Source organism: Triticum aestivum, chromosome 1D (genome assembly GCF_018294505.1).
Source record: "Triticum aestivum cultivar Chinese Spring chromosome 1D, IWGSC CS RefSeq v2.1, whole genome shotgun sequence".
NCBI classification, from domain to species: domain Eukaryota; kingdom Viridiplantae; phylum Streptophyta; class Magnoliopsida; order Poales; family Poaceae; genus Triticum; species Triticum aestivum.
The window spans coordinates 146,175,504-146,247,592 of record NC_057796.1 but is presented as its reverse complement, the minus strand read 5'-3'; the positions used below and the strand labels follow the sequence as shown (position 1 = coordinate 146,247,592).

The following is a 72,089-nucleotide window of genomic DNA, read 5'->3' as shown; positions in this document are numbered from 1 at the left end:
TCCCAAAAATTAATGGGGCTAATAAGATTCAACAATTTATACCCATCTGCTTGCTTAGATGCCCCTAAAAATTGATTACTAAGGTACTTGATAATAGAGTGGCCCCTATGCTGATGTTTTATTCAGTAAGCATCAGAATGCTTTCATTAAAAACAGGCATATCATGGATGGGATTATGTCCCTCCATGAGATCCTACATTATACCCATGTTAGGAAGAAAGTGGGGATTGTCATTAAGCTAGATTTCGAGAAAGCTTATGACAAGGTGAATTGGGAGTTTCTGATGCAATGCTTAGAGAACAGAGGTTTTGGTAGCACTTGGTGCGGATGGATGAAGAAAATTATCCAAAATGGAACGGTCAGTGTTAAATTAAATAACACTTTGGGACCGTATTTCCAGAGTTTCAAAGGAGTGAGGCAAGGGGATTCTATCTCTCCATTCCTGTTTAATATTGCAGCTGAATGTTTGTGTAAGATGGTGCTTCAAGCACAGAAACATGGACTGATCACTGGATTGGCGCCTAAACTAGTGGAAAATGGTGTGGCCATCCTACAGTATGCAGATGATACGGTGCTCTGCATCGAACATGACCCCGAGAAAGCCCTAAATATGAAACTATTGCTCTATATGTTTGAATTAATGTCGGGTCTAAAAATCAACTTCCAAAAAAGTGAGATTTTGAGTGTTGGGGGGGGGGATGATAATATTCTGGCAACATATGCTGATATGTTTAATTGCCAGATTGGGCACTTCCCCATGAAGTATCTAGGTGTTCCAGTGAGCTACTCTTCTTTAAGAGGAGTGGACTGGGAATTTTTGGAAGAAAGATATATATAAAGATGTGAGTCCGGTTTAGGGAGCAATGCCTCTTCAGGAGGTAGATTGACCCTGCTTAATGCTAACATCTCGAGCATTGTTTTTTATTACATGTCCATGTTCTTGCTTTCAAAAACCGTGATAGCAAGACTAGATAAATATAGAAGGAGGTTTTTCTGGCAAGTCACTAAGAACAAGAAGAGATATTATTTGGTCAAATGGACCAGGAGCTGTCGGTCCAAAAGTAAAGGGGGGTTGGGAGTCAAGGATCTTCATAAACATAATTTGAGTTTACTCACTAAATGGTGGTGTAAACTGGAGACAAAAAGTCGTTTGTGGCAAGATATTATTAAGGCCAAATATTTTCGAAGAGATACTATTGCTTCAGTTAAGGGAAAAATCAGCGACTCCCCATGCTGGAAAGCAATAATGAAAGTAAAAGATCTGTACATGGCTGGAAGGCGTGTGGTGATCCAATCTGGCAATATTGCCAGGCTTTGGATGGATCCTGTTGGGGATCAATTACCTTTTAGTGAACAATTCCCTAGATTGTTCTCTATATGCAATTATCCTGACTGCACTGTCAACTCTTGCCTGGTGGCTGACCCCTCATCTTTCTTTCGAAGAAGATTAAATCATGAACTAGGGGAACAATGGCATCAGATGGTGGATGCAGTTAGTAATGCTTGTATTTCTAACGAAAGTGACAAAATCAAATGGGGTCTGGGCACTAAAACTTGCTTTACTACTCGATCAGTTTATGCATTCCTGGAGAGAAATATCTCGGGATGTGGCTCTAAATGGATATGGAAAGCGAGCATGCCTTTGAAGATACAAATCTTTATGTGGCAATTGTCGCATAATGCGATTCTAACCAGGGATGTGATGAAGCACAGAGGGTGGAAAAAAGATCCTAAATGTTCCTTCTGTGCTGAAAAAGAAACATCTCAACATCTTTTCTTTACCTGTCCAGTGGCCAGGGTAACTTGGAGAGCGGTGGCCTGTATGTTTGGGACTGACCTATGCCCAAACAACATGTGGCAAGTGTATTCGTGGTGTCATTCTTTCTTCCCAGATGGGGAGGTGTTCTATACTATGGGCATCACAGCCATATGCTGGGCGGTTTGGACGTGTCGCAATAGAGCTACATTTGAATTTATTCCTCTTAGAAGTCCATTCGAATGCACTTTCTCCACTTGTGCTCTTCTATGTTACTGGGCAGGGCTGATGAAGCAATAAAGGGATGCGGATGACCTGAGGACTGGAGCGACCATGCTGAAGAGCAATGCCTCAAGGCTGATGCAGATCTATGCCACAGCGTACCAGGAAGATGGAGCTCGCTGAAGAAATCAGGCCAGAGCAAAAAAAGAGTCTCCAGTTCGATCCAGGGAGTGAAGTCTGCTGCCATGCAGGAAGGGGATGCTGTTTTGCTGGTCGTGTGTGGGCATGATGCCTAGGGCCTTTGTCTTTGGCTCGTAAACTAGACTGTCTTGCGGTTATTTTGGTTGATGATGTGATGTAATGGTGTCGTCGGGTTTTCACCCTGCAGTGAGTTATCTCGATGGTGAGTGCTCACAGTGGGTTTCCCGACGATGCTTGAACTCGCTTTCCTCTTTCCCGTCTCATTTTCTGGACATTTGATGTATTTCCATTATGTCGCAGTAATGGAAAGGGGTAATGCCCGGTTCAAAAAAAACATGGTCTCTCATTCAAGCTTTTAGTTAACCAAATTTTTTAACAGCATGCGAAACGGAAGCTGCCGCTTCCAGTGACTATTTTTTGACTCAAAAACACCTAGTGGGCTATTGTTCAGTTGAAATATGTAAAATGTTCCATAAGAAAAAGAAACATGTAGAATGTAATGAATTTGGTCCGGTTTCAATGAAAATCATCCGATTTGCATGAAATTCGTCTGTGAAACCAAAAGAGGGCTGTCCATATAGAGGCTAACGGTACGGGCCCAACAGGTCCATAGCTGTACGCAAGCAAGTGCATACAATTATCTCCTGTTATTCTCCAGCGACGACAGCCTCATACTGCAACCCAGCTAGTAAATCCTCGTATTCACCTCGTGTGGGCATCCACTGTCGAGTTTTCCCCGGCTCCAGGTCTTTCCCTCCCTAGGCCTCGCCGTCGTCCACCGTCTTGGTACTCTCGGTGCAACATCGTCAATGTGGTCAATGAACGACAGCCACCGAAAGAGGATTGTACGTGGAGAGGCTGACAGCTGGGACCCATGAGGTCCATGGTCACACATGGAAGGGCTTCCAAATTACCTGCAAGAAAAATGATTTCCCCCGCTAGTTGGGACCCACCAGATTTGGAGGCTGACTTGTGGGCCTACTAAGTTGACACGTACGCAGGGCTTTGTCAACTTAGTCAACAACGATTCTAGCAGCAGTGATCGTTGGGTGTTAATTCAACGGTCATGCTGCTTCTTCAACCTCTGATCTTCTTCCTCCAGCCGCCCAAACCAGCGCCAGTAGGACCGCCTGCTCCTGCCTCCCGTGACCGGCTGTGCTGCCGCGCAAGCCTCACCGCCCCACCCTAATCCCATCGCTGGCCTGGCCATCCCTCCACTCACCCACACCTCATGTTATTCTCCCATGACGACAGCCTCACACTATAGTCGAACTAGTAAACCCTCGTACTCCCCTCTGCATGGGCAACCACTGAGTGTCTTCCCCGGCTCCGAGTCGTTCCCTTCCTAGGCCTTGTTGTCGTCCACCGCCTTGGTGCTCTCGATACGGCGTCGTCAACACGGTCAACGAATGACAACCATCAAAAAAGGACTGTATGTGGAGAGACTGACAACCGGGATTCATGAGGTCCGTGGTCGCACGCAAGGAAGTGACTCCTTATTACGCGGGAAAAAAGTTTCCTCGCCCAGATAGCTAGGACCCACAAACTACATCTTCGCACGCAAGGAAGTGTCTCCTTATTACACGTAAAAATAATAATTCCTCCTCCTAACAGCTGGGACCCACCGGTTATATCTTGCACACAAGGAATTGCATCCTTACCACCCCCCCTTGACAGTTGGTACCCACTAGGTCGAAGCGTACGCTGCGTTATCTGTCTAGTCACAAACATGTACGTACATACTGGTTGATCGGTCTCTCTGCCACGATGAACCGTGGCCGAGTAAGGAGCGTTAGCAGTTCAAGCAGTCCCTTCTAAATTGTGAACACATAAGTACAACCATGCTGCAAAAAATACGACCACGTACATACATATTGGCGGGATCTCGAACGCGTACATCAACGACATCCTATTCATCGGCAACCAATCAGCTGGGTTAGAACGAGGAAACAATATCGTGTTCATCGGGAGGCAAGCGACTGGGTCGGAATGCGTCCTATTCATTGGGAGCCAACCGACTTGGATGAAACAGGCGAAACGAGGTCCTACTCATCGACCCCCACCGGCTCGGGGTCTGGCGTACCGCAAAACGGACGAAACAGAATTCTCTTCTGAAGGAAATATGCCCTAGAGGCAATAATAAAGTTGTTATTTATATTTTCTTATATCATGATAAATGTTTATTATTCATGCTAGAATTGTATTAACCGGAAACTTAGTACATGTGTGGATACATAGACAAACAGAGTGCCACTAGTATGCCTCTACTAGACTAGCTCGTTGAATCAAAGATGGTTAAGTTTCCTAGCCATGGACATGAGTTGTCATTTGATTAACGGGAGCACATCATTAGAGAATGATGTGATTGACTTGACCCATTCCGTTAGCTTAGCACTTGATCGTTTAGTATATTGCTATTGCTTTCTTCATGACTTATACATGTTCCTATGACTATGAGATTATGCAACTCCCGAATACCGGAGGAACACTTTGTGTGCCACCAAACGTCACAACGTAATTGAGTGATTATAAAGGTGCTCTACAGGTGTCTCTAATGGTACTTGTTGAGTTGGTATAGATCGAGATTAGGATTTGTCACTCCGATTGTCGGAGAGGTATCTCTGGGCCCTCTCGGTAATGCACATCACTATAAGCCTTGCAAGCAATGTGACTAATGAATTAGTTGCGGGATGATGCATTACGGAACGAGTAAAGAGACTTGCCGGTAACGAGATTGAACTAGGTATTGAGATACCGACGATCGAATCTTGGGCAAGTAACATACCGATGATAAAGGGAACAACGTATGTTGTTATGCGGTTTGACCGATAAAGATCTTCGTAGAATATGTGGGAGCCAATATGAACATCCAGGTTCCGCTATTGGTTATTGACCGAAGACGTGTCTCGGTCATGTCTACATAGTTCTCGAACCCGTAGGGTCCGCACGCTTAACGTTCGGCGACGATCGGTATTATGTGTTTATGTGTTTTGTTGTACCGAAGGTAGTTCGGAGTCCCAGATATGATCACGGACATGACGAGGAGTCTCGAAATGGTCGATACATAAAGATCGATATATTGGATGACTATGTTTGGACATCGGGAGGAGTCTCGAAATGGTCGATACATAAAGATCGATATATTGGATGACTATGTTTGGACATCGGAAAGGTTTCAAGAGAGTTCGGGCATATACCGGAGTACCGGGGGGGTACTGGAACCCCCCGGGGAGTCAATGGGCCTTAATGGGCCATAGTGGAAAGGAGGAGGAGGCGGCCAAGGTGGGGGCGCCCCCCAAGCCTAATCCGAATTGGGAGGGGGCCGGCCCCCTTTCCTTCTCTTCTTCTCCCCCTTCCTTCCCTCTCCTACTCCAACTAGGGAAGGGGGAATCCTACTCCCACCGGGAGTAGGACCCCCCCTTGGGCGCGCCTAGGAGGCCGGCCCTCTCCCCCTCCTCCACTCCTTTATATACGGGGGAGGGGGCACCACATAGACACACAAGTTGATCATTGATCTCTTAGCCGTGTGCGGTGCCCCCCTCCATCATAATCCACCTCAGTCATATCGTCGTAGTGCTTAGGCGAAGCCCTGCGCCGGTAGCTTCATCATCACCGTCATCACGTCGTTGTGCTGACGAAGCTCTCCCTCGACACTCTGCTGGATCGTGAGTTCGTGGGACGTCACCGAGCCGAACGTGTGCAGACCGCGGAGGTGTCGTACTTTCGGTACTAGGATCGGTCGATCGTGAAGACGTATGACTACATCATCCGCGTTGTCATAACACTTCCGCTTTCGGTCTATGAGGGTACGTGAACAACACTCTCCCCTCTCGTTGCTATGCATCACCATGATATTGCATGTGCGTAGGTAATTTTTTTGAAATTACTACGTTCCCCAACAGTGGCATCCGAGCCAGGTCTATGCGTAGATGTTATATGCACGAGTAGAACACAAGTGAGTTGTGGGCGATAATAGTCATACTGCTTACTAGCATGTCATACTTTGATTCGGCGGTATTGTTGGATGAAGCGGCCCGGACCGACATTTCGCGTACGCTTACGCGAGACTGGTTCTACCGACGTGCTTCGTACACAGGTGGCTGGCGGGTGTCAGTTTCTCCAACTTTAGTTGAATCGAGTGTGGCTACGCCCGGTCCTTGTTGAAGGTTAAAATAGCACATACTTGATAAAAATCATTGTGGTTTTGATGCGTAGGTAAGAACGGTTCTTGCTCAGCCCGTAGCAGCCACGTAAAACTTGCAACAACAAAGTAGAGGACGTCTAACTTGTTTTTGCAGGGCATATTGTGATATGATATGGTCAAGACGTGATGAGATATAAATTGTTGTATGAGATGATCATGTTTTTGAAATTATCGGCAACTGGCAGGAGCCTTATGGTTGTCTCTTTATTGCATAAGATGCAAGTGCCATGTAATTTCTTTACTTTATCACTATGCGATAGCAATAGTTGCAAAAGCAATAGTTGGCGAGATGACCATATGACGACACGTTGATAGAGATCATGGTGTCATGCCAGTGACGATAGAAATCATGACAGTACTTTGGAGATGGAGATCAAAGGCACAAGATGATGATGGCCATATCATGTCATATATTTTGATTGCATGCGATGTTTATCTTTTATACATCTTATTTTGCTTGGTTCGGCGGTAGCTTTATAAGATGATCCCTTACTAAAATTTCAAGGTATAAGTGTTCTCCCTGAGTATGCACCGTTGCGACAGTTCTTCGTGCTGAGACACCACCTGATGATCGGGTGTGATAAGCTCTACGTTTGCATACAACGGGTGCAAGCCAGTTTTGCACACGCAGAATACTCGGGTTAAACTTGACGAGCCTAGCATACGCAGATATGGCCTCGGAACAGTGAGACCGAAAGGTCGAGCGTGAATCATATAGTAGATATTGTTAGAAATATGCCCTAGAGGCAATAATAAATTGGTTATTATTATATTTCCTTGTTCATGATAATCGTTTATTATCCATGCTAAAATTGTATTGATAGGAAACTCAGATACATGTGTGGATACATAGACAACACCATGTCCCTAGTAAGCCTCTAGTTGACTAGCTCGTTGATCAATAGATGGTTACGGTTTCCTGACCATGGACATTGGATGTCGTTGATAACGGGATCACATCATTAGGAGAATGATGTGATGGACAAGACCCAATCCTAAGCCTAGCACAAGATCGTGTAGTTCGTTTGCTAAGAGCTTTTCTAATGTCAAATATCATTTCCTTAGACCATGAGATTGTGCAACTCCCGGATACCATAGGAATGCTTTGGGTGTACCAAACGTCACAACGTAACTGGGTGGCTATAAAGGTGCACTACAGGTATCTCCGAAAGTGTCTGTTGGGTTGGCACGAATCGAGACTGGGATTTGTCACTCCGTGTAAACGGAGAGGTATCTCTGGGCCCACTCGGTAGGACATCATCATAATGTGCACAATGTGACCAAGGAGTTGATCACGGGATGATGTGTTATGGAACGAGTAAATAGACTTGCCGGTAACGAGATTGAACAAGGTATCGGGATACCGACGATCGAATCTCGGGCAAGTAACATACCGATTGACAAAGGGAATTGTATACGGGATTGATTGAATCCTCGACATCGTGGTTCATCCGATGAGATCATCGAGGAGCATGTGGGAGCCAACATGGGTATCCAGATCCCGCTGTTGGTTATTGACCGGAGAGTCGTCTCGGTCATGTCTGCGTGTCTCCCGAACCCGTAGGGTCTACACACTTAAGGTTCGATGACGCTAGGGTTATGGAGATATTAGTATGCGGTAACCCTAAAGTTGTTCGGAGTCCGGGATGAGATCCCGGACGTCACGAGAAGTTCCGGAATGGTCCGGAGGTAAAGATTTATTATGGGAAGTCTTATTTTGGTCGCCGGAAAAGTTTCGCGCATTATCGGTATTGTACCGGGAGTGCCGAAAGGGGTCCGGGGGTCCACCAAAGGGGTCCACCAGCCCCGGGGGGCCACATGGGCTGTAGGGGTGTGCGCCTTGGCCTATATGGGCCAAGGGCACTAGCCCCAAGAGGCCCATGCGCCAAGAGATAAGGGAAAGGGAGAGTCCTAAAGGGGGAAGGCACCTCCGAGGTGCCTTGGGGAGGATGGACTCCTCCCTGGCCGCACCCTTCCTTGGAGGAAGGGCCAAGGCTGCCCCCCTCTCCCTTGGCCCTATATATAGTGGGGGGGAGGGAGGGCAGCAATATCTAAGCCCTGGCACCTCCCTCTCCCTCCCGTGACACATCTCCCTCCTCCCCGCTTGCGCTTGGCGAAGCCCTGCCGGGATCCCGCTACTTCCACCACCACGCCGTCGTGCTGCTGGATCTCCATCAACCTCTCCTTCCCCCTTGCTGGATCAAGAAGGAGGAGACGTCGCTGCTCCGTACGTGTGTTGAACGCGGAGGTGCCATCCGTTCGGCGCTAGGATCATCGGTGATTCGGATCACGACGAGTACGACTCCATCAACCCCGTTCTCTTGAACGCTTCCGCTCGCGATCTACAAGGGTATGTAGATGCACTCCTTCCCTCTCGTTGCTAGTAAACTCCATAGATTGATCTTGGTGATGCGTAGAAAATTTTGAATTTCTGCTACGTTCCCCAACAGTGGCATCATGAGCTAGGTCTATGCGTAGTTTCTATGCACGAGTAGAACACAAAGTAGTTGTGGGCGTCGATTTTGTCAATTTACTTGCCGTTACTAGTCTTATCTTGATTCGGCGGCATCGTGGGATGAAGCGGCCCGGACCGACCTTACACGTACACTTACGTGAGACAGGTTCCACCGACTGACATGCACTAGTTGCATAAGGTGGCTAGTGGGTGTCTGTCTCTCCCACTTTAGTCGGATCGGATTCGATGAAAAGGGTCCTTATGAAGGGTAAATAGAAATTGGCATATCACGTTGTGGCTTTTGCGTAGGTAAGAAACGTTCTTGCTAGAAACCCATAGCAGCCACGTAAAACATGCAACAACAATTAGAGGACGTCTAACTTGTTTTTGCAGGGTATGCTATGTGATGTGATATGGCCAAAAGGATGTGATGAATGATATATGTGATGTATGAGATTGATCATGTTCTTGTAACAGGAATCACGACTTGCATGTCGATGAGTATGACAACCGGTAGGAGCCATAGGAGTTGTCTTAATTTATTGTATGACCTGCGTGTCAATGAAAACGCCATGTAATTACTTTACTTTATTGCTAACCGTTAGCCATAGTAGTAGAAGTAATAGTTGGCGAGACAACTTCATGAAGACACAATGATGGAGATCATGGTGTCATGCCGGTGACGAAGGTGATCATGCCGCGCCTCGAAGATGGAGATCAAAAGGCGCAAGATGATATTGGCCATATCACGTCACTTTATGATTTGCATGTGATGTTTGTCATGTTTACATCTTATTTGCTTAGAACGACGGTAGCATAAATAAGATGATCCCTCACTAAAATTTCAAGAGACGTGTTCCCCCTAACTGTGCACCGTTGCGAAGGTTCGTTGTTTCGAAGCACCACGTGATGATCGGGTGTGATAGATTCTAACGTTCGAATACAACGGGTGTTGACGAGCCTAGCATGTACAGACATGGCCTCAGAACACATGCGAAACACTTAGGTTGACTTGACGAGCCTAGCATGTACAAACATGGCCTCGGAACACAAGAGATCGAAAGGTCGAACATGAGTCGTATAGTAGATGCGATCAACATGGAGATGTTCACCGATGATGACTAGTCCGTCTCACGTGATGATCGGACACGGCCTAGTTTGACTCGGATCATGTATCACTTAGATGACTAGAGGGATGTCTATCTGAGTGGGAGTTCATTAAATAATCAGATGAACTTCATTATCATGAACATAGTCAAAAGGACTTTGCAAATTATGTCATAGCTTGCGCTTTAGTTCTACTATTTAAGATATGTTCCTAGAGAAAATTTAGTTGAAAGTTGATAGTAGCAATTATGCGGACTGGGTCCGTGAACTGAGGATTGTCCTCATTGCTGCACAGAAGGCTTATGTCCTTAATGCACCGCTCGGTGTGCTGAACCTCAGCGTCGTCTGTAGATGTTGCGAAACATCTGACATACACGTTTTGATGACTACGTGATAGTTCAGTGCGTAATGCTAACGGTTTAGAATTGTGGCACCAAAGACGTTTTTGAAACGTCGCAGAACATATGAGATGTTCCGAAGACTGAAATTGGGATTTCAGACTAGTGCCCACGTCAAGAGGTATGAGACCTCTGACAAGTTTCTTAAGCCTGCAAACTAAGGGAGAAAAGCTCAATCGTTGAGCATGTGCTCAGATTGTCTGAGTACCACAATCGCTTGAATCGAGTGGGAGTTAATCTTCCAGATGAGATAGTGATGGTTCTCCATAGTCACTGCCACCAAGCTATTAGAGCTTCTGTTGGGGAACGTAGTAATTTCAAAAAAATTCCTACGCACACGCAAGATCATGGTGATGCATAGCAACGAGAGGGGAGAGTGTTGTCCACGTACCCTCGTAGACCGACAGCGGAAGCGTTATCACAACGCGGTTGATGTAGTCGTACGTCTTCACGATCCGACCGATCAAGTACCGAACGTACGGCACCTCCGAGTTCTACACACGTTCAGCTCGATGACGTCCCTCGAACTCCGATCCAGCCGAGTGTTGAGGGAGAGTTTCGTCAGCACGACGGCGTGGTGACGATGATGATGTTCCACCGACGCAGGGCTTCGCCTAAGCTCCGCAACGGTATTCTCGAGGTGTAATATGGTGGAGGGGGGCACCGCACACGGCTAAGAGATCTCAAGGATCAATTGTTGTGTCTCTGGGGTGCCCCCTGCCCCCGTATATAAAGGAGCAAGGGGAAGGCAGCCGGCCAAGGGGAGAGGCGCGCCATAGGGGGGAGTCCTACTCCCACTTAGTCTCAGGCTTAGGACCAGACTTAGGCTTCTTCACTTGAGCAGCAACTTGCTTGCCGTTCTTCTTGAAGTTCCCCTTCTATCCCTTTGCCCTTTTTCTTGAAACTAGTGGTCTTGTTAACCATCAACACTTGATGCTCTTTCTTGATTTCTACCTTCGTCGATTTCAGCATCGCGAAGAGCTCGGGAATTCCTTTCTTCATCCCTTACATACTATAGTTCATCACGAAGTTCTACTAACTTGGTGATGGTGACTAGAGAATTCTGTCAATCACTATTTTATCTGGAAGATTAACTCCCACTTGATTCAAGCGATTGTAGTACCCAGACAATCTGAGCACATGCTCACTGCTTGAGCTATTCTCCTCCATCTTTTAGCTATAGAACTTGTTGGAGACTTCATATCTCTCAACTCGGGTATTTGCTTGAAATATTAACTTCAACTCCTGGAACATCTCATATGGTCCATGACGTTCAAAACGTCTTTGAAGTCCCGATTCTAAGCCGTTAAGCATGGTGCACTAAACTATCAAGTAGTCATCATATTAAGCTAGCCAAACGTTCATAACGTCTGCATCTGCTCCTGCAATAGGTCTGTCACCTAGCGGTGCATCAAGGACATAATTTTTTTGTGCAGCAATGAGGATAATCCTCAGATCACGGATCAAATCCGCATCTTTGCTACTAACGTTTTTCAACATAATTTTTCTCTAGGAACATATCAAAAATAAACACAGGGAAGCAACAACGCGAGCTATTGATCTACAACATAATTTGCAAAATACTATCAGGACTAAGTTCATGATAAATTTAAGTTCAATTAATCATATTACTTAAGAACTCCCACTTAGATAGACATCCCTCTAATCCTCTAAGTGATCACGTGATCCGTATCAACTAAACCATGTCCGATCATCACGTGAGATGGAGTAGTTTCAATGGTGAACATCACTATGTTGATAATATCTACTATATGATTCACGCTCGACCTTTCGGTCTCCGTGTTCCAAGGCCATATCTGTTATATGCTAGGCTCGTCAAGTTTAACCTGAGTATTCCACGTGTGCAACTGTTTTGCACCCGTTGTATTTGAACGTAGAGCCTATCACACCCGATCATCACGTGGTGTCTCAGCACGAAGAACTTTCGCAACGGTGCATACTCAGGGAGAACACTTATACTTTGATAATTTAGTGAAGGATCATCTTATAATGCTACCGTCAAACAAAGCAAGATAAGATGCATAAAGGATTAACATCACATGCAATCAATATAAATGATATGATATGGCCATCATCATCTTGTGCTTGTGATCTCCATCTCCGAAGCACCGTGCTTGTGATCTCCATCTCCGAAGCACCGTCATGATCACCATCGTCACCGGCGCGACACCTTGATCTCCATCGTAGCATCGTTGTCGTCTCGTCAATCTTATGCTTCTACGACTATCGCTACCGCTTAGTGATAAAGTAAAGCATTACATGGCAATTGCATTGCATACAATAAAACGACAACCATATGGCTCCTGCCAGTTGCCGATAACTCGGTTACAAAACATGATCATCTCATACAACAAATTATATCACATCATGTCTTGACCATATCACATCACAACATGCCCTGCAAAAATAAGTTAGACGTCCTCTACTTTGTTGTTGCAAGTTTTACGTGGCTGCTACGGGCTTAGCAAGAACCGTTCTTACCTACGCATCAAAACCACAACGATAGTTTGTCAAGTTGGTGCTGTTTTAACCTTCGCAAGGACCGGGCGTAGCCACACTCGGTTCAACTAAAGTGAGAGAGACAGACACCCGCCAGTCACCTTTAAGCAACGAGTGCTCGCAACGGTGAAACCAGTCTCGCGTAAGCGTACGCGTAATGTTGGTTCGGGCCGCTTCATCTCACAATACCGCTGAACCAAAGTATGACATGCTGGTAAGCAGTATGACTTATATCGCCCACAACTCACTTGTGTTCTACTCGTGCATTGCATCAACGCATAAAACCAGGCTCGGATGCCACTGTTGGGGAACGTAGTAATTTCAAAAAATTTCCTACGCACACGCAAGATCATGGTGATGCATAGCAACGAGAGGGGAGAGTGTTGTCCACGTACCCTCGTAGACCGACAGCGGAAGCGTTATCACAACGCGGTTGATGTAGTCGTACGTCTTCACGATCCGACCGATCAAGTACCGAACGTACGGCACCTCCGAGTTCTACACACGTTCAGCTCGATGACGTCCCTCGAACTCCGATCCAGCCGAGTGTTGAGGGAGAGTTTCGTCAGCACGACGGCGTGGTGACGATGATGATGTTCCACCGACGCAGGGCTTCGCCTAAGCTCCGCAACGGTATTCTCGAGGTGTAATATGGTGGAGGGGGGCACCGCACACGGCTAAGAGATCTCAAGGATCAATTGTTGTGTCTCTGGGGTGCCCCCTGCCCCCGTATATAAAGGAGCAAGGGGAAGGCAGCCGGCCAAGGGGAGAGGCGCGCCATAGGGGGGAGTCCTACTCCCACCGGGAGTAGGACTCCTCCTTTCCTTGTGGGAGTAGGAGAAGGGAAGGGGGAAGGAGAAAGAAGGAAGGGTGCGCCCCCTTTCCCTAGTCCAATTCGGACCAGACCATGGGGAGGGGTGTGGCCACCTTTTGAGGCCTTTCTCTCCTTTCCCGTATGGCCCATTAAGGCCCAATACGAATTCCCGTAACTCTCCGGTATTCCGAAAAATACCCGAATCACTCGGAACCTTTCCGAAGTCCAAATATAGTCGTCCAATATATCGATTTTTACGTATCGACCATTTTGAGACTCCTCGTCATATCCCCGATCTCATCCGGGACTCCGAACTCCTTCGGTACATCAAAACTCAATAAAACTGTCATCGTAACGTTAAGTGTGCGGACCCTACGGGTTCGAGAACTATGTAGACATGACCGAGACACGTCTCCGGTCAATAACCAATAGCGGGACATGGATGTCCATATTGGCTCCCACATATTCTACGAAGATCTTTATCGGTCAGACCGCATAACAACATACGTTGTTCCCTTTGTCACCGGTATGTTACTTGCCCGAGATTTGATCGTCGGTATCTCGATACCTAGTTCAATCTCGTTACCGGCAAGTCTCTTTACTCGTTCCGTAACACATCATCCCGCAACTAACTCATTAGTCACAATGCTTGCAAGGCTTATAGTGATGTGCATTACCGAGTGGGCCCAGAGATACCTCTCCGACAATTGGAGTGACAAATCCTAATCTCGAAATACGCCAACCCAAAAAGTACCTTTGGAGACACCTGTAGAGCACCTTTATAATCACCCATTTACGTTGTGACGTTTGGTAGCACACAAAGTGTTCCTCCGGTAAACGGGAGTTGCATAATCTCATAGTCATAGGAACATGTATAAGTCATGAAGAAAGCAATAGCAACATACTAAACGATCGAGTGCTAAGCTAACGGAATGGGTCAAGTCAATCACGTCATTCTCCCAATGAGGTGATCTCGTTAATCAAATGACAACTTATGTCTATGGCTAGGAAACGTAACCATCTTTGATTAACGAGCTAGTCAAGTAGAGGCATACTAGTGACACTCTGTTTGTCTATATATTCACACATGTATTATGTTTCCGGTTAATACAATTCTAGCATGAATAATAAACATTTATCATGATACAAGGAAATAAATAATACTTTATTATTGCCTCTAGGGCATATTTCCTTCAGCTTCGTGATGAACTATAACATATCAGGGATAGATATGATGATCCTTGAGCTATTCGCGATGTTTGACACCGCGAAAGTAGAAATCAAGAAGGAGCATCAATTGTTGATGGTTAGTAAAACCACTAGTTTCTAGAAGGGCAAGGGCAAAAGGGATACTTCATGAAACAACAAGTCATTTGCTGCTCTAGTGAAGAATCCCAAGGTTGAAACCAAACCCGAGACTAAGTGTTTCTGTAATGAGGGGAACGGTCACTGAAGCGGAACTACCCTAGATACTTGGTAGATGAGAAGGCAGGCAAGGTCGATAGAAGTATATTGGATATACATGTGTACTTTACTAGTACTCCGAGCAGCACCAGGGTATTAGATACCGGTTCGGTTGCTAAGTGTTAGTAACTCGAAATAAAAGCTGCGGAATAAACGGAGACTAGCTAAAGGTGAGATGACGATATGTGTTGGAAGTGTTTCCAAGGTTGATGTGATCAAGCATCGCATGCTCCCTCTACCATCGAGATTGGTGTTAAACCTAAATAATTGTTATTTGGTGTTTGCGTTGAGCACAAACATGATTGGATTATGTTTATCGCAATACGGTTATTCATTTAAGGAGAATAATGGTTACTCTATTTATTTGAATAATACCTTCAATGGTCTTGCACCTAAAATGAATCTCGATCGTAGTGATACACATGTTCATGCCAAAAGATATAAGATAGTAGTGATAGTACCACATACTTGTGGCACTGCTATTTGAGTCATATTGGGATAAAACGCATGAAGAAGCTCCATGTTGATGGATCTTTGGACTCACTCATTTTTGAAAGGATTGAGACATGCGAACCATGTCTATTGGTATATATGCATGAAGAAACTCCATACAGATGGATCGTTTGGACTCACTTGATTTTGAATCACTTGAGACATGCAAATCATACCACATGGGCAAGATGACTAAAAGACCTCGTTTTCAGTGAAATGGAACAAGAGAGCAACTTGTTGGAAGGAATACATTTGATGTGTGCAGTCCAATGAGTGCTGAGGCACGCAGTGGATATCATTGTGTTCTTACTTCACAGATGATTTGAGTAGATGCTGAGAATATTTACTTGATAAAACACGAGTCTGAATTATTGAAAGGTTCAAGTAATTTCAGAGTGAAGTTGAAGATCGTCGTGACAAGAGGATAAAAATGTCTGTGATATGATCATAGAGATGAATATCTGAGTTACGAGTTTGGCACACAATTAAGAAATTGTGGAAATTGTTTCACGACTAATACCGCCTGGAACACTATAATGTGATGGTGTGTCCGAACATCATAACTGCACCTTATTGGATATGGTGCATACCATGATGTCTCTTATCGAATTACCACTATCGTTCATGGGTTAGGCATTAGAGACAACCGCATTCACTTTAAATAGGGCACCACGCAATTCCGTTGAGACGATACCGTATGAACTATGGTTTAGAGAAACCTAAGCTGTCGTTTCTTAAAAGTTTGGGGCTGCGACGCTTATGTGAAAAGTTTCAGGCTGATAAGCTCGAACCCAAAGCGGATAAATGCATCTTCATAGAATACCCAAAACAGTTGGGTATACCTCCTATTTCAGATCCGGAAGCAAGGTAATTGTTTCTAGAAACGAGTCCTTTCTCGAGGAAAAGTTTCTCTCGAAAGAATTGAGTGGGAGGATGGTGGAGACTTGATGAGGTTATTGAACCATAAACTTCAACTAGTGTGTAGTAGGGCACAGGAAGTTGTTCCTGTGGCACCTACACCAATTGAAGTGGAAGCTTATGATAGTGATCATGAAACTTCGGATCAAGTCACTACCAAACCTCGTAGGACGACGAGGATGCGTACTACTTCAGAGTAATGCGTAATCCTGTCTTGGAAGTCATGTTGTTGGACAACGATGAACCTATGAGCTGTGGAGAAGCGATGGTGGGCCCGGATTCCGACGAATGGCTCGAGGCCATGAAATCCGAGATAGGATCCATGTATCAGAACAAAGCATGGACTTTGGTGAACTTGCCCGATGATCGGCAAGCCATTGAGATAAATGGATCTTTAAGAAGAAGACGGACATGGACGGTAATGTTACCGTCTATGAAGCTCGACTTGTGGCAAAGAGAATTTTCACAAGTTCAAGGAGTTGACTACAATGAGATTTTCTCATCCGTAGCGATGCTTAAGTCCGTCGGAATCATGTTAGCATTAGATGCATTTATGAAATCTGGCAGATGGATGTCAAAACAAGTTTCCTTACCAGTTTTCGTAAGGAAAGGTTGTATGTGATACAATCAGAAAGGTTTTGTCGATCATAAGGATGCTAAAAGGTATGCTAGCTCCAGCGATCCTTCCATGGATTAGAGCAAGCATCTCGGAGTCAGAATATACGCTTTGATGGAGTGATCAAAGTTTTTGGGTTTATACAAAGTTTGTTAGAAACTTGTATTTACAATAAAGTGAGTGGGAGCGCTACAACATTTCTGATAAGTATATGTGAATGACATATTGTTGATCCGAAATGATGTAGAATTTCTGGAAAGCATAAAGGGTTGTTTGAAAGGAGTTTTTCAAAGGAAGACCTGGATAAAGCTGCTTACATATTGGGCATCAAGATCTATAGAGATAGATCAAGACGCCTGATGATACTTTCAAAGAACGCACACCTTGACATGATTTTGAAAGAGTTCAAAATAGATCAGCAAAGAAGGAGTTCTTGGCTGTGTTACAAGGTGTGAGTATTGAGTAAGACTCAAGACCTGACCACAGCAGAAGAGAGAGAAAGGACGAAGGTCGTCCCCTATGCTTTAGACGTAGGCTCTACAGTATGCTATGCTGTGTACCGCACATGAAGTGTGCCTTGCCATGAGTTGGTCAAGGGGTACAATAGTGATCCGGGAATGGATCACATGACAGCGGTCGAACTTATCCTTAGTATCTAGTGGACTAAGGAATTTTCTCGATTATGGAGGTGAAAAGGAGTTCGTCGTAAAGGGATACGTCGATGCGAACTTTGACACTAATCCGGATGACTCTGAGTAGTAAACCGGATTCGTATAGTAGAGCAGTTATTTGAAATGGCTCCAAGTAGCGCGTGGTAGCATCCACAAGATGACATAGATATTCGTAAAGCACACACGGATCTGAAAGGTTCAGACCCGTTGACTAATAACCTCTCTCACAGGCATAACATGATCAAACCAGAACTCATTGAGTGTTAATCACATAGTGATGTGAACTAGATTGTTGACTCTAGTAAACTCTTTGGATGTTGGTCACATGGTGATGTGACCTGTGAGTGTTAATCACATGGTGATGTGAACTAGATTATTGACTCTAGTGCAAGTGGGAGACTGTTAGAAATATGCCCTAGAGGCAATAATAAATTGGTTATTATTATATTTCCTTGTTCATGATAATCGTTTATTATCCATGCTAAAATTGTATTGATAGGAAACTCAGATACATGTGTGGATACATAGACAACACCATGTCCCTAGTAAGCCTCTAGTTGACTAGCTCGTTGATCAATAGATGGTTACGGTTTCCTGACCATGGACATTGGATGTCGTTGATAACGGGATCACATCATTAGGAGAATGATGTGATGGACAAGACCCAATCCTAAGCCTAGCACAAGATCGTGTAGTTCGTTTGCTAAGAGCTTTTCTAATGTCAAGTATCATTTCCTTAGACCATGAGATTGTGCAACTCCCGGATACCGTAGGAATGCTTTGGGTGTACCAAACGTCACAACGTAACTGGGTGGCTATAAAGGTGCACTACAGGTATCTCCGAAAGTGTCTGTTGGGTTGGCACGAATCGAGACTGGGATTTGTCACTTCGTGTAAACGGAGAGGTATCTCTGGGCCCACTCGGTAGGACATCATCATAATGTGCACAATGTGACCAAGGAGTTGATCACGGGATGATGTGTTACGGAACGAGTAAAGAGACTTGCCAGTAACGAGATTGAACAAGGTATCGGGATACCGACGATCGAATCTCGGGCAAGTAACATACCGATTGACAAAGGGAATTGTATACGGGATTGATTGAATCCTCGACATCGTGGTTCATCCGATGAGATCATCGAGGAGCATGTGGGAGCCAACATGGGTATCCAGATCCCGCTGTTGGTTATTGACCGGAGAGTCGTCTCGGTCATGTCTGCGTGTCTCCCGAACCCGTAGGGTCTACACACTTAAGGTTCGGTGATGCTAGGGTTATGGAGATATTAGTATGCGGTAACCCGAAAGTTGTTCGGAGTCCGGGATGAGATCCCGTACGTCACGAGGAGTTCCGGAATGGTCCGGAGGTAAAGATTTATATATGGGAAGTCTTATTTTGGTCGCTGGAAAAGTTTCGCTCATTATCGGTATTGTACCGGGAGTGCCGAAAGGGGTCCGGGGGTCCACCAAGGGGGTCCACCAGCCCCGGGGGGCCACATGGGCTGTAGGGGTGTGCGCCTTGGCCTATATGGGCCAAGGGCACCAGCCCCAAGAGGCCCATGCGCCAAGAGATAAGGGAAAGGGAGAGTCCTAAAGGGGGAAGGCACCTCCGAGGTGCCTTGGGGAGGATGGACTCCTCCCTGGCCGCACCCTTCCTTGGAGGAAGGGCCAAGGCTGCGCCCCCCTCTCCCTTGGCCCTATATATAGTGGGGGGAGGGAGGGAAGCAATATCTAAGCCCTGGCGCCTCCCTCTCCCTCCCGTGACACATCTCCCTCCTCCCCGCTTGCGCTTGGCGAAGCCCTGCCGGGATCCCGCTACTTCCACCACCACGCCGTCGTGCTGCTGGATCTCCATCAACCTCTCCTTCCCCCTTGCTGGATCAAGAAGGAGGAGACGTCGCTGCTCCGTACGTGTGTTGAACGCGGAGGTGCCGTCCGTTCGGCGCCAGGATCATCGGTGATTTGGATCACGACGAGTACGACTCCATCAACCCCGTTCTCTTGAACACTTCCGCTCGCGATCTACAAGGGTATGTAGATGCACTCCTTCCCTCTCGTTGCTAGTAAACTCCATAGATTGATCTTGGTGATGCGTAGAAAATTTTGAATTTCTGCTACGTTCCCCAACAGATATGATCAACATAGTGATGTTCACCATTGAAAACTACTCCATCTCACGTGATGATCGGACATGGTTTAGTTGATTTGGATCACGTGATCACTTAGATGATTAGAGGGATGTCTATCTAAGTGGGAGTTCTTAAGTAATATGATTAATTGAACTTTAATTTATCATGAACTTAGTCCTGGTAGTTTTTGCATAACTATGTTGTAGATCAATAGCTCGCGATGTAGCTCCCCGTTTATTTTTGATATGTTCCTAGAGAAAAACTATGTTGAAAGATGAGAGTAGGAATGATGCGGACTAGATCCGCGATCTGAGGATTATCCTCATTGCTGCACAGAAGAATTATGTCCTTGATGCACCGCTAGGTGACAGACCTATTGCAAGAGCAGATACAGACGTTATGAACGTTTGACAAAGCTCGGTATGATGACTACTTGATAGTTTAGTGCACCATGCTTTACGGCTTAGAACCGGGACTTCAAAAATGTTTTGAACGCCATGGAGCATATAAGATGTTCCAAGAGTTGAAATTGGTATTTCATACTCATGCCCGTGTCGAGAGGTATGAGATCTCTGACAGTACTTTGCCTACAAAATGGAGGAGAATGGCTCAAACAGTGAGCATGTGCTCAGATTGTCTGGGTACTACAATTGCTTGAATCAAGTGGGAGTTAATCTTCTAGATAAGATAGTAATTGACAAAGTTCTCTAGTCACTATCACCGAGTTACTAGAACTTTGTGATGAACTATAATATGCAAGGGATGACGAAAGTAATTCCCGAGCTCTTCGCGATGTTGAAATTGGTGAAGGTAGAAATCAAGAAAGAGCATCAAGTGTTGATGGTTTACAAGACCACTAGTTTCAAGAAAAAGGGCAAAAGAATAGGAAGGGAACTTCAAGAAGAATGACAAACAAGTTGTCACTCCCGTGAATAAACCCAAAGCTAGACTCAAGCCTGAAACTGAGTGCTTCTACTGCAAAGGAAATGGTCACTGGAAGTGGAACTGCCCCTAGATACTTGGCGGATAAGAAGGATGGCAAAATGAACAAAGGTATATTTGATATACATGTTATTGATGTGTACTTTACTAGTGTTTATAGCAACCCCTCGGTATTTGATACTAGTTCAATTGCTAAGAGTAGTAACTCGAAAAGGGGGTTGCAAAATAAACAGAGACTAGTTAAGGGTAAGGTGACGATGTGTGTTGGAAATGATTCCAAGGTTGATAAGATCACCATCGCACACTCCTTTTACCTTCGGGATTAGTGTTGAACCTAAAATAAATGTTATTTAGTGTTTGCGTGAAGCATGAATATGATTGGATTATGTTTATTGCAATACAGTTATTCATTTAAGTCAAAGAATAATTGTTGTTCTATTTACATGAATAAAAACCTTTTATGGTCATACACTCAATGTAAATGGTTTACTGAATATCGATCGTAGTGATACACATATTCATAATATTGAAGCCAAAAGATGCAAAGTTAATAATGATAGTGCAACTTATTTGTGGCACTGCCATTTAGGTCATATTGGCGTAAAGCGCATGAAGAAACTCCATGCCAATGGACTTTTGGAATCACTTGATTATGAATCATTGATGCTTGCGAACCATGCCTCATGGGCAAGATGACTAAGACTCCGTTCTCCGGAACAATGGAGCGAGCCACTGACTTATTGAAAATAATACACACCGATGTATGCGGTCCCATGAGTGTTGAGGCTCACGACGGGTATCATTATTTTCTGACCTTCACAGATGATTTGAGCAGAAATGTGTATATCTACTTGATGAAACACAAGTATGAAACACTTGAAAAGTTCAAAGATTTTCAGAGTGAAGTAGAGAATCATCGTAACAAGAAAATAAAGTTTCTACGATCTGATCGTAGAGGCAAATATTTGAGTTACGAGTTTGGCCTTCAATTAAAACAATGTGGAATAGTTTCACAAACTCATGCCACCTGGAACACCACAACATAATGGTGTGTCCGAACATCATAACCGTACTTTATTGGATATAGTGCAATCTATGATGTCTCTTACCGATTTACCACTATCGTTTTTGGGGTTATGCATTAGAGACAGATACATTCACGTTAAATAGGGCACCTTCTAAATCCGTTGAGACGACACCATATGAACTGTGGTTTGGCAAGAAACCAAAGTTGTCGTTTCTTAAAGTTTGGGGTTGCGATGCTTATGTGAAAAAGTTTCATCCTGATAAGCTCAAACCCAAATCGGAGAAGTGCGTCTCCATAGGATACCCAGAAGTAACTGTTGGGTACACCTTCTATCATAGATCCGAAGGCAAGATATTCGTTGCTAAGAATGGATCCTTTCCAGAGAAGGAGTCTCTCTCGAAAGAAGTGAGTGGGAGGAAAGTAGAACTTGATGAGGTAATTGTACCTTCTCCCGAATTGGAAAGTAGTTCATTACAGAAATCAGTTCCAGTGATTCCTACACCAATTAGTGAGGAAGCTAATGATGATGATCATGAAACTTCTGATCAAGTTACTACTGAACCTCGTAGGTCAACAAGAGTAAGATCCGCACCAGAGTAGTACGGTAATCCTGTTCTGTAGGTCATGTTACTTGACCATGACGAACCTACGAACTATGAGGAAGCGATGATGAGCCCAGATTCCACGAAATGGCTTGAGGCCATGAAATCTGAGATGGGATCCATGTATGAGAACAAAGTATGGACTTTGATTGACTTGCGCGATGATCGACAAGCCATTGAGAATAAATGGTCTTCAAGAGGAAGACGGACGCTGATAGTAGTGTTACTATCTACAAAGCTCGAATTGTCGAAAAAAGTTTTAGACAAGTTCAAGGTGTTGACTACGATAAGATTTTCTCACTCGTAGCGATGCTTAAGTCTATCCGAATCATGTTAGCAATTGCCACATTTTATGAAATCTAGCAAATGGATGTCAAAACTACATTCCTTAACGGATATCTTAAAGAAGAGTTGTATATGATACAACAAGAAGGTTTTGTCGATCCAAAAGGTGTTAATAAAGTGTGCAAGCTCCAGCAATCCATTTATGGACTGGTGCAAGCCTCTCAGAGTTGGAATATATGCTTTGATAGTGTGATCAAAGCATATGGTTTTATACAGACCTTTGGAGAAGCCTATATTTACAAGAAAGTGAGTGGGAGCACTACAGTCTTTCTGATAAGTATATGTGAATGACATATTATTGATCGGAAATGATGTAGAATTTTCTGGAAAGCATAAAGGAGTGTTTGAAAGGGTTTTTTTTTCAAAGAAAGACCTCGGTGAAGCTGCTTACATATTGAGCATCAAGGTCTATAGAGATAGATCAAGACGCTTGATAACATTTTTCAATGAATACATACCTTGATAAGATTTTGAAGTAGTTCAAAATGGAATAGTTAAAGAAGGAGTTCTTGCCTGTGTTGCAAGGTGTGAAGTTGAGTAAGACTCAAAGCCCGACCACGGCAAAAGATAGAGAGAGAATGAAAGTCATTCGTTATGCCTCAGCCATAGGTTCTATAAAGTATGCCATGCTGTGTACCAGACCTATTGTATACCCTGCCCTGAGTTTGGCAAGGGAGTACAATAGTGATCTAGGAGCAGATCACTGGACATTCGTCAAAATTATCCTTAGTAGAATAAGGAAATATTTCTCGGTTATGGAGGTGATAAAGAGTTCGTCGTAAAGAGTTATATCGATGCAAACTTTGACACCGATCTGGATGACTGAGTCTCGATCTGGATACATATTGAAAGTGGGAGCATTTAGCTAGAGTAGCTCCATGCAGAGCATTGTAGACATAGAAATTTGCAAAATACATACGGATCTGAATATGGCAGACTCGTTGACTAAACTTATCTCACAAGCAAAACATGATCACACCTTAGTACTCTTTTGGGTGTTAATCACATGGCGATGTGAACTAGATTACTGACTCTAGTAAACCCTTTGAGTGTTGGTCACATGGCGATGTGAACTATGGGTGTTAATCACATGGTGATGTGAACTATTGGTGTTAAATCACATGGCGATGTTAACTAGATTATTGACTCTAGTGCAAGTGGGAGACTGAAGGAAATATGCCCTAAAGGCAATAATAAAATTGTTATTTATATTTCCTTATATCATGATAAATGTTTATTATTCATGCTAGAATTGTATTAACCGGAAACTTAGTACATGTGTGGATACATAGACAAACAGAGTGTCACTAGTATGCCTCTACTAGACTAGCTCGTTGCATCAAAGATGGTTAAGTTTCCTAGCCATAGACATGAGCTGTCATTTGATTAACGGGATCACATCATTAGAGAATGATGTGATTGACTTAACCCATTCCGTTAGCTTAGCACTTGATCGTTTAGTATATTGCTATTGCTTTCTTCATGACTCATACATGTTCTTATGACTATGAGATTATACAACTCCCGAATACCGGAGGAACACTTTGTGTGCCACCAAACGTCACAACGTAACTGGGTGATTATAAAGGTGATCTACAGGTGTCTCTGATGGTACTTGTTGAGTTGGTATAGACCGAGATTAGGATTTGTCACTCCGATTGTCGGAGAGGTATCTCTGGGCCCTCTCGGTAATGCACATCACTATAAGCCATGCAAGCAATGTGACTAATGAGTTAGTTGCGGGATGATGCATTACGGAACGAGTAAAGAGACTTGCCGGTAATGAGATTGAACTAGGTATTGAGATACCGACGATCGAATCTCGGGCAAGTAACATACCGATGACAAAGGGAACAACGTATGTTATTAGGCGGTTTGACCGATAAATATCTTCGTAGAATATGTGGGAGCCAATATGAACATCCAGGTTCCGCTATTGGTTATTGACCGGAGACGTGTCTCGGTCATGTCTACATAGTTCTCGAACCCGTAGGGTCCGCACGCTTAACGTTCGGTGACGATCGGTATTATGAGTTTATGTGTTTTGATGTACCGAAGGTAGTTCGGAGTCCCGGATATGATCACGGACATGACGAGGAGTCTCAAAATGGTCGAGACATAAAGATCGATATATTGGATGACTATGTTTGGACATCGGAAAGGTTTCGAGAGAGTTCGGGCATATACGGGAGTACCGGGGGGTTACCGGAACCCCCCGGGGAGTCAATGGGCCTTAATGGGCCATAGTGGAAAGGAGGAGGAGGCGGCCAAGGTGGGGGCGCACCCCGAATTGGGAGGGGGGCCAGCCCCCCTTTCCTTCTCTTCTTCTCCCCCTTCCTTCCCTCTCCTACTCCAACTAGGGAAGGGGGGATCCTACTCCCACCGGGAGTAGGTGTTGGGAATCGTAGCATAATTTTAAAATTTTCCTACGCTCACCAAGATGCATCTATGGAGTCTACTAGCAACGAGGGAAGGGAGTGCATCTACATACCGTTGTAGATCGCGAGCGGAAGCGTTCCAATGAACGTGGATGACGGAGTCGTACTCGCCGTGATCCAAATCACCGATGACCGAGTGCCGAACGTACGGCACCTCCGCGTTCAACACACGTACGGTGCAGCGACGTCTCCTCCTTTCTTGATCCAGCAAGGGGGAGGAGAGGTTGATGGAGATCCAACAGCACGACGGCGTGGTGGTGGATGTAGCGGCTCTCCGGCAGGGCTTCGCCGAGCTTCTGCGCGAGAGAGAGAGGTGTTGCAAGGGAGGAGGGAGGCGCCAAAGGCTGTAGTGTGCTGCCCTCCCTCCCCCCCTTTATATAGGCCCCCAAGGGGGGTGCGCAGCCCTAGGAGATGGGATCTCCAAGGGGGGGGCGGCGGCCAAGGGGGGAAGGGGTTGCCTTGCCCCCCAAGGCAAGGGGGAACTCCCCCCCTAGGGTTCCCAACCCTAGGCGCATGGGGGGGAGGCCCAAGGAGGCGCCCCAGCCCACTAGGGGCTGGTTCCCCTCCACTTTCAACCCACGGGGCCCTCCGGGACAGGTGGCCCCACCCGGTGGACCCCCGGGACCCTTCCGGTGGTCCCGGTACAATACCGATAACCCCCGAAACTTTCCCGGTGGCCAAAACTGGACTTCCTATATATAATTCTTCACCTCCGGACCATTCCGGAACCTCTCGTGACGTCCGGGATCTCATCCGGGACTCCGAACAACTTTCGGGTTTCCGCATACATATATCTCTACAACCCTAGCGTCACCGGACCTTAAGTGTGTAGACCCTACGGGTTCGGGAGACATGCAGACATGACCGAGACGCCTCTCCGGTCAATAACCAACAGCGGGATCTGGATACCCATGTTGGCTCCCACATGTTCCACGATGATATCATCGGGTGAACCACGGTGTCGAGGATTCAATCAATCCGTATGCAATTCCCTTTGTCAATCGGTATGTTACTTGCCCGAGATTCGATCGTCGGTATCCCAATACCTTGTTCAATCTCGTTACCGGCAAGTCTCTTTACTCGTACCGCAATGCATGATCCCGTGACTAACGCCTTAGTCACATTGAGCTCATTATGATGATGCATTACCGAGTGGGCCCAGAGATACCTCTCCGTTTACACGGAGTGACAAATCCCAGTCTCGATCCGTGCCAACCCAACAGACACTTTCGGAGATACCCGTAATGCACCTTTATAGTCACCCAGTTACGTTGTGACGTTTGGCACACCCAAAGCACTCCTACGGTATCCGGGAGTTGCACGATCTCATGGTCTAAGGAAAAGATACTTGACATTGGAAAAGCTCTAGCAAACGAAACTACACGATCTTTTATGCTATGCTTAAGTTGGGTCTTGTCCATCACATCATTCTCCTAATGATGTGATCCCGTTATCAATGACATCCTATGTCCATAGTCAGGAAACCATGACTATCTGTTGATCAACGAGCTAGTCAACTAGAGGCTTACTAGGGACAGGTTGTGGTCTATGTATTCACACATGTATTACGATTTCCGGACAATACAATTATAGCATGAATAAAAGACTATTATCATGAACACAGAAATATAATAATAACCATTTATTATTGCCTCTAGGGCATATTTCCAACAGTCTCCCACTTGCACTAGAGTCAATAATCTAGTTACATTGTGATGAATCGAACACCCATTGCGTCCTGGTGTTGATCATGTTTTGCCCTAGGGAGAGGTTTAGTCAACGGATCTGCTACATTCAGGTCCGTGTGTACTTTACAAATATCTATGTCTCCATTTTGAACACTTTCACGAATGGAGTTGAAGCGACGCTTGATATGCCTGGTCTTCCTGTGAAACCTGGGCTCCTTCGCAAGGGCAATAGCTCCAGTGTTGTCACAGAAGAGAGTCATCGGGCCCGACGCATTGGGAATCACCCCTAGGTCGGTAATGAACTCCTTCATCCAGACTGCTTCCTGTGCTGCCTCCGAGGCTGCCATGTATTCCGCTTCACATGTAGATCCCGCCACGACGCTTTGCTTGCAACTGCACCAGCTTACTGCTCCTCTATTCAAAATATACACGTATCCGGTCTGTGACTTCGAGTCATCCGGATCTGTGTCGAAGCTAGCGTCGACGTAACCCTTTACGACGAGCTCTTCGTCACCTCCATAAACGAGAAACATATCCTTAGTCCTCTTCAGGTACTTCAGGATATTCTTGACCGCTGTCCAGTGTTCCTTGCCGGGATTACTTTGGTACCTTCCTACCAAACTTACGGCAAGGTTTACATCAGGTCTGGTACACAGCATGGCATACATAATAGACCCTATGGCCGAGGCATAGGGGATGACACTCATCTCTTCTATATCTTCTGCCGTGGTCGGGCATTGAGCCGTGCTCAATTGCACACCTTGCAATACAGGCAAGAACCCCTTCTTGGACTGATCCATACTGAACTTCTTCAATATCTTGTCAAGGTATGTACTCTGTGAAAGACCAATGAGGCGTCTTGATCTATCTCTATAGATCTTGATGCCTAATATGTAAGCAGCTTCTCCAAGGTCCTTCATTGAAAAACACTTATTCAAATAGGCCTTTATACTTTCCAAGAATTCTATATCATTTCCCATCAATAATATGTCATCCACATATAATATGAGAAATGCTACAGAGCTCCCACTCACTTTCTTGTAAACACAGGCTTCTCCATAAGTCTGTGTAAACCCAAACGCTTTGATCATCTCATCAAAGCGAATGTTCCAACTCCGAGATGCTTGCACCAGCCCATAGATTGAGCGCTGGAGCTTGCATACTTTGTTAGCATTCTTAGGATCGACAAAACCTTCCGGCTGCATCATATACAACTCTTCCTTAAGGAAGCCGTTAAGGAATGCCGTTTTGACGTCCATCTGCCATATCTCATAATCATAGTATGCGGCAATTGCTAACATGATTCGGACGGACTTCAGCTTCGCTACGGGTGAGAAAGTCTCATCGTAGTCAACCCCTTGAACTTGTCGATAACCCTTAGCGACAAGTCGAGCTTTGTAGATGGTCACATTACCATCTGCGTCCGTCTTCTTCTTAAAGATCCATTTGTTTTCTATGGCTCGCCGCTCATCGGGCAAGTCAGTCAAAGTCCATACTTTGTTTTCATACATGGATTCTATCTCGGATTTCATGGCTTCTAGCCATTTGTCGGAATCCGGGCCCGCCATCGCTTCTTCATAGTTCGAAGGTTCACCGTTGTCTAACAACATGATTTCCAGGACAGGGTTGCCGTACCACTCTGGTGCGGAACGTGTCCTTGTGGACCTACGAAGTTCAGTAACTTGATCTGAAGCTTCATGATCATCATCATTAACTTCCTCCCCAGTCGGTGTAGGCACCACAGGAACATTTTCCCGCGCTGCGCTACTTTCCGGTTCGGAAGGGGTGACTATCACCTCATCAAGTTCCACTTTCCTCCCACTCAATTCTTTCGAGAGAAACTCCTTCTCTAGAAAGGACCCGTTCTTGGCAACGAAGATCTTGCCTTCGGATCTGAGGTAGAAGGTATACCCAATAGTTTCCTTAGGGTATCCTATGAAGACGCATTTTTCCGATTTGGGTTCGAGCTTTTCAGGTTGAAGTTTCTTGACATAAGCATCGCATCCCCAAACTTTTAGAAACGACAGCTTAGGTTTCTTCCCAAACCATAATTCATACGGTGTCGTCTCAACGGATTTAGACGGTGCCCTATTTAAAGTGAATGCGGCAGTCTCTAAAGCATAACCCCAAAATGAGAGCGGCAAATCGGTAAGAGACATCATAGATCGCACCATATCCAATAGAGTGCGATTACGACGTTCGGACACACCATTTCTCTGAGGTGTTCCAGGCGGCGTGAGTTGTGAAACTGTTCCACATTTCCTTAAGTGTGTACCAAATTCGTGACTTAAATATTCTCCACCACGATCTGATCGTAAGAATTTTATTTTCCTGTCACGTTGATTCTCGACTTCACTCTGAAATTCCTTGAACTTTTCAAAGGTTTCAGACTTGTGTTTCATTAGGTAGACATACCCATATCTACTTAAATCATCAGTGAGAGTGAGAACATAACGATATCCTCCGCGAGCCTCAACACTCATTGGACCGCACACATCGGTATGTATGATTTCCAATAAGTTGGTTGCTCGCTCCATTGTTCCGGAGAACGGAGTCTTGGTCATCTTACCCATGAGGCATGGTTCGCACGTGTCAAATGATTCGTAATCAAGAGACTCCAAAAGTCCATCTGCATGGAGCTTCTTCATGCGCTTGACACCAATGTGACCAAGGCGGCAGTGCCACAAGTATGTGGGACTATCGTTATCAACTTTACATCTTTTGGTATTCACACTATGAACATGTGTAGCATCACGTTCGAGATTCATCAAAAATAAACCATTGACCAGCGGGGCATGACCATAAAACATATCTCTCAAATAAATAGAACAACCATTATTCTCAGATTTAAATGAGTAGCCATCTCGAATTAAACGAGATCCAGATACAATGTTCATGCTCAAAGCTGGCACTAAATAACAATTATTGAGGTTTATAACTAATCCCGTGGGTAGATGCAGAGGTAGCGTGCCGACGGCGATCACATCGACCTTGGAACCATTCCCGACGCGCATCGTCACCTCGTCTTTTGCCAGTCTCCGTTTATTCCGTAGTTCCTGATTTGAGTTACAAATATGAGCAACCGCACCGGTATCAAATACCCAGGAGCTACTACGAGTACTGGTAAGGTACACATCAATTACTTGTATATCACATATACCTTGGGTGTTGCCGGCCTTCTTCTTGTCCGCTAAATATTTGGGGCAGTTCCGCTTCCAGTGACCACTTCCCTTGCAATAAAAGCACTCAGTCTCGGGCTTGGGTCCATTCTTTGACTTCTTCCCGGTAACTGGCTTACCGGGCGTGGCAACCGCCTTGCCGTCCTTCTTGAAGTTCTTCTTACCCTTGCCCTTCTTGAACTTAGTGGTTTTATTCACCATCAACACTTGATGTTCTTTTCTGATCTCTACCTCAGCTGATTTCAGCATTGAATACACCTCGGGAATGGTCTTTTCCATCCCCTGCATATTGTAGTTCATCACAAAGCTCTTGTAGCTTGGTGGAAGCGACTGGAGGATTCTGTCAATGACCGCGTCATCCGGGAGATTAACTCCCAGCTGAGACAAGCGGTTGTGCAACCCAGACATTCTGAGTATGTGCTCACTAACAGAACTGTTCTCCTCCATTTTACAGCTGAAGAACTTGTCGGAGACATCATATCTCTCGACCCGGGCATGAGCTTGAAAAACCAGTTTCAGCTCCTCGAACATCTCATATGCTCCATGTTTCTCAAAACGCTTTTGGAGACCCGGTTCTAAGCTGTAAAGCATGCCGCACTGAACGAGGGAGTAATCATCAGCACGCTGCTGCCAAGCGTTCATAACGTCTTGGTTCTCAGGGATTGGTGCTTCACCTAGCGGTGCTTCTAAGACATAATCTTTCTTGGCTGCTATGAGGATGATCCTCAGGTTCCGGACCCAGTCCGTATAGTTGCTGCCATCATCTTTCAGCTTGGTTTTCTCTAGGAACGCGTTGAAATTGAGGACAACGTGGGCCATTTGATCTACAATACATAGTGTAAAGATTTTTAGACTAAGTTCATGATAATTAAGTTCATATAATCAAATTATTTAATGAACTCCCACTCAGATAGACATCCCTCTAGTTATCTAAGTGAAACATGATCCGAACTCAACTAGGCCGTGTCCGATCATCACGTGAGACGGACTAGTCAAGATCGGTGAACATCTCCATGTTGATCGTATCTTCTATACGACTCATGCTCGACCTTTCGGTCCTCCGTGTTCCGAGGCCATGTCTGTACATGCTAGGCTCGTCAAGTCAACCTAAGTGTATTGCGTGTGTTCCGAGGCCATGTCTGTACATGCTAGGCTCGTCAACACCCGTTGTATTCGAACGTAAGAATCTATCACACCCGATCATCACGTGGTGCTTCGAAACGACGAACCTTCGCAACGGTGCACAGTTAGGGTGAACACTTTCTTGAAATTATTATAAGGGATCATCCTATTTGCTACCGTCGTTCTAAGCAAATAAGATGCAAAAACATGATAAACATCACATGCAATCAAATAGTGACATGATATGGCCAATATCATCATGCTCCTTTGATCTCCATCTTCGGGGCACCATGATCATCTTCGTCACCGGCATGACACCATGATCTCCATCATTGTGTCTTCATGAAGTTGTCACGCCAACGATTACTTCTACTTCTATGGCTAACCGTTTAGCAACAAAGTAAAGTAAATTACATGGCGTTATTCAATGACACGCAGGTCATGCAAAATAATAAAGACAACTCCTATGGCTCCTGCCGGTTGTCATACTCATCGACATGCAAGTCGTGATTCCTATTACAAGAATATGATCAATCTCATACATCACATATATCATTCATCACATCTTCTGGCCATATCATATCACATATATCACTTGCTGCAAAAACAAGTTAGACGTCCTCTAATTGTTGTTGCAAGTTTTTACGTGGTTTGTAGGTTTCTAGCAAGAACGATTTCTTACCTACGTATGACCACAACGTGATTTGCCAATTTCTATTTACCCTTCATAAGGACCCTTTTCATCGAATCCGTTCCGACTAAAGTAGGAGAGACAGACACCCGCTAGCCACCTTATGCAACTAGTGCATGTCAGTCGGTGGAACCTGTCTCACGTAAGCGTACGTGTAAGGTCGGTCCGGGCCGCTTCATCCTACAATGCCGCCGAAACAAGAAACGACTAGTAGCGGCAAGAAGAATTGGCAACATCAACGCCCACAACTTCTTTGTGTTCTACTCGTGCATAGTAACTACGCATAGGCCTGGCTCATGATGCCACTGTTGGGAATCGTAGCATAATTTTAAAATTTTCCTACGCTCACCAAGATGCATCTATGGAGTCTACTAGCAACGAGGGAAGGGAGTGCATCTACATACCGTTGTAGATCGCGAGCGGAAGCGTTCCAATGAACGTGGATGACGGAGTCGTACTCGCCGTGATCCAAATCACCGATGACCGAGTGCCGAACGTACGGCACCTCCGCGTTCAACACACGTACGGTGCAGCGACGTCTCCTCCTTTCTTGATCCAGCAAGGGGGGAGGAGAGGTTGATGGAGATCCAACAGCACGACGGCGTGGTGGTGGATGTAGCGGCTCTCCGGCAGGGCTTCGCCGAGCTTCTGCGCGAGAGAGAGAGGTGTTGCAAGGGAGGAGGGAGGCGCCAAAGGCTGTAGTGTGCTGCCCTCCCTCCCCCCCCTTTATATAGGCCCCCAAGGGGGGTGCGCAGCCCTAGGAGATGGGATCTCCAAGGGGGAGGGCGGCGGCCAAGGGGGGAAGGGGTTGCCTTGCCCCCCAAGGCAAGGGGGAACTCCCCCCCTAGGGTTCCCAACCCTAGGCGCATGGGGGGAGGCCCAAGGAGGCACCCCAGCCCACTAGGGGCTGGTTCCCCTCCACTTTCAGCCCACGGGGCCCTCCGGGACAGGTGGCCCCACCCGGTGGACCCCCGGGACCCTTCCGGTGGTCCCGGTACAATACCGATAACCCCCGAAACTTTCCCGGTGGCCAAAACTGGACTTCCTATATATAATTCTTCACCTCCGGACCATTCCGGAACCTCTCGTGACGTCCGGGATCTCATCCGGGACTCCGAACAACTTTCGGGTTTCCGCATACATATATCTCTACAACCCTAGCGTCACCGGACCTTAAGTGTGTAGACCCTACGGGTTCGGGAGACATGCAGACATGACCGAGACGCCTCTCCGGTCAATAACCAACAGCGGGATCTGGATACCCATGTTGGCTCCCACATGTTCCACGATGATATCATCGGGTGAACCACGGTGTCGAGGATTCAATCAATCCGTATGCAATTCCCTTTGTCAATCGGTATGTTACTTGCCCGAGATTCGATCGTCGGTATCCCAATACCTTGTTCAATCTCGTTACCGGCAAGTCTCTTTACTCGTACCGCAATGCATGATCCCGTGACTAACGCCTTAGTCACATTGAGCTCATTATGATGATGCATTACCGAGTGGGCCCAGAGATACCTCTCCGTTTACACGGAGTGACAAATCCCAGTCTCGATCCGTGCCAACCCAACAGACACTTTCGGAGATACCCGTAATGCACCTTTATAGTCACCCAGTTACGTTGTGACGTTTGGCACACCCAAAGCACTCCTACGGTATCCGGGAGTTGCACGATCTCATGGTCTAAGGAAAAGATACTTGACATTGGAAAAGCTCTAGCAAACGAAACTACACGATCTTTTATGCTATGCTTAAGTTGGGTCTTGTCCATCACACCATTCTCCTAATGATGTGATCCCGTCATCAATGACATCCTATGTCCATAGTCAGGAAACCATGACTATCTGTTGATCAACGAGCTAGTCAACTAGAGGCTTACTAGGGACAGGTTGTGGTCTATGTATTCACACATGTATTACGATTTCCGGACAATACAATTATAGCATGAATAAAAGACTATTATCATGAACACAGAAATATAATAATAACCATTTATTATTGCCTCTAGGGCATATTTCTAACAGTAGGACTCCCCCCTTGGGCGCGCCTAAGATGCCGACCCTCTCCCCCTCCTCCACTCCTTTATATACGGGGGAGGGGGGCACCCCATAGACACACAAGTTGATCATTGATCTCTTAGCCGTGTGCGGTGCCCCCCTCCACCATAATCCACCTCGGTCATATCGTCGTAGTGCTTAGGCGAATCCCTGCGCCGGTAGCTTCATCATCACCGTCATCACGCCGTCGTGCTGACGAAGCTCTCCCTCGACACTCTGCTGGATCGTGAGTTCGTGGGACGTCACCGTGCCGAACATGTGCAGATCGCGGAGGTGTCGTACTTTCGGTACTAGGATCGGTCGATCGTGAAGACGTACGACTACATCAACCGTGTTATCATAACGCTTCCGCTTTCGGTCTATGAGGGTACGTGAACAACACTCTCCCCTCTCATTGCTATGCATCACCATGATCTTGCGTGTGTGTAGGTAATTTTTTTGAAATTACTACGTTCCCCAACATCTTCAACCTCCTATGGCCGAAAGGGGTCCTGTTCATCGGGAGGGGTCCGGCGTACCGCAAAATGGAGAAAATAGACTTCTGTTCAACCGCCTACGATCGAACGGGGTCCTATTGATCAGGAGGGGTCTGGCGTATCGCAAAACGGAGGAAATGAACTTCTCTCCAACCGCCTACGGTCGAAAAGGGGTCCTGTTCATCGGAAGGGGTGTGGCGTACCACAAAACGGGACTCCACAAGCTACTGTTCATCACTGTCTAGTGCTGCCAGCCTTCACCAGCTACTATTCATCCATCGTCGTATTCCTCCAGCCTCCATGGGGTCCTGTTCAACACTCCCAACCGGCTGGGATGTGGCGTATCGCGACACAGCCTCCTCAAGGTCATGTTCATCCAGCGGCAACCGCCTACTACCATGGGGTCTTGTTCATCCAACCCCCATCGACGGGATGGGGCGCACGAGCGGGCGGCAACAACGGGAACTGTTCATCCACAGTAAACCAACCAGCTCGATCGATGCGTGTCAACTCATGTCTATGTGTATCACGCGCACGGCAACAACAGACACTGTTCATTCAGAGGCAACCCAACACCGGTCGGCTATGTCTCGCAGGGGGTTCGACCGGCTTCAGTAAGCAGCGAGAAGGATCGATCGGGTTCAGTTAGCAGCGCAGGAATTGCTCGGGTTCAGTTAGCAGCGAAGAGATCGATTGGATTCTGTAGTGCGAGGGATCGATCGCTCGGGTTCAGTATGTAGTGCGAGGGCAAGATCGATCGCTCGGGTTCAGTTAGTGAACACGGCTCGCACACACGCGTGCGTACGAGAGAAACACGCAAACGACTGCATCACTTGGGCCCGACCACCCACCGATTGCCCACCGTAACCGGGAACTCGCCTTAAATTTTCTCACCCTCACTGTTACCACAATATTTAACGTCATGGACGGTCCAAAGAATGTCATGCAGGTATGTCTCCGGCCCGCCTAGAATGAAAAGCCCATTTTTTGTCATAATTTCTTGTCATAGAAGTAGGAGCCTACCACATCTACGATGATACGTGTTTTTATCACAATTATCGTCATAGAAGTGTCACGTCCATGACAATTTGTTTTTCCGTTCAGGTCATAATGTCACGGAAGTGTCTTTTTTTGTAGTGTTATATACAAGTTAGGACAAAACTATATTTCTTTCAACAAATGCAAACCAGCCTCCACCTACACTAAAAGCATGATTATTTTGTTATACTTGTTGTGGGTTTAACCTTATCGAAGGAGAGATATGAAGTAGGGTTGCGACACTATACTTAACTATTGCCTATGAGTGGATGAACTCCAAAAGACTAGATTATATTTTCGCTTTATAACTATTGTAAGCTAGCCTTGAGCTAAGCATGTATGTGATGTAAAAGAGACTGGATTTGCGATGTAATACTATGGCATATGACATAACTTTGTATTTCATCATGTACTGTGCCTGTCAGCAATTGATATAGGGACTGACATGGTAAAGCGCATAGATTTGAGGACCTTCCAGGACCGGGTCGTGACATATGGTCCACTGCTCTGATGCCGCCTAGTGCTACGGTTCATTTACTAATGGCATCTTGTGCTCCAGTGCAACAGGCACACCCATGCATTGCTAAAGTTCACGACGTCGGGACAGTCGGCCTTGAGTCCCAACTAGACAGGAGTCACGACGCAAAGATACCAAGTGGCCAGCGCTGCATTTGTCGGACCGGACATGCGTCGTGAGTTGTTTGGTATTTTTTCAGGTAGTTATGTTTTTATATTTCGGGCCCAACTTGAACCTCCCGTTGAAAAGGATGAAAGTCTCATTAACAGCAATGCTAGAAAGTATGGGACAAAGCAAGACAATATTATTAATTGCCATGAATAACATTACTTATAGATAAGGGATATTTAAATTAGTGCCCCTGGTTCCTTAGTTGTGCTCACTTTTCCCCACGCTCCAAACTTTTGCTCACTTTTCCCCTCTTCCTTAGCTGAAACTCTCACAAATGCTCATAGCGGGCGTTTGCCGTCTTGACCGTCCATTGACCGTTAATTGCTGACGAGTGGGGCCGAGTCTTCGTCTGACTGTTGCTTGCTGACGGGTGGGACCGCAAGGAGACACGTATTGGGCAGCTTGTCTGAATCTGAAACAAATCTGGATAGGCCGCACTGCACCACGCCGCCCCTCCCCCTCCGCCGGCGTCGTGCCGCATCCACCATAGTTGTTTCCTCCACCCTATGCCCCTATTCAGTTCGTCGGCGACGCCGCGTCTCCGCCAGATATAGCCCACCTCCCCACCTGGGATTACATAGCGATGTTGAGTGAGGATGGCCGGAATGCAGTCGACCGTGGAGAGGATTGGGTGGAATCTGCGGCAGATAATTCATGGATTAAACCTGGGTAAGCATTGTTTCCTCTTGAATTGACGTTCTAAGTCGTATTGTAGGCCGTATTTGACTTCTGTTTGCTTGAATCGTTTGAATTTGTGCTCGATTTTACCCGGCTAACTGAAGCCTTTGTTTCCTTCAACAAAATAGGATTGATCCCGCGCTGGCTTTCCGGCTGGCGATTAGAATGGAAACTAGTGTGCTGCGTGGCACTAAACCGCATTTGATTTCATCATTTTTCTATCCCAAAGTGGTAGAAACCAGCATATCTTTCAAAGATTTGCGAGCTGAGCTCCGAAACACCTATCCCTGGAGTGATGCCGATGCTGTTGAACTGAATTACTTCAGCAGTGACGAGCAAAGATTTCTCCCACTAACTTGCGACGATCATATGCCGTTGCTTTTTGCTGGGATTGCTGGCTGCCGATTTGGTAAACTCCAAATCGATGTGCTTCAGCCACGCGCAGAACGGGCGAAGGGGAAGGGAGTTCAGACATCATCTGTCTGTGCTAATAGCCAGCACCCCGGCACTCCTTGTAGGTCGACACCAAGTAAAGCAAGTGGTTCATGGAGCCAGAACATGCCTGCTGCCAATTCTGGTTCCGATTCAGCTGCTGCTTCTCGTGTACCTTTTGCAGTTGGTGTAGAAGAAGATGCAGAACCTGACGAGGCAGTGCCTACAAATGATGATGAAGACGAGATGATGTTTCCTGAACTGGTCGATGTAGCCAGTCAGCAAGCAGTGGATGATGAATATATGGAGGAGCCCATCAGCCAAGCTAGGTTTGATGACACTGACGATGAAGAGAAGGTGGAGAACATGGAGAGCTTAATCGAGGATGAATACGATGGTGATGACATGCCAACAATTGAGTGGAACAGGGAAAAACCTGAGCTTAGTGTAGGTACCATTTTCCAATCAATGGTGGACTGTTGGAATGCAGTGACAACATGGTGCATTATATCTGAAAACACCTATAAGATTAAAAGGAGTGAGCCAGCAAGGTTCACAGTATTTTGTCCATAGCCTAGGTGTAGGTGGGAGTTGCATGCATCTCGTATGATCAAGAGCAAATATATTCAGGTAATCCAAGTTTAGTTAGTAATTTAGTTTCAGATCGTTGAGTAAGGTTTCTCAACTATTTTTTACCCTTTTATTTTGTTTCAGATAAAGAAAAACCCACACAAGCACACATGTCCACCTGGAGGGGGAGGGGGGAAGGCCAAAACCAAGCTAGCAAAAACTAGGTGGGTGGCAGATGCTATATTGGATTGGCTGAGAGAAGAACCTGGACTTGGTCCAACAGCACTCCATGGGAAGCTTTTTGAGAAGTACAAGATAGAAATTCCTTACATGAGAATTTTCAATGCTAGGGAAAGGGCTCTTGACAGAATTAATGGTCAATGGAATGACAGTTTTCAGCTGCTTTACACTTTCAAAGCTGAAGTGGAGATGGCAAGTCCAGGGAGTGTTGTAGAGATTGACAAGCATACAGTTCCATTCAAAATAAATGGGAAGTCATTTCAGAAGGAGTGCTTCAGAAGGGCTTTTGTTTGTTTCAAGGCTTGCTGGCAGGGGTTTCTAGATGGTTGCAGGCCCTATTTGGCTGTAGATGCTACACATTTGACTGGAAGATGGAGAGGACAGCTAGTAGCAACTTCTGCAGTTGATGGACACAACTGGCTATTCCCAGTTGCATTTGGTGTGGTGGAGGCAGAGTCTGAGGAAAGTTGGGTCTGGTTTCTGCAGCAGTTGCGCAACATTATAGGCACACCCCCAGGTTTAGCTATACACACAGATGCTTGCAAGGGTTTAGAGAGTGCAGTGGAAATTGTATTCCCTGGAGTGGAGCATAGGGAATGTATGCGACACCTAGCGCATAATTTCAAAAAGAAGTTCAAAGGTAAAGTTTATGATGAGAACTTATGGCCAGCATCATACACATGCAGCAAAAGGAAGCATGAACACCATTTGAGAGTGTTGTATGCTCAAAATCCTCTTGTGAAGGAGTACATGGATGCACATCATGGTAAGGTGTGGTCAAGAAGCCAATTCAACGAAATCTGCAAAGTAGATTATGTGACCAGTAACCTTGCAGAATGCTTCAATTCAAAGTTCAAGTCAGTGAAAGGGCTCTTGTTGTGGCAAGCATTTGACAAGATGAGGCAAATGATCATGATAAAGATGGCTCTTCGCAAAAGAATTGCAGAAACACAATATGTTGGTCATCAAATGCTCCCATCACTGATTAAGGCATTGCACTTGAAGGCAAGAGGACTGAAGATGAAATGTATTCGATCTGGTACATATGAGGGAGAGGTTACATATACTGACACTAAAAATAGGGTATGGAGGTATCCTGTGAACCTAAGTACTAGAGAATGTACTTGTAGGCAATGGCAGATCCGTGGGAAGCCATGCATACATGCCCTACATCTGATGACCGTTATCGGGGGTGCAGATGGTGAAGTTGATCAATATTGCTCTGAGTATTTCTCTGTTGCCAAATTTATGTCTGCTTATGCTGACAATGTGCCTGCACTATTGGGGAAAGATCAATGGAACATAGTAGATCCAGGGTTCAAACTCCACGCTCCTGTCATTACTAGACCACCAGGAAGACCAAGGAACCAGAGGATTAGAGCAGGTGAGGAGGGTCATCTACCAAAGAAGTGTGCTTGCAAAAAATGTGGAGTTCTGGGGCATATTGCTAGGCTTTGTACCAATGCAGTGGATGCATCATTTGGAGAGGAGGAAAGATGGACAGCAGCCAATGCTGAGGAGAATGCAGCAGCAATGGAGACTGAAGATGCAGTGGAGAATGCAGCAGCAATTGAAGCAGTGGTGAATGCAGCAACAAATGAAGCATCTTGGTATGTGTTTGCACCCTTTGTAGAATGCAGCTACCCTTTTGTTTGCATTTGTTGTCTTTTTTGCCTATGGCTTATAATTTTATTTACCAGCTCTAGGGAGAAAAGGCCAAGAGATGAAGAAGCAGAAGATTTTGAAACCATGGCCTTTGATGGTTTTGAAGCTATAAGAGAGGAAGAGGAGGGGGTAATTTTTCCAACTGTGCCTTTAAAGATTATTGAACCCATAGATGACCGTCAAATGGTCGTCAAGTGCTCGGCGAGTGGAACTACTCCATCAACACCTCCACGGGGAAAACCCCAAGTAAAGCCCAAGATCAAAAGGAACAAGAGTCTGAAAGAAAAGAGCATCTCAACTAGGGAATCCAGGAGCAAGACGATGAAGCCAGCTGCAAACACAAGGAGCAAGTCGAAAATTTGAATTAAGTTGTTGGGAAATTTTTGTGTTGTCAATTTGAGGGCGAGTCGATCGCTTAAAACTTGGTAGATTTGTATTAAGATGTTGGCATCTTAAAACTTGGTATATTTGAGCTACTGTGAAAACTTATCAGTTGTAATAAGGGATCCCTTGTAATAATGTTGCTTCTACTTTGGTTTCTTATTTGTGTCAGAATTCAAATTTCCATCAAAATTTGAATTTAAATCAATATTTTAATTTGGGCCAAAATTTGGATTCGAGCCAAAGTTGAAGTTGAACATTGGAGGTTCATTGCTCTGTGTGGTGTATTTGATCGAGCATTTGAAGCCCAATATTCGTAGGTGAACAGTCCGAATGAGAAATGTGCTAGAAACAAGCTCGAAAGCTAGGGTAAACAACCCTATTTGAAATCAAGTTTTTTTTACCTTGGCTAAATGAGGCATATATATTTTTATGAACACTTGTTCCATATATATATGGTAAAAACGAAGTCTCACTATTTATTGATTAATATTCATATTACTACATTTTTTTTGAAAAAATATGCTTTTAATTCAAAACCGTGAAATAACACGTTTTAGATATGAAAATGAAAAAGTAAGTTCAGATCCTTCTTATTCACTCGAAAATGAAGCTATGGAGATTTTTTTTGATTTTTTTGATTTTTTTTCAAACCCTAAACCCTCTCTCCCTATTATACGAACTCTGAACATGTTCATAGGTGATAGCTCATTTGTGTGAAGCCTTTTTTCATGAAAATGACCTACACCAAGTTTATATATTTTTTCTCATAACCTTGTCACATATGACGGCTATGTGCACAAGAATTACAACATTTTGAGTTTTTTTGAATTTTTTTAAAACATTTGAACTTGATTTTGACAGACCACTTCAAAAAATGATTTTTCAAAAAAATGCCCCTATACCGAGTTTATATTTTTTTTATGGTAACTAGGTCTCATAAACGGACGAACTACGTTTGTTTTATATTTTTGCGATTTTTTCTAATTTAGTTATGGCCATTTGAAATCTGGTCAAACCCTAATAACCCCGTTGACTCGCTCATAACCCCGCAGAAATGCTCCAAACCCTAGCGTCGAACGTCCGTCGTCGGATCCTACCAAGCGCCAAACACCACCCGTCAGATGTGGGCAGGCATGCGCGATCCGCGTGATGCATCCTGATTGGCTACTGCACTGTCCTTCTCGGGTTTTTACGATCTGCCCCACTTTACATATGAAATTGTATTTTTCGCACATGACCACCACATGTCAGTGTTAAGAGTTGGTTCAAATATTCAAACTACAAAATACAATGTGGCAAATCGTCAATATAGCTTCCCCTTCTCCTCTTCTCCATCTGACAGACAAAGGCATCGAGCAGATAGGGCAATTCCTCTGTTTCTTTCCCCATCTTCTCGTTCTTCTTCCTCTCGAGCAATTCCTCTGTTTCTTTCCCCATCTTCTCGTTCTTCTTCCTCTCGAGCAATTCCTCTGTTTCTTCCTCTCGGGCGATATGTCGACCTCCTCGTCAGCCCCCCGTTCCACGTGGCCGGTGTATGGTCCAGTGCCGATGACTCGATGCACTGACTGCCCACGGACTGCGCCACTGAAGCGGTTGACTTCGAAGGAGGAGAAGAATGGGAACTTTGGGCGCGAGTTCGTCAAATGCGAGAGCAAGCCGGAGGGGCAGGTTAGATCTGAGTTTTCCTCGCATCCTTTATCTCTAATTTCTCAAAAAATCTATCACATTTCGTTTTCAGATCGTGAAGAAATGCCACCATTTCGAGTGGATGGATGATTACATCCAGAGGCTTCAAGGGTTGGGCTTGCTGGATTCGAGGGGGAATGCAATCCGCGAGTTCAATTTGCCCCATGACAGTGCCGCTCCGGCAGCAGCAGCGCGTCCGGAATACCCGACGGTGGTAGATGTCGAACTGAAGACGGAATTGAAGAAGATGAACAAGAACTTCAAGCAGCTGATTGAGTTGAAGAAGCAATCCAATCTGATAGCTTTAGGAATACTTGCTCTAGGAATTTTTTACTTGATGGCCATCTCTCGTTAGAGATGTTTGTCTACTGTTGTTGCCACTATTTAGCAATCCAAGTCTGTTTATCTCAAATGCAACTCTGTTTAGTGCAATTGTCGATCTCTGAATGTATGCAGTTTACTGTTAAGTTTCGACACTTTCAGTTTCGGCAGAAGACAAGTACCAGTTCAGTGATAGGATTATTTTGTTAGCAAATAACCTCGAGTGTTGGATCATACCCTAGCTCGTCAGATGACAGTAAGCAGTACTTGAGCAGCACAAGGGATATACATCAAGTTCATCTCTTCTCTCTCGCACTTGCCAAACTTTTGTCCTCGAGTTCGTCAGTTCTGCTAGAAACCTAGTTCGCGGGCCCAAAGAGAATCAAGCTGCAATAGGCCCACAAAGGATAAATGAGGCCCAGAAACAAGCGATGTTTCTTTTTTTGTTTAGGAACGATTGCTTTGTCCTTTTTTGTTTCTGATTGCTTTTTTCATTAATTTGATTGCCCAATCTCTTCTATCTCATTGAGGATTTTTTTTGCTTTCCTTTATGGGTCCCTTCATTTTTTAGAATCAAAGTATTTGCAAACCGCAGTATTATTATGCCTAGAGAACCAATACTTCATGATTGGAAAAAGAGGTCCAACCCTCTTTTTTATATACTTCAAACATAGTGTAGTTTTCTACATATTAAAGTATATAAAACTACACTTTTGACTAAAGCCAATCATCTCAAAGTATTTGATACTTCAATATTTCTGAAAACCAAAGTATTCTTGGAATACCTAAAAAATACAGAGCTCTCAAACCAAAGCCGTGTACAAATGTACAATATGTTCTTATTTTTAGAAGGCATCTATGAACACATCATTTTTAGTTAGTTTGGTTAATTTTCCCCACGCCAATTAGCCGTGTCTAAACTTGGGACAAACAAAATACAAAGGGAAATACAAACATAACAAAGCATTAATATAACACACATAAATTAACTTAGATAGTAGGGTTGCTAGGGCAACAAACATAACAAAACATTAATATAACACACATAAATAGATAGGGTTGCTAGGGCAACATAAGTTCCCAAGTTCTTACATAGCTAGGTCGGGCAACACGCACACCAAACTCACACTCACACTACATAGTAGATAGGGATAGGGTAGCTAGGGCAACACGCACACCGCCGGCTTCACCGTCTTCTTCGCCGTCGGCTTCAGTACTCCTCCTCAAGGCTGTTGTCGCCGACGTAGTACGGGAGGCTGTGCATGCGGTTGCGAGCGGGGAAGACGCTCTCGAAGTCCGTGAAGATGTTATGGGTGGTGAATGCGATGAACTCGCACCCACACCAATACACCTTGCCGAGCAGGTAGTAGGCATCGAACCTGTTGGTGAAGTGGACGACGAGCCCTACCACTGGAGCGTTGGCGTGGGGACGCTGCTCCACGAGGTTGAACATGGGCGGCGAGCCCGGCGGGGGGTGGTGGAAGCCCGCACGGAGGAACCCCCGTGCAAGCTCAGTGCTACCCCTCCAGCGTGAGATCGCCCACACGCGGAGCGATGCCTCGACGACGACGTTGGCGGGGTACCGCCGTTCCGGCACGGTGGGCGGCGCTTGGAACGTCGGCCCGGTGTACTGCATCTTGAAACGCTTCGCTGAGTGGAACGGCTTTGGCTTTTGGGGGAAGAAGAGAAGTGGGAGGCGCAGATGGATCTGTAGAAGAAGAGGCAATGAAGGGCAGTTTAAATAGCCAGAAGAGACGAAGTGGGTACACGCGCAAACGGCGTAGATCGTGACTCAGTGCGTGCGTGAACCGATGCGATCATAAATGTGTGAACGTGAATCCATGCGAACGTGCTTTGCGTGCTCTGCGTTGGCGGCTGCCTGCCTCCCCCTTCTGCGTGCTCTGCGTTGGCGGCTGCCTGCCTCCCCCTTCTGCGTGCTCTGCGTTGGCGGCTGCCTGCCTCCCCCTTCTGCGTGCTCTGCGTTGGCGGCTGCCTGCCTCCCACAACTGAATCGAGCGGCACTCGTGCGGCGTGAACCGATGCCTCGACATAGACGCGAGCGTGCGTGCAGCCTGCCCCTTCTGCCACCGGCACGTATGCCTGCGACGCGTGAAACGACGCTGCGGAGCGACTAAATCCACCGGCAACCGGGTGGCAAGGATCGATGCGTGCGTCTCGGCGTGCATGCATGCGTTTAGGTTTAGGTCACTAGATGCGTGCGTGGCGGTGTTCGCATGCATAGCAGGCTAAATCGATGCCAAAGCCGGGCATGCATAGCAGGCTGCATCCATCGATAGAAGGCTTTTTTAATTTATTCCCAACAAACTAACGGGCCCGTCCTATGAACACAAACACGGCCCAACCAGCGAAGCGCCCCACAAGTCAGTTAACGGCCAAGACGGCAAACGTCTGTTATGAACATTTGTGAGAGTTTCAGCTAAGGGAGTGGGGAAAAGTGAGCAAAAGTTTGAAGCGTGGGGAAAACTGAGCACAACTAAGGAATTGGGGGCACAGATGGAATAAGCCCTATAGATAAATGGTCGAGGAAGGTCATAAATCGGGTTTCATCTTTGTCATTGGGTACCGGATCCAAGGTGAAAGGATGCGTCTATGGGACATCTGGCCATTCAGCTGGCCTGCCCACACCTTGCCGGGCGACATGCCCGGATGCCCCGTCATCTGCTTGCAAAACACTTGCCCAGACTTTGTCAAGCAAGCAATGTGCAACACGTTTAAGAAATGCCTCTTTTATAAATTAACCCCAAGATCCATCTAAAATCGGTTGCAAATGAGCAACCGAACCACTCAAGATGGATATGCCTTTGGACACGGCTCATTTACAGCTAACCTTTTGTGTTTGTGTCCGCCGGGCACGCCCATTTGTTCCCAGATTGTACCATCTATTTAGCCAGCCTTCCGGAGATACTTGCATGTCCGGCTTCGTCCTAATCTTGCCACAGACCCGGTTAGGCGTTTGAGCTATTCCGACCAAAGGTCGTTTTTTTAGAGTTTGTTTTTTAGGGGAAAGCCACTTTATTACTCAAATTCCACAATGGGTGGGATACGACGTTGGTCATGAGGCTGGCCAAGCCACACATGACGACCCAAAGATAACGAAGTAGAAAACTTTGCTAACTTAGAGCTTCTACATTAACTCTACGACTTTCGTGAATAAAATTATAAGAAAAATGTGCAGCCCTAGCTTTGATTTCACTAATGATAGCTCCGTAGGAATCTTGAATTCCTTTTGCGATGTCACCAATGACTTGCTTGCAATTGGACGAAACAATGAAGCAGTGAACATTAAGATCTTCCGCGAGGTTTGGTGGTGGGCTTGGTGTGGGGTTAGTGATGGACTTGGCTCGGAGTTAGTGCATTGAGGCCCGACAGACGCCCCCACGTAAGCCAATGAAGCCCAGAACAACAATATTTCGGAACCTACGCAATCGTACTGACACACGCCACCACCAAGTTCCTGGGCGAGGGTAGATGGGCCGAGGGCAGAGACACGGGCTGGACCAAAAGCATGAGCTTAGAGGTAGGGGCCCGGGACGCCACCGGCCCATTTGTCCGTGGCCCAAGGAGTTGGTCCACCCCAGCAACGACCAGAAGCAGAGCCTCGCACGAAAACCCCTGCAGCAGGCGCACCCTCCGCCGCCGCCACCACCAGCTCGCCACCCACCGGCGCCCCAGCCAGCGGCAGAGAAGCCGGGAGAAAGAAGATAATGACCTCGCTAAAATGTCAGCGCAAGAAATCTCCATCGAATCGGCAACCATGAATCGAGCCCCACGCTTTTCCTTTCTCAGCTAAGATCCTATAACTGAAACCTCTGTTCATGAATGTTAAGATACCTACCTGAAAAGGTCCAAATGCAATCACATGCCTTCTTTCCCTGATGATTTGTCATTAGCACTGATAAGGTGCACGATGATTCATAACTTCCACCAGCCAGTGGGTTATACATATGTAAGGGTTCAAACATCCATGCAAGGTTAGTGGGTCTGGAGAGTGCAGCACCGAAGAAATGCATGCGTTTCTCAGATGATCTGTCTCTACAGTGGGTACTCCAGGTGTCCTTAATTTTGCTGTTTGGATCTTAGTGTTGAAATAATCTCAAAATCCACACTGGGTTAGTTGGGTGCAATGGCAAAAAAGGCAAACATAATGTTTCAAGCACATTTATCTTGACTCCCATGCCAGGAGAATCTTCTGTTGCCACGCTCCAAATATCTATGCCAACTTAGCTAATCAACCAGAAGCAACCTGAGCTAAGAACATCCAAAGATCTCCAACCAAACTTGGCACCTATAAATAATCCTCATGATGGAATACTTGATCCCATTAGTTTCAGCACCAACAACACATACTAAGAGTGCACAAATGGCTTCCATTGTGCCCCTTTTCTCTCTACTGTCATTATTCTTGTGTTGTGTTCTTGCCAAGAAAGACATGAAAGTAGCCCCTTTGACAAATTGGGCTGACCATAGAGGTCAATCTCTACAGTCAAATCATGTTTTCAGTGTGCTCAGATATGGGGCTTACGGGGATGGACGCCACGACGACACAAAGGTATGTATAGTGCAAAACCAACTCAAAATACATAGCATAATTCATTTCACTAGAGATAGAAATGCATATGGAAGGTTTACCATGGGTTTCTTGCGCATCCACTTCTTGCAGGCATTGTCAAAGGCGTGGGCTGCAGCTTGCTTGTAATGCCCCAGACCGATGCTCTAGATGCCTTCTTATTTTAGTTGTTGTCGTGTGATTATTATGTTTGTGCTTTGTCATAATTGTTTTGCATATTTCATTCCTATATGTTTATGCCATGATCATGATTAGTGCCATTGTCATATTTTGCTTCTTGCATCATGTTCATCTTTTATTATATTCCATTATGCCATCCTTGTTTGTTTTGCCATGCCTATCTCTTGTCATATTGCTTTTGGTCATTCATGTTGTTGCCATGAGCATCATGTGCATTGCACTCAGCCTTACGTTACATGTTACTTTCTTCTTGTGTGTGCATCAGCCCTTGCTCTCTCTCTCAAGCAATGCCCATGTATCATCACCTCTCCCTTCCTCCTTCCTTCATGTTTTTGCAAGTGACATTATTCCCTCCTCCATTAATGTTTATTTATTTCCTGATGATCTTACTCCATGCCTTATACCTTTCTGTCAAGTATCATCCATTTTGGAGTTGTTTTGGTTGGGTTCAAAAATGGCTCAAGTTTGAATTTAATTCAAACTTGAATTATTTTTATATCCTTAAAAATGGCCAAAGCAATTTATTCAAATAGTGCATACCTCCAGGAGATCATATTAATTTTCTTCCTAGCTTCAACCCCCTCCAATCCCTCTGTACCTTTTGCCCTTTTATTTCTGTTTGAAGAAATAGAAAAGAGGCAGAAGCAGCACCAGCAGCAGCAGCCCCAGCGTAGCCCAGTCCAGCACCACCACAGCCCAGCCCGCCAACCACCTCCCCCTCTGGTAATTCCACCTCCACGTAACACATTTTCACCCTGGCCCCACATGTCATCCTCTCTCCTTCCTCCTTTCTTCCTCCTTGGCAGAACTCCCTCGCTCACAGTAACTCCAGGTCACCTCGGCGCACATGGCCGCCGTGGCAAGGCCGACTCCATCCTCGCCATCCAGCCCCCCCTATTTAACCCCCGTAGCAACCCCTAGGGTTTCCCCTTCCTCCTCTCCCTCTTGTCCGCCGCCGCCGCGCAGGTAATGGCACCCAAGCGCCCTGTTGCCTCGCTTCCGATTGCCATGGCCGAGGCGAGCCGGAGCTCTCCTCCGGCGTACGAGCTCCAACGCCGGCCCCTTCTTCCTCCACGGCCCGTTCCCGCTGCGATCCAAGGCTGGAGACGCCAAGTTCCTCGGCGTCCTCTTCCTCTGCTTCATCTCCTTCACGGTTCAGAGGAACGCCAAGTTCCTCCTCGTCGTCTTCATCTTCTTCATCTATGGCAGGTGCTCGTCGCCGGTCAACTTCGTCGCGTTCCATCGTCCCCGAGCTCGATCGACTCCTCCGAGCCCCTCTATGTGAGCAGCCTCATCTCACCATCAGTTTTCCCCTTCGTTTGCGCCCTGTTTCGTCCGTCCCATCGAGCCCAAGCACTCCTCCGTCGAACCTCGTCTCCGGCGAGTGTTTCGACCTCTCCTTGTTTCTCGTGCGCGTCCAGTAGGGTCGCGTTGTTCCATGGAGCCGATTCCCTCTTGCAGCGCGCGTTTTGGTCCTTGAGTCATCAGGTCCAAGCTCCACCTTGCCGCCACTGTTTCCTCGTCGCCGACGTTGCCCTGTCATCGTCTGGAGGCGTGCGTGACACGCGGGAGCGCGATTCCTTGTTGTGAGTATTGCATGCGCCTCCGCCGCTCGGTTCGCTCACCGGCGAGCAGCTCCGACGAGCTCCTCCGCCGCTCCGTGTGCACAGCGCCAGCTCCTCTGCTTTCTCTGCTTCTTGCGTGCGCTCACGCCCGCTTGCTTCGATGCTCATGCCACTGCTCGCCTGGCTGGTCTGCACTGCATCACCCGCAGGTCAAGTCCCGCGCTCGCGCAGCACGCCCGCGTCTTCGCATCACCCAACACAGCCAGCGCCTCGCTGTGCTTCGCGGCATGGCAGTAGGCTTCTGCCCGCGCACACCCACACATGCACGCGCATGCCCCGCCGTTGCTCCGTGGTTCGCGTAGCAGCACCCTCCACCTTTCCGCACGCCCGCCGTAGCTCTGCATCCACCGCATGCGCCATGCTTGCTCGCTGCCGTCGCCGCTGAGATCCCCGTGCGCGCTTCAGTTTGGGTCCTGGTCGCGCTGTCCATATGCTTTATTTCCTTGCTGATCTTTCTTTGCATCACGAACACATAGCTAGCCCAGTGGCTAGCGCAGCCACTATCCAGCCATGGGGTATGGGGTTCGAATCCCAGGCGGCCCTGTTTTCAATTTCTTTTGGCACACAGCCACTTAGGCCTCATTCTCTTCTGGGCCGCTTCACTGCGCTGCAATCCGGCCCGTGCATATTTTTTTCTGCTCTGTGATTTTAGCATTTTCCAGTGCATGCATATTTTCAGAAATGCCATTAATTTGCTTTGCTCATATCTAAATATCCATGCATCATAATAAAGCATGTAATATATGTAAAATGCTTAGGATTTCATGTACTTTCATAATATGCTGCTTTCTTCCATGTTAAAAAAAAGTTTAAATTGTTGTTTGCATTAATTTGCATAAATGACATGTTAAAATGGTATATTTCATAACTAAATAACCGTAGCTCCGAATTTAATAAATTATATATGTAACTTGTCTAGGAAAATGCATAGATTAACATGATGCACTTACTTTTGCTGTTTAACAACTCTAAAATATGGGTTAGGCAGAACAGTACCAAATTCGAAATATGCACATGGGGTTTTTCCGGAATTGTTGTTTGAGTTTCCGACCTCATTTAAACTTGCCTAAATAGGTAGTTTGCATATGCTTCACCTCTTGCCATGTTAACAACATTTAATCTTGACATGCATCATACTTGGTTGTGCATCATGTCATGTTATGCTTGTTTATTTACTATGTTGTTTGCTTCTTTCCGGTTGTGCTTCATCTCGTTAGCTCCGGTAACATTGCGATTGTGAGGATCCGTTCGACTACGTTGGTGCATCTACTTCATGGATTCGGTCTTCTTCCTAGCGGGATTTCAGGCAAGATGACCGTCACCTTGGATCTCATTACTATCATTGCTATGCTAGTTGCTTCGTTCTATCGCTATGCTGCGCTACCTATCACTTGCTCTTCAAGCCTCCCAAATTGCCATGAACCTCTAACCTTTGTCACCCTTCCTAGCAAACCGTTGTTTGGCTATGTTACCGCTTTGCTCAGCCCCTCTTATAGCGTTGCTAGTTGCAGGTGAAGATGAAGATTGCTCCATGTTGGATTATGTTTATGTTGGGATATCACAATATCTCTTATTTAATTAATGCATCTATATACTTGGTAAAGGGTGGAAGGCTCGGCCTTATGCCTGGTGTTTTGTTCCACTCTTGCCGCCCTAGTTTCCGTCATACCGGTGTTATGTTCCTTGATTTTGCGTACCTTACGCGGTTGGGTGATTTATGGGACCCCCTTGACAGTTCGCTTTGAATAACACTCTTCTAGCAAGGCCCAACCTTGGTTTTACATTTGCCTCACCTAGCCTTTTTCCCTTGGGAGTCGCGCTCCCGAGGGTCATCTTTATTTTAACCCCCCCGGGCCAATGCTTCTCTAAGTGCTGGTCCGAACTGAGTAGACTGCAGGGCCCCCTCGTGGAAACTCGAGGTCTGGTTTTACTCGTAGGATGTCTCATCCGGTGTTGCCCTGAGAACGAGATATGTGCAGCTCCTATCGGGATTGTCGGCACATCGGGCGGCTTTGCTGGTCTTGTTTTTACCATTGTCGAAATGTCTTGTAACCGGGATTCCGAGACTGATCGGGTCTTCCCGGGAGAAGGAATATCCTTCGTTGACCGTGAGAGCTTATAATGGGCTAAGTTGGGACACCCCTGCAGGGTATTATCTTTCGAAAGCCGTGCCCGCGGTTATGTGGCACATGGGAATTTGTTAATGTCCGGTTGTAGAGAACTTGACACTTGACTTATATTAAAACGCATCAACCGCGTGTGTAGCCGTGATGGTCTCTTCTCGGCGGAGTCCGGGAAGTGAACACGGTTTCTGGGTTATGGTTGACGTAAGTAGGAGTTCAGGATCACTTCTTGATCACTTCTAGCTTTTCAACCGTTCCGTTACTTCTCTTCTCGCTCTTATTTGCGTATGTTAGCCACCATACATGCTTAGTCGCTGCTGCAACCTCACCACTTTACCCCTTCCTTACCCATTAAGCTTTGCTAGTCTTGATACCCATGGTAATGGGATTGCTGAGTCCTCGTGGCTCACAGATTACTACAACACCAGTTGCAGGTACAGGTTTTGCGATGATCATGACGCGAGAGCGATGTTACTTGTTTGGAGTTCTTCTTCTGCTTCTTCTTCGATCAGGGGATAGGTTCCCGGTCGGCAGCCTGGGCTAGCAGGGTGGATGTCGTTTGAGCTTCTGTTTGTGTTCCATCCGTAGTCGGATGTTGATCTTATGTATGATGTATTGTTGTATTCTTGCGGCATTTGTATGCCTTGTATGTATCCCCATCTATTATGTAATGTTGATGTAATGATATCCACCTTGCAAAAGCGTCTTCAAGATGCGCTTCTATCCTTGGTGGGACCTTCGAGTTCCTTTAGGATAGGGTCGCATCTTGGGCGTGACATTGCTCCTCTTTGAATCCTAGCACTGTGCTCATCCCCAAGGGCAAGAAATGCCTAACGAAGCTTGTAACCTTCTCTGGCCCATGCAAATCCAGTATCAAGTTAATGGTGGGATAGATGAATAACAATAACATGCATACATTATTTTCTTCCATCAACTTTTGCAAACAAAGATGACAAGTTCTACCAAATTCCAGATTGAAGGTACTTTGGTAGCTCCTCCAAAGAGATCATACTGGATAGAGGATACCATTAGGCACTGGATTTTGTTCAGATCTGTGAGAGGTCTTACTGTCACCGATGGTGGGACCATTGATGGCAATGGAAAGATTTGGTGGCAGAACTCCTGCAAAGTAAACACAAAACTCGTAAGTATATTGAACTTCTAAGTTGTGCATTAATGAAAAACACTAGGAAAATGTAATGTTTCACTGTCAACTTTAAAAAGTTATAACTATTACAGCTTTCAATTTATTTTTTCCTGAAACATTTCTAATATGAATTGTTCTTTTCCTTGATAGCCTTGCAGGCAAGCTCCAACGGTGAGTGCACCTTCCAATCATCTTACTTGGCATATTTCAATCGAGTAGCCTTGTTTTTCTTGCTTACATATTGGCTACTTTCTTTTCACTTTCCAGGCTTTGACGTTCTATTCTTGTACAAATCTGAAAGTGAATAATTTAGAAGTGTTGAACAGCCAACAAATCCACATATCAATGGAGCGTTGCAGCAATGTAAGGATGTCACGCCTATCAATCAGAGCACCTGGCACTAGCCCCAACACCGACGACATCCATATCACCCATAGTAAGGATGTGAAAGTTATGGACTGTGCAATCAAGACTGGGGACGACTGCATGTCAATCGAGGATGGGACTGAGAATCTACATGTCAAGAACATTGTGTGTGGACCAGGGCATGGGATAAGCATTGGGAGCTTAGGTGATCGCAACTCTCAAGCTCAAGTTGCAAACATCACCATTGACGGGGTGCGACTGCACGACACGACGAATGGAGCTCGTATCAAGATATGGCAGGGCGGGCGGGGTTATGCAAAGAATATCGTGTTCAAGAACATGATAATGGATAATGTACGGGACCCGATCATTATCGACCAGAACTACTGCGACTCGGCTACACCATGTACTAAACAGGTGAAAGAACATGACGACCATGATGGGTTTATTCATTTGTTTATGTACATTGATTTTATTTTTTGTTGATTGTTTTCTGAGATAGCAACCCGCTCATACCAAGCGGTGTATGTACATAGATATAACCTGGTGTGTTATTCTTTTGTATAGAAAGCGGCTGTGGAGGTGAGCAATGTGTTGTTTAAGAACATTAGGGGGACAAGGGCCTCAAGAGAGGCTATCAAGCTCAGTTGCAGTAAAGCTGTACCTTGCCATGGGATAGCCTTGCACAACGTCAGGCTTACTCTAAAACGAGGGGGTGGTGATGCAAAGAGCACCTGTCAGAATGCAAAAAGGAGGAAACTGGGAACAGTTATGCCACAGCCATGTAGTCTCAACGATTGAAACTATATGACAAGGATTTGAAACGAAATCGCTGAGGCCTGCCCAGTTGTAGTTGATGAGCAGAAAGGGTTCGATACGCTTCCTCTGATTCTCCAAGTGAAGTCATGCAATGGAAGGATACATGCTAACATTGAAATGAATAGAAGTAGGCACAATAGTTGGGGGCCTGGGGCTTACGGTGAAGAGTACTTGCATTTTTTAGGCGGGGGTACTTGCAATTTGATTGTAAAATGGACTGTTCCAAAGTATTTTGCATGCAATACTTGTAGTCATACATGAAAACAGTCTGTAACTAAAACAATTTCAAAGAGTAATACTGAATAGAACTTATGTACTTTTCTCTGGCTGATTATTTTCAAATTTTGAAAAGCACCTTGGATGGGCCAGGGCGAAGAGAAGAGATGCTTAGCCAGAAAATAAGGTTTTCTTATCTGTTTGATATTCTTGATTGTCTGAATAATTCATTAATTTTGAGTCACTTGACTCGGTATGCAGTTGCTAAAACGTGCTTCTGTTATGAACAATAACCACACGGGAAAAAAGGAATAGTTAATGAAATCAGCTGGTATTAACCAAAAAAATCAGCTGGGTGCCCACCTTATGGTTGAAGATAGCCTTCAAATTGTACAACACAGTATCCAAAAATTGTATTCCGAAAGAGCACAATATTAGCAAAATGTTGCTGCGGTTTTTGCTCTGTAGTTCACAGATAGTGAGGCACAGATGATGATTGGGATGGCTCAGAGAGATCACTAAGATCTACGAAAATCAGTCTAATTAGAAATAAATAAACGGTCGCTTTATTCGTTACCTAGGCCTGGCTTCACCACACGTCCTTGGCCAAACCAGCCAAACCAACGGTGTGTGACAGCCCCAGGATGGAGTTCATGACTTTTACCACCCCTAAAATGATGTAGTATAACACTACTGCTTCTGCCAAGCACAAGAAAAAGTTGACACGCTATATATGATACACATTTTCCTTCCCTGAGAGTAAAACAGTAATCCTCACAACACCTGATGCGTACGTGAACCCCCTCTATACAGGAAAACTGAAGATTGTCCTGAGCTGATTACAGTGGGGCAAAAAAATGAGTCGGACAAAGAAACAGATGATTTCTAAGGAGGGCTAGCTTGCAGCTTCTGCAGGTTTCTCCTGGGAGCTCGAGCTATCAAGCACATCCCCAACTCCGACAGGTGGACCAATGCTGCAGCGATCGGTGTTGTGAACGGCAATGGCATCCTTCAGCTTCTGAAACTGTAAAGGAGAGACTGGATTTAATGAGAGCATACGGAACTTGGACAAAACGTTACAAAGTATTTATCGGTGCCTATTTTCTGAACCCATAGTTGAACAACAAAACAATAAAGTGAAAACACTTGCAAAAGAAGCCTCTCTAGAACAAGATCATGTGTCTGGAGTTTCCGACAATCTGATACAGTACATTATGAGTTGTAACTAAAGATTACCTATTGTACAAGGTGCCTATGAAGGGGGTGATGTATGGTTTACCTTAGCTAAGGAACATGAGAACGCCTCCAGTTGCCCATCGGCTCCGCGATAAAAATGGAAGAAAGGGAGGACCTTCACATTCAGTCGTTTACACATAGGTTTGTTTTCATCGAAATTTACTTTCAGGAACACGATATTAGGATTATCCGTGGCTGTCCTGCACAGCTGCATTGTGATTTGAGATGCCATTAGTTTCAGAACAGTATTTGATGAAGTCACCGAAACATACATGTTAGGGAGATGCTATCAGATGGCAATCATAAACTACTTATGTTTTAAGGAAAGCAAGTAGCACAAGGTAAAAAAAATATGAACCTATGAGACCAATCAATCGACTCGGTATGGAGTTTATAAAAAGTGATTGCCACAAAAATGTCAAACAAAAAGTCTGTCATGATAAAATCCGCAAAGCGTCCATTAGTTCTTCAAAGTACCAATCATAAACTGGAAAGTCCTTGCTAAGCTAGATGCTAAGTCGCTAAAAAGTTGGCAGTAAGAGCTCGTATTGTCACGAACATGAGGTGGCCACCAAAACACATGACCTGGGCAAAGGTGAGCCGTCTCGTAATTGCAAGCAAGCAGCCTTTTAAAGCAAGGGCAGTCTCAGTCGTGGTATTGACCTATGCAGCCAAGTCACTCAAGAACCATGAACCAAGCAAGATCTGCAACACTAGCATAATGCCCAAAGCAAACCAATCAGCCAGCCATTGGCGATGATCTATGCCCAACAGCTGCATGCCTATTAAACATAATGGAGCTACAGAAGGAACCAAATTGAGGGGCTGAGAAAAGAGCCACAAGGAGATGGTAAGACAATGAGTTTCGGATGGACAGTTCATCAGGTAATAACTTATGCACACAAATTCAGTAGATTCCGGTATCCAGGCCTTGTTACAGCCTCCTAAAGGCCATAAGCTTCTATGTAAGAAACAACAGGTGTGTAATAACTTGGTAAAAAGAGAGAATCTTCAGCGGCATCGATATAGGGAGTCCTAATCAGGGACACATCTACCTTGCAGCTTGGCCTCCTTTTCTTGTGAACTGTTAACTAACTGGTAATGCTTTCTATTTCCTCCTTCCCAAAATATACGGCGCGGTTCACTTTTTCTGGTCTTCGATGTATAGCTTTGATTATGATTTTCACTTATAGCATGTCTACAGAATTAGTACAAAGATATATGAAATAAAACTATTTTGCAAGACAAATACGATGATACCACTTATACATGCTAGATTCATATAATTTTGTACTCCCTCCGTCCCATAATATAAGAGCGTTTTTGACACTAGTGCAGTGTCAAAAACACTCTTATATTATGGGACGGAGGGGGTATGTATTAGTGGTCAAAGTTGTGCATTAAAGACCGTGCAAAGTCAAGTGCGCCATATATTTTGGGAAGGAGGGAGTAGCAGCTAAATGCTAAACTGGCACACTCTTGTGATGATTGTCAAATCCTAAGTATGCTTAATAAATGTTCAAAAAAAGAATACTTAATAAATTAGCACTATCTATCGTGACTAGAATGCAGAAAAGGTGACCTGCTCATTGCTTGATTGTGACTTTTTATAGCAGGTTTGGCATAAAAATTCCAGCGTTTGTTGTGCTGGTTCTGTGACACTTCAGAACAGATTTGTCTGTGAACCTTGCAGGCGAGCAGAATGGTGGCAAGAACCAAGAAAATCTCTGCCCAAGCAGCAAAGAACTTAAATGGAGTTATCTTTACCCTTGGTGGAATCTCTAAGTGGACCAGGACCCTGGAATTTTCAGTAACACACTATCAGGCATGACCTCGTGGTCAACTTGATCCAGGAAGATTTCAGCAAAGGAATTGGCCTTGATTCAACACTATATGTCCATACCCTCTAAGCATCTTCAAGGCACCATAGTATTCAGCTATGCAGCGATCAATTAATATTTCTCTTCTATTTTAGAGAACAGTAACATCTGACGACTCACCAAAAACCTATTAAGATCTCATCACGATGATGGATTGCTAAAGGAGTTATGACCATGGTATCCATGGTGCTAATGTCTTGTGAATAAGAGAGATAATATGTAGTATGCGTGTCTATGCATAAATTTTCAAGAGAGAGGGGAGATAACGATGAAAGAGAAAAAATATTCATTCTAAATTCAAGCCTTATATTTTGGAACAAGATTGCAGAAACTATAATCCTTACATTTTGAAACGAGAGAGTACTGCTTTAGATCTAGCCCTAGTCTTGTAAAGATTGTCAAACCAATCTACCAATTATAAATGGAAAGGAAAATGTTTCCCATTTTCTGTACAAGGTCATTGGCAACTCGGGAACAAGATCAAGAAACAAACAGTACTACACTATTACACAAGCAACATGCCTTCTAAATGACATCTATCCACACAACTATGTGAAGTCATAACTACACATGCGAGAAACAAAATTTGAAAGAAAAGACAATCAAGGCATGAAAAGATCAAACGTAATAGTTACATATATATCAGTACAAATTAATGGTAATTACCCTTGGGAAGAGTGCCCGGCAAGAACCACACCAAGTTCCATAAAACTCTACAATAACAAGCCTGTCGCCTGCATCCCTTAGTGCATCCAAAAACTCCTGTGTGGAGTGTATGTCAATCATATTTGCACCAGCATTCTTTTCCCACCATTTAGGTTGCTCACCAGCCTCTGAACGCACTGCGGCATGCGCCTAGCACAGAGAACAATGGAAAGTCCAAAGAGATCAAACACTCTCAGCAATCAGTTGCATTAATTAAGCAGTAACCCTATCCGTGTCCCAAGCATGTAAATGCAAGAAGCCTTTCTAGTTTCAGTCATAAAGAACTTCAAGCAAGGATGAAGTAACATAGTCTGAAGTATATTCACAATTTCCAATATCCGCGTGTACAATTCTCAGGGAGGGTGAGGTGAATGTGATTCATATAGCCCAAATCAAGCAAATAGTATGTAAATGCCATCGATTGGACTCATTCCAATACCACACATTAATATATGGCTTGCAGGTGTGTCTGTTTTGTTTGCATAATGACAACTCTCCGCATGAATCAGCAAACTAATCAGGACACTCTCCCTATTATATATGTAATCCAGAACGAAACCCCAATTAAACTATCAGAAGACTTCTGCAACCCCGCGTTCCCAAAACCTCCAAACCCTATATGAGACTTGGAACTTCCCCCATCACAACCGCGCGAAAACCCTTAAGAGCGCAGAAGTCCTCTCTCCGAGGAAGCCACAGGAGAAAAAGAGCGCGCACGCACCATGAGCCGGCGTGGCCGCCCAGGCGGGGCGGCAGCCGCCAAGCGCGTGACCCGCAGGTCGGCGCGCGGGGCGGGTGAGAGGACCCCGTGGGAGGGCGGCGACGAGGAGGCGGTGGTGGAAGCACCGAAGCGGCGGGGGAGGTGGTGGAGGAGGGCCTCGGCCATGTGCTCTGCGTCACTCCGGGACGGGGCCAACGACTCCCGCGAGCACACCTAGACCGCCGCCGCAACCACCGAACTATTTGGTATCGGAGACGGGAGCATCCGATGAGGCGTCGCTGCAAGCAGGCTGTACGCGGCACTAGTCGGCTCCTGCCGTCTCCACCGCCTCCTTCCTTGGTTGCGGTGGGGGGAGGAGCGAGGGTCAGAGATTGTGGCCGTGTGGTGGAGATGGTAGCGGCTGGCTCTTTCGCGTGGATGGGGAGCTGAGTGCCACTAATAAGTGGGGCCCGGATGACAGACAGTAGCTTGTCCCATTCGAAATTTAGGGGCTTGATTCTAGGCCTAACCATGCCACACTTTGCCATACAATGTTGCCACACTTGTCTAAGGTTAGTTTTTTAAAATAAGAGCAACAAGTTGGCAAGCCTAAAGGAATCTTGCCACACTTTTTGAATGTATGTGATGTGGGACCCTAGTGTGGCTTGCCTAAGGTGTGGCTTGAACCAAACACCCACCCAAATCGGTCAAACTTGCCTAACCTTAGGTGTGGCAACCTTAGGCAAACTTGGTCTCAAACCAAGCAGAATTCGAAATGGCCTTGCTCGACGAAGATCTGGGTTCTAGTTGCGATCGTGCGATCCAGCATCCTCAGCCGTTTGATGTAAAACATGTGGTACAGGTAGATTGGCGTGGAATTCCAGATACTTTCATGTTACATCTTGCACTTACACCCTGAACGAAATCCACTTTGAAGAAACCTCCCCTGTAGCACTACCTTCCCTGTTCTCTGATCTATCTTGGTGGAGTAAGTGGCGGTGTTGCCCCAGCCACTTTGAAAAAACTTCCCCTGTAGCACTACCTTCCCCGTTCTCTGATCTATCTTGGTGGAGTAAGTGGCGGTGTTGCCCCAGCCAGCTCTTCCCCGTTAACGGAGGTATCATTGTTCAACAAACTCTTTCCGTCTCCAACACCGGGCCACCTAATCCGCTCGTCGATTGCGATGGCTTTGTTCCAGCTAGCTCCAAACCTTTGAAATCCTTCCCCACATCCTATCCCTCATATATTTCGACGAGTACCAGAGCAAACTGCAGTTCCATGGTGGGAGCTCCTATACGGCGCTTCGTTCACGCTCCTGGCGCCTGCAGTGCCCCGCACTGGGCCGGTCCATGAAAGGCGAAGACTGGCGAACGCAAAAGCTCGCAAAAGAAAACGCAAAAGTTAATGCGTTTCGCACATAGGTGCCACCAGCCACACGAGCTACTAGCCATATATGATTAGTAACAGAGGCAAACACTTAATAACATGGTCGCAACGCTATTTCATTGCAGAAATCTATTGCACCACTTAATTTTTTTGAATTATTTGGAAAAACGATCGTGATTTGAAAAAAAAGTTCTTCATTTTCTAAGAAAAGTTCACAAACCTGGAAATTTTTTATTTATTTTCAAAAAAAAGTTCATCCATTTTGCAAAACAGTTCATCAAATGTTTTAAATGAAACTTGAGAAATGTTAATCAATTTTGATAAAAAGTTCAGATAATTTGAAAAACGTTCATCAAATTTGAAAAAAAAGTGAAGCCATTTTTTAAAAAGTTCATCAGATTTGAAAAATATTCATAAAATTTGAAAAACAAATCACCAAAATGGAAAAAAGTTCATCAAATTTAAGAAAAAGTTCATCGAATTTGGAAAAAGTTCATAGAATTTGAGAAAGTTCATCAAATTTGAAAAAAAAATCATCGAATTCGAAAACAGTTCATTGAATTTGAAAATAAAATTCATCAAATTTGAAAAAAGTTCATAGAATTTACAAAAAATGTTCATCGAGTTTCCAAAAAAGTTCATTGAGTTTGAAAAAAAGTTCATCAAATTTGAAAAAAAGTTCATCAAATTTGAAAAAAGTTATCAATCAAGTTTCCAAAAAAGTTCATCGAATTTCAAAAAAGTTCATTGAATTAAACAAAGATTAACAATTTATAAAAAAGTTCATCGATTTTTAAAAAAATCACAAGTTTAACAAAAAAGTTCAAGAATTAAATAAAACCGCGAAATAAGGAAAACAGAAAAGGTGAGAAAAAAGAAAAAGAATAAACCGAGTTGACGAACGAAATAAATAAAGCAAACTGAACTGTTTGCACACACGCGGGCGGATAGCCTGGTGGCTAGAGGCGAGCTCTGGGAGCGAAAGGTTGTGAGTTTGAACCCCCCTTCAAGCAGCAGTCTTTTTGACCATTTGAAAAACAAGAAGAAACAGGAAGTAAAAAGTTAGAATGGGCCGGCCCAGTTTGTACTGCTGCAGGCGCCCGTTTGCAAAATTGCACTGTAACGGGCGCCTGCAGCGCCAAATAGAAAATGCCTTCCATGGTTGTTGTCCTGGTGACATTGGAGGCCTAGCGTAGTTTGTCGGCTCTGTTCAATATTTCATCCAACGCCTCCTCGCCGGCTCACGATCTACGATCTGGAGAGGTAGGCTACGTCTCATCGTCTTCCCTCATCTCCCCACCTTTCTATGCTATGTGTTTTGTTTCTTTGATCCACGCCTCTATTTCTAAATGTACGTAGAGGTAGGGTGTGCGTGCGTGCGTTCATATAAGGCAGAGGTTTGTTTCCAGTGGATCTCATGAGATTTGGCCGGTTTTTGTCTTCTGTGGATCTGCGCGGATCCAGTCTGCGTTCATGTGTCTACAAGTTGGATCATTTTGATCTACGCTTCTCTTCAATGACGACGACTGCCTTTTTGGTGCGCTAGTCATTTGGGGCCTTTAGCACGATGACTTCCTGATTGCTTACTACAACAAGGTTTGCCCCGAAGGGCGATGACGACACTAGTGCTCGCATTTTTTGGATTTATTTTAGGCTTTCCGACAATGTTTGTTCAGTGGGAGGAGACTATGAGGCTATGTTGGCTATGGCTCGCTTGGTGGCATCCAAAGAGGCCCTGGGTTGGCTTTGGCACGCTATGGGATGATGAGGACAAGGCTCTCTTCGCCTCCGTGACATTCATCATATTCGCAATGGCGAGAAGGCAAGCTTCTGGCACTAGTCTTAGTTGCGTGGTCGCCCTCTTCGGCTTGCTTTCCTGGACCTGTTCAATCACTCCACTAGAAAGAACAAGTAGGTGGTGGCCGCGTTGTGCGGGGACCGTTGGGTTCACGATCTGCGCCATGACAACGTCAACAACATTTTGTCGCAATTCGTCTACCTTCCTCGGGCTATCCACACCACTGGCATCATGCTCGTCGATGGAGTTGATGATGAGATTGCTTGGACGGTCGGCGGCAACGACGAATACTCCACACGCTTGCCCTACAACATGTAGTTCTCAGATCAATCGCGCCTCACATTTATGTCCATGATCTGGAAGGTTTGGGCTCCTGAGAAAGTCAAAATGTTCTGTTGGCTGTTGCATCACGACAGGCTATGGTGCAACGATCGTCTTCAGCGAAGGGGGTGGAAGAATAACTATTTCTGCCCGTTCTGCAACAAAAACCTCGAGACCTCGGTTCATCTTCTCTGGGGGTGCCCGATCTTCATGGCGATCTGGTCTAAGGTAGCAACATGGAAGGGTTGCGTCGCGCTATACCCGGCGGTTTGGTCAGAGGGGAAGATCGAAGGAAATATTTCCTAGAGGCCGACGGTTTGTTCAGAGGGGAAGACTGGAGGAAATATGCCCTAGAGGCAATAATAAATTTGTTATTTTATATTTCCTTATATCATGATAAATGTTTATTATTCATGCTAGAATTGTATTAACCAGAAACTTAATACATGTGTGGATACATAGACAAAACACCATGTCCCTAGTAAGCCTCTACTAGACTAGCTCGTTAATCAAAGATGGTTAAGTTTCCTAACCATAGACATGTGTTGTCATTTAATGAACGGGATCACATAATTAGGAGAATGATGTGATGGACAAGACCCACCCATTAGCTTAGCATAATGATCGTTCAGTTTTATTGCTATTGCTTTCTTCATGTCAAATACATATTCCTTCGACTATGAGATTATGCAACTCCCGGATACTGGAGGAATGCCTTGTGTGCTATCAAACGTCAAACATAACTGGGTGATTATAAAGATGTTCTACAGGTATCACCGAAGGTGTTTGTTGAGTTGGCATAGATCAAGATTAGCATTTGTCACTCCTAGTATCGGAGAGGTATCTCTGGGCCGTCTTGGTAATGCACATCATAAGAAGCCTTGCAAGCAAAGTAATTAATGAGTTAGTTGCAGGATGATGTATTAAAGAACGAGTAAAGAGACTTGCCGGTAACGAGATTGAACTAGGTATGTAGATACCGACGATCGAATCTCGGGCAAGTAACATACCGATGGACAAAGGGAATTACATATGTTGTCATAACGGTTCGACCGATAAAGTTCTTCATAGAATATGTAGGAGCAAATATGAGCATCCAGGTTCCTCTATTGGTTATTGACCAGAGAGGTGTCTCGGTCATGTCTACATAGTTCTCGAACCCGTAGGGTCCGCACGCTTAACGTTCGATGACGATATTGTATTATATGAGTTATGTGATTTGGTGACCGAATGTTGTTCGGAGTCCCGAATGAGATCACAAACATGACGAGGAGTCTCAAAATGGTCGAGAGGTAAAGATTGATATATAGGACGATGGTATTCGGACACCAGAAATGTTCCGGAGGGTATCGGGTACTTATCGTGTCACCGGAAGGTGTTTCGGGTACCCCCGGCAATCCTATGGGCCATATGGGCCTTGTGAAGGAACACACCAGACCACAAGGGGCTGGTGCGCCCTGTAAGGCCATAGGAGGAGGAGAAGGAAAGGGGGAAGGGAAAGGAAAGTGTGGATTAGGATTCCCACTTCCTTCCCTCACCCCCTCTTTCTTCCCCTTCATGCATACATGGAAAGGGGGCGCCGGGCAAGGCAGGGCCCCTAGGGGGCGGCGGCCAACCCTAGGGCGCGCTATGACTGCCTCCCCTCCCCTCCCACCTATATACATGTGGGGAGGGGGCGCCTCACAAGGACACACCAACAGTTGTTAGCCGTGTGCGGCGCCCCCCTCCACAGTTTACGCCTCCGGTCATATCTTCGTAGTGCTTAGGTGAAGCCCTGCACGGATCACTTCACCATCACTATCATCACGCCGTCGTGCTGATGGAACTCATCTTCTTCCTCGACACCTTGCTGGATCAAGAAGGCGAGGGACGTCATCGTGCTGAACGTGTGTAGAACTCGGAGGTGCCGTACGTTCGGTGCTTGATCGATCGAAGCTAGAAGAAGTTTGAGTACATCAACCGCGTTGTCAAACGCTTCCGCTTTCGGTCTACGAGGGTACGTAGACACACTCTCCCCCTCGTTGCTATGCATCTCCTAGATAGATCTTGCGTGAGCGTAGGGATTTTTTTAAAATTGCATGCTACGTTTCCCAACAGTGGCATCCGAGCCAGGTCTATGCGCGTAGGAGATATGCCCTAGAGGCAATAATAAATGATATTATTTATCTCCGAGTTCATAATTATGTTTATGTTCCATGCTATAACTGCAATGATTCTCGAGTCTACAATATCCACGAGGCTCGGAGGAAGACTCATATGCACGTGTGGAATAATAAACGGTAAGAAGTATTCCTAGTCTGGCCTCTAAGACTAGCTCAAGTGTTGCATGATGATTCTGTTTTCCTGGTCATGGGCATGTCTATGCCAGCAACTTTGAGGGCACAATGTTAAGAGAACATTTGTGTTGAATCGACCCGGATTGATGTTATGCTATGAGATTCATTCGTCACAAGTTTATTGGTACATAACACAGAGATGGTTAACGTTTGCATGATTCCTTAGACCATGAGAGTATCGAGTTTCTTCATGCTTGCTTCATGAACTTTGGGGTTTGTTAAACGTCATCCGTAAATGGGTGGCTATTACGGCGGCTTACGGGTTCATGGAAAAGTGTGTCAAGTAACTTGATAGCTCAAGATTGGGATTTGCTCCTCCGACGATGGAGAGATATCTCTGGGCCCTCTCGGTGTTACGGTATCCATCATCGTCTGGCCAGACACTTTGTGATTTGATCACGGGGATGCCGGAACACGATAACGAGAAAAGAGAACAATACCGGTAACGAGGTAACTAGCATAGTGGACAAGTTGTTGATCCACGGGAATGCCAACATGTCTCACCTCGGGTATTTGTAACATATCGCGAAGCAACAGGAATAGCACACGGCAACTGGAGGTTCACTCGAATATTTATTCGTGTGGGTATAGGGGTCAATATGGGTGTCCACGGCTCCGATGTTGATCATTGATCGGAAGGGGTTCCGGGTCATGTCTATACTTCACCGAACCTATAGGGTCACACGCTTAAGGGTCATCTATCTGCTGAATACTAGACAGGGAGTCTGAGAGAAAATCACCGAAAAAGTTTCGGACACCGAAAAGTTTCGGACAGCGGAATCGTACCGCAGAGAGAGGTCATCGGATAAGTTTCGATGATACCGAAAAGTTGTTTCGGGATACACCATTAAGTCAAATTGGTTTCGGCACATGCCTGATAATTCTTGGAGGATGCCAGAATCATTCTGGAAGCTTTTTGGAATTTTCTGAGATAAAAACCGGAAATGTTCCGGAGCTGCCGGAGCCACTTCAGATGCGTTTCGCAGATGAAAATCACTAAAACCGGAATTGTTTCGGAACGCGTTGAAAATCATTTTAGTGGGTACTGGAAATGTTCTTAGCCCACATAAATATTTTCAGTTCGATCAGACGCTGAAAAATGTCGTCGTGAATAGTGAAAATCAGCTTTATGGTTACTTTATGGAAAGCCACCTTTTGGGGCTTTGCTCCAAAAGATCTTGGGGATGACATGGATGGATAGGAGCCATTTTTTGGGCCCCTCATGGGGGTGTGGCCGGCCACATGGGGTATCCCCCCTTGGGGACCCTCTTGTTCCTTGGTTTCACTCCTAGGTCCTTGTGGAAGGACTTCATTCATGTGCATTTTGGGTTTTTTGTGAAACTACCCTACCCCCTTGGGATTTCCTATAAATAGAGGTGGAGGGGCAGCCCTCCACACTCATCCCTTGCTCTCATACACATGCCATGCATTATCTGGCTTCTTCTCTCCCTCCCACGAAAGAGTTTCGTAGAGCCGTAAGGCTGTCTGGGTTCCGGCAGGAACTAGTTCTGGACGGCGAAGCCCTGCCGGATAGATGACACCGTATGTGTGCAACTCTGTAGAGAGATCGTAGTTTCGGTCTTAGTTCGTGAGTGCCTCCCGAAGGGCTGTCCGTGTGACCGTCCGAGTTTCGAAGGTCCTCCCGAAGGGCTGTCCGAGTGACCGTTCGAGTTTCGAAGGTCCTCCCGAAGGGCTGTCCGCGACACCGTCCGGGGGGCTGTTCGACCGCCTCCCGGAGGGCTGTCTGAGGAGCAGATGAGGGTATACATCCTCGCGGTTGGGAGGTTGTAAATCCTAGCTGCGGGGATCTGCACCGCCGATCGTCATCGACTCTACTTCCCGCTGCGCTACGAGTCGGTAACGAAAAAGATCAAACCATGTATGCAGTCTCCATAGTGGTCCTGGGCTGGTGCGTAGGTCGGAAATTTTTTGTTTTCTGCTGCGTTCCCCTACAGTGGCATCAAGAGCCGTGCTATGCGTAGATGCAGGTTTCGATCTAGAATACATGGAGATGTATGGGTATTGCATAATATAATTAGGTAGTAGATGAGATCTATTGCTGAAAATTATTTATGCGGGTGACAGATGAAATCTGTTACCCGAGGTTCTTGTTGCTTCCCTAGAATTTGCGTTTGCTCAATCTCGAGACAGCATGGTGGAATTTGACAAAGTTCTGGCAATCCGTGATCCTGATTGATCATGGAAGTGCTATCAGTTCTTTGGGTTCTGCCGTAGTCAAAAGAAAGATGAAATTCGCAGATGAAAGGGCATTGCAGATATGATCTGCACGGGGGTCATGCGTATGACGAAGTTTAGTATGGGGCTCGAGATTTAATTATCCCGTGTTTCATACACCCCGAGATGTTAATCTAGCAACTTGAATAATCATACTTGATGATAAAATGTTGGTAGCTGCGGTTTAAGTCAAAACCTTAGAAGCCACGTAAAATAAATTTTGCATAAACCGATTAGAGGCGTCTAACTTGGTTTTGCAGGATGTGCATGTGATGTGGTATAGCAGTGCTCATACTAATTCGATTATGTATGAGATGACTATATGATGTAATTTGATTAACATGACCTGCGTGTCATGATTCGGCATGATGGCTGGAGCCATATGATTGCACTTTAATGACCTGCGTGTCAACCTTGTTGTAATGCATTATTTTGTTAGCTATAGAGATAGCAATATTATCTGGTGCATCGACAAGGTGGTGGCAATCTTCGCGAAGGTGAACACCGACGCGAATGCCGAAGACGAAGAAATGAAATACTTCTCCGTCAGAAAGGGCTATACCATATCATGCTATTATGAATTGCCTGAGATGTTTATCCCTTATGATGCACCCTTCTTGATTGCGCGGTAGTCGCTTTTATTAGGGTGATCTCTCACTTAAAATATCAAGTAGTTAGTGTTCTCCCAAGTGTAGCACCGTCACGGCACCTATCTTTTCGGGGTGCGCCATGGATGCATGGGTACGAACGATTAGAGAAGTGTGAGGCGGGTGAGGTCAGACCTCGCAGCAAGATCACTTGGTTGTCTTGACGTTCATGGCAGGATCGTCCTGAGCTCGGAACACACGCATCGAAAGATGAGCAAGAGTCACATAGAGATGTGATCGGCAAGTTGGCCTACCGATTAAAATTCCCGTTATGAGATGATGATTCTATGGCGATGAATTGAAGTCTGGATCTTGTATCACTCAAAATTAATTGTGAGAGATATTGATTTGAGTGGGAGCGCACTGTTGAATTAACATGTTTAATTCTCAGTGCAATTAATTATGAACACTGTCTAAGTGTTTCTTGCATAATAGTTGTAGAATAATGGCTCGCATTTCCACCTTCCCTATTAAAATTGAATAGCTGTTAAATATCTGGTTAAAACTTTACGATTGGTAACGTAATATGAGGATTGTCCTCAAAAGTGCCGAGAAGGACTTTGTCCTATCGCATGCTTTCCGTATCCTCCCGCTAATGCTATGGATCATGTGACTCTCGTCCTTCGATCCAAAAGCTAGAATTCTGTTATGGTCAAGTGGAATATGTTTGCTTCCATGAAACCCAAACTTCGAAAGTTGGGATAGTTATATGATATTCATGGAACTGAAAATTATTTTCAGATACAAACAAAGCAATGTTTGTTTGCAAGTATTAGTAAAAGTGTTTACTATGCATTTGACTGTTGGGAAAGGGATCCAGAAGAACGCCTGTCATATAATGAAAGGTGAATAAAACAACAACTTAAAGAGAAAGGAAGTGTCCAAAGGGTGTTAGTATGACTTACACGCCTAGGAAGTCCGGGGCTAATGCCACTCTTAAGTTGGGTGCTTCTTCTGAGAGTAGGAGAAATACTAAAAGTTAAACTGCTAGAAGTATAAAGGCAAAAGGAAAGAAGACTGGAATATCCAGCTCATGTATGAATGTCATACAAGTTTTTGATGTATAGAAGGCTGGTCAAAGATATAGTTCTTGCGAATTATGGTTAAACATGTTAATCACTAATTCTTGGGTATTGTGAGTTCATCACAAAAATGCCCGCTCGATTGCATTCTGTTGCAACTCGATGTAAGAACTACTATGGCCTGAAAGACTAGCTAGAAATGAGGTTAAGGTATACACAGGGAACATAGTAAATGTTACTATACCTTCCATCGGTGTATTGCCGTCTGTATTTATTTTCATAATTCATTTAGAGTTTTACAAACTCTATCCCATTGCATAAGGCATCTTGCAAGAAGGTTGTTCATAAGAGAACTTTTTATGTTCGATGTTATGAATAACACAAGGGCCATACTTTCATTATGAATGAGATGTATGTTATGAATATTGATAATAATACAATACCTCTGGGTTTACTTTCATAATTCATTTTAGAGTTTCATACACTCTAGCCCATTGCACAATGTTTGTTGCAAAAGAGTTGTTCATAAAAACAACAATTGTTGTTAAGTATTATGAATAACATAAGGGCCATACTTCCATCATCGATGGGACGTATGTTATGAATATTGAGGGTAATATGATACATCCATAACACTGACGCTAAATGTCGCAAGACTAAAAGAATACCACACAAGTGTGGCACTACATTTGGTCACATTGGAGAAACCCGCATGGAAAATTCCATTATGATGGATTTTGAAGTCTTTTTGATTTTGAATCATCTGACACTTGCAACTTTCCTCCGAAAAGTGAAGTGACTAAAATACCGTTCACAGGCCATAAGGAACGAACAACAAACTTATTAGTGATCATACATTTGATGTGTGTAGTCCGATAAGTGTTGTTAGTGGTGGATTTATTTATCTTCAGAAATGACTCAAGTAGATATATGGATATTTACTTGATGAGACGTAAGTCTGGATCTTTTGAAATCATTCGAAAGGTTCTCAAAAATGAAGTAGAAGTTATTGTAACAAGAAAATTATGTTTCTGCAATTTGATTGCACAAAGGAATATTTGAGTTACATGTTTAGCGAATGTCTGATGAGTTGTGAAAGGGGTTTCATAAACTTGCACCTCCCGGAACACCACTGCAAGTGGAAAGTCCGTGGAGATGTAATCAAACCATTTATGACATGGTAAGGTCAAAGATGACATAAATAAATTTGCCATTATCCCTTTTAAAGTGATGCTTTAGAGACTGCGGCTTTTACACTGAAAAGAGCTACATCGGGTCTGTTGAAATGAAGCCATGGTATGGTACGCCCAACCATGTTATATCTTTTCTTAACATTTGGAATATGGGGCTTGTGTAAAAGGTTACAAACCTATTCCAAATCAGACAAGTGCTACTTTGTAGGTTATACCAAAATGTTGGGTATTCCTCCCTCACTATACCGAGGCAAATAGTTTTGCCGCGAAACGGTGTGCTTTTAAAGAGAATGGTTCTTTCTAAAAGGTGAGTGGGAGAATAGTGCAACTCGACGAGATAAACAGTATCTTCATCAGATCAAAGGAAAGAGACCTTGGAAGAAATTCCAGAGTTTCCTACTGCGACTGATACAGAAGTCTCTACAATAAAATGTATGAACTTCGGTCGAACTTGCAGCTGAACCACGTAGGCAAGGCTCGTGCAAACCTCTCAGGTGCGCAAACGAGATATTGTTGTTAGACAACATTATACCTACGATACACAAGGAAGCGTTGATGGGCCCTGACTCCGGAATTGGCTAAATGCCAATACAACCCGAGTTAGTTTCCATATAAGTGATTCAAGATTAAAACCTTGATACACCTTTCGGAAGACTTAGAGTCTAACGAATATTTATGGAACTTAAAACTGATACGGATAAAATGTTTTATCCATAAAGCTCGACTTGTTGAAATAACAAGTTCAAGAGTTGACTACGATGAGGTTGTTTTCATCGTAGCGATGCTTAAAGTCGGTTCGGGTTGAACTAGCAATTAATACATATTTCAATCATGAGATATGAAACATGGATGATAAAAGGATTTCCATCTGATGGAAATGAAAGCTAGGACTTGTATATGATACAGTCCAAAGTAATTTGTCGATCCAGAGGATGCTAGTAGGTATGCAAACTTCAGAGTTCCAGCAATGGACAGAAGAGAGCAAAATGGAGTTGGAATCTTCGTGTTTTGATGAAATGGTCAAAGGGGTTTTGACTTCATCAATGGGTAACGAAGATGCTTGTAATTCAAGAAAGTAAGTGGGAGCGTAATAATATTTCTAAAAACCTTATGTGCTTGGCACATTGGTAATTGGAAATAAATTTCTTGACACAAATTAGGACTTCATTTGAAAATAGTTTTTCGATGAAGTGCTTAGGCTAAATAGCCTCAATATTAGGCATGATGATCTATGGAGATAGATTTACCTAATGGGGCTAAGCAATGAATACATATTGACAAGATGCTAAAACCTTTTAGCATTTAAAACGCCAAGGAGTGATTCTTGCCAAAGTCACATGGAAAGAGTTTTTGCAAGACTCGGTGTCCCAAAACACTGATGAGTAAAATACATGATGCAGATTCCACACACTTTTGTGTTTGGATTAATCATGTATTCCATGGTATGTAAAACAACCAGATATGTCCGATACTCCCAAGGTGTTGCGAGTATGGATACCAAAGTGATCAAATTACTGATCATGGGACAACAGTGAAAGATGTCACAGAGTACTAGAGTAAGTACTGATGACATGGTTTTCTCGCAAGCAGAGATCATGAAGAGTTCGTTGTAAAATGTTACATCGATACAGTCTTCATCTTTTCTCCATGCGATTTTCGATTTAAATTAAGGGTTTTGTGTAACACACAATGTGGTGGCACAGTTAGTTGGAATTTGTTCAAACTAGTTACTGTGGCGAATTCTATAACAAGGGCTAAGTATGTTGACGCTTTAGAAGCGACAAAGAAGATGTTGAATCATATAGTTCATTCATGAACTTAGTATAGTTCCAAGATGGCTTTTGACAATGGGACACTACTGCAGGTAGTTGCTCCATAACTCAGTCTGAGGAATCCAGGTTCGACCTGTGATTCACATACATACAAAGCCAAGTCCACACAAAATATGAATTTTGTGAAAACGTGAAAACGCGAGGACATGCAAAGATACACACGGAACTGAAGTCGTCAGATCCGTTGGACATCAGGCTATACCACAAGCGAAGCATATTTACACCGGTGTGCCACAGGTGTGAAGTGCATTAGCATAAGCTAGATTATTGACTCTAGTGCAAGTGGGAGTCTGTAGGAGATATGCCCTAGAGGCAATAATAAATGATATTATTTATCTCCGAGTTCATAATTATGTTTATGTTCCATGCTATAACTGCAATGATTCTCGAGTCTGCAATATCCACGAGGCTCGGAGGAAGACTCATATGCACGTGTGGAATAATAAACGGTAAGAAGTATTCCTAGTCTGGCCTCTAAGACTAGCTCAAGTGTTGCATGATGATTCTGTTTTCCTGGTCATGGGCATGTCTATGCCAGCAACTTTGAGGGCACAATGTTAAGAGAACATTTGTGTTGAATCGACCCGGATTGATGTTATGCTATGAGATTCATTCGTCACAAGTTTATTGGTACATAACACAGAGATGGTTAACGTTTGCATGATTCCTTAGACCATGAGAGTATCGAGTTTCTTCATGCTTGCTTCATGAACTTTGGGGTTTGTTAAACGTCATCCGTAAATGGGTGGCTATTACGGCGGCTTACGGGTTCATGGAAAAGTGTGTCAAGTAACTTGATAGCTCAAGATTGGGATTTGCTCCTCCGACGATGGAGAGATATCTCTGGGCCCTCTCGGTGTTACGGTATCCATCATCGTCTGGCCAGACACTTTGTGATTTGATCACGGGGATGCCGGAACACGATAACGAGAAAAGAGAACAATACCGGTAACGAGGTAACTAGCATAGTGGACAAGTTGTTGATCCACGGGAATGCCAACATGTCTCACCTCGGGTATTTGTAACATATCGCGAAGCAACAGGAATAGCACACGGCAACTGGAGGTTCACTCGAATATTTATTCGTGTGGGTATAGGGGTCAATATGGGTGTCCACGGCTCCGATGTTGATCATTGATCGGAAGGGGTTCCGGGTCATGTCTATACTTCACCGAACCTATAGGGTCACACGCTTAAGGGTCATCTATCTGCTGAATACTAGACAGGGAGTCTGAGAGAAAATCACCGAAAAAGTTTCGGACACCGAAAAGTTTCGGACAGCGGAATCGTACCGCAGAGAGAGGTCATCGGATAAGTTTCGATGATACCGAAAAGTTGTTTCGGGATACACCATTAAGTCAAATTGGTTTCGGCACATGCCTGATAATTCTTGGAGGATGCCAGAATCATTCTGGAAGCTTTTTGGAATTTTCTGAGATAAAAACCGGAAATGTTCCGGAGCTGCCGGAGCCACTTCAGATGCGTTTCGCAGATGAAA

The 72,089-nt window shown here is 45.1% G+C and overlaps 1 protein-coding gene and 1 pseudogene across 1 annotated transcript; one reads left to right on the top strand and one right to left on the bottom strand.

Moving 5' to 3' along the window:
- The first annotated feature begins 45,864 nt into the window (after positions 1–45,864).
- LOC123180795 (polygalacturonase ADPG1-like) lies at positions 45,865–53,400 on the top strand (annotated as a pseudogene).
- Positions 53,401–53,843: 443 nt separating this feature from the next.
- Positions 53,844–58,247, bottom strand: LOC123180794 (thioredoxin-like 2, chloroplastic). The gene is made up of 4 exons (XM_044592931.1): positions 57,843–58,247; positions 57,083–57,271; positions 54,580–54,744; positions 53,844–54,324 (listed from the first exon to the last, which is right to left on the bottom strand). The coding sequence occupies exons 1-4, from the start codon at positions 58,005–58,007 to the stop codon at positions 54,196–54,198; spliced, it is 648 nt and encodes a 215-aa protein (XP_044448866.1). The 5' UTR covers positions 58,008–58,247; the 3' UTR covers positions 53,844–54,195.
- Positions 58,248–72,089: the final 13,842 nt, after the last annotated feature.

Bases quoted from the DNA above. Each gene is read 5' to 3' on its own strand.
- LOC123180794 (XM_044592931.1), bottom strand. From the start codon at position 58,007: ATGGCCGAGGCCCTCCTCCACCACCTCCCCCGCCGCTTCGGTGCTTCC. The intron at 54,745-57,082 runs GTAATTACCATT...ATCACAATGCAG, and splicing joins GCCGGGCACTCTTCCCAAGG to CTGTGCAGGACAGCCACGGA. The intron at 54,325-54,579 runs GTAAACCATACA...TCTCCTTTACAG, and splicing joins TCTCATGTTCCTTAGCTAAG to TTTCAGAAGCTGAAGGATGC.